The sequence below is a fragment of the Physcomitrium patens genome, chromosome 3 (genome assembly GCF_059467195.1).
Source record: "Physcomitrium patens ecotype Gransden chromosome 3, ASM5946719v1, whole genome shotgun sequence".
Classification (NCBI taxonomy): domain Eukaryota; kingdom Viridiplantae; phylum Streptophyta; class Bryopsida; order Funariales; family Funariaceae; genus Physcomitrium; species Physcomitrium patens.
In genome coordinates, this window is record NC_143412.1 from 24,141,379 (window position 1) to 24,213,467 (window position 72,089).

At 33.8% G+C, this 72,089-nt stretch overlaps 5 protein-coding genes across 6 annotated transcripts in view; 4 read left to right on the plus strand and 1 right to left on the minus strand.

Annotated features, from left to right (window-relative positions):
• The first annotated feature begins 3,711 nt into the window (after window positions 1-3,711).
• Window positions 3,712-5,942, plus strand: LOC112279671 (uncharacterized). The gene is made up of 4 exons (XM_024514317.3): window positions 3,712-4,065; window positions 4,362-4,566; window positions 4,927-5,074; window positions 5,324-5,942. The coding sequence occupies exons 1-4, from the start codon at window positions 4,053-4,055 to the stop codon at window positions 5,537-5,539; spliced, it is 582 nt and encodes a 193-aa protein (XP_024370085.1). The 5' UTR covers window positions 3,712-4,052; the 3' UTR covers window positions 5,540-5,942.
• Window positions 5,943-23,332: 17,390 nt separating this feature from the next.
• LOC112280103 (putative protein-S-isoprenylcysteine O-methyltransferase) lies at window positions 23,333-26,025 on the plus strand. The gene is made up of 5 exons (XM_024515160.3): window positions 23,333-23,664; window positions 24,277-24,520; window positions 24,740-24,868; window positions 25,164-25,272; window positions 25,684-26,025. The coding sequence occupies exons 1-4, from the start codon at window positions 23,397-23,399 to the stop codon at window positions 25,252-25,254; spliced, it is 732 nt and encodes a 243-aa protein (XP_024370928.1). The 5' UTR covers window positions 23,333-23,396; the 3' UTR covers window positions 25,255-25,272; window positions 25,684-26,025.
• Window positions 26,026-26,799: 774 nt separating this feature from the next.
• On the plus strand, window positions 26,800-29,939 carry LOC112280102 (uncharacterized). Its single transcript, XM_024515159.3, has 6 exons — window positions 26,800-27,778; window positions 27,904-28,105; window positions 28,247-28,440; window positions 28,560-28,713; window positions 28,839-29,006; window positions 29,133-29,939. The coding sequence occupies exons 1-6, from the start codon at window positions 27,357-27,359 to the stop codon at window positions 29,580-29,582; spliced, it is 1,590 nt and encodes a 529-aa protein (XP_024370927.1). The 5' UTR covers window positions 26,800-27,356; the 3' UTR covers window positions 29,583-29,939.
• A 39,285-nt stretch (window positions 29,940-69,224) lies between these two features.
• On the plus strand, window positions 69,225-71,232 carry LOC112279457 (uncharacterized). Of its 2 annotated transcripts, none has more exons than XM_024513914.3 (4): window positions 69,225-69,316; window positions 70,309-70,435; window positions 70,655-70,727; window positions 70,870-71,232. In XM_024513914.3, the coding sequence occupies exons 1-4, from the start codon at window positions 69,280-69,282 to the stop codon at window positions 71,134-71,136; spliced, it is 504 nt and encodes a 167-aa protein (XP_024369682.1). In that variant the 5' UTR covers window positions 69,225-69,279; the 3' UTR covers window positions 71,137-71,232. The 2 variants fall into 2 exon arrangements, with proteins under 2 accessions (XP_024369682.1, XP_024369683.1); XM_024513915.3 differs by lacking the exon at window positions 69,225-69,316 and adding an exon at window positions 69,332-69,503.
• An 809-nt stretch (window positions 71,233-72,041) lies between these two features.
• The window catches only part of LOC112279877 (calmodulin-binding transcription activator 3), a 5,769-nt gene continuing 5,721 nt past the window's right edge, over window positions 72,042-72,089 (minus strand). The window contains exon 2 of the mRNA XM_073533028.2: window positions 72,042-72,089. This exon is cut by the window's right edge and continues 348 nt beyond it. The gene's annotated coding sequence lies outside the window, so the exon portion shown is untranslated.

Below are 72,089 nucleotides of genomic sequence, written 5' to 3' on the forward strand. Positions count from 1 at the left end.
CTTGCATTTGTGCCATTGCACTCTTCATTTCAACAAGTTCTGCCATGATAACACTTAGAAGAGAGAAGATGTCTAATATTGCTCAAGACAAATAGAAGAGAGGACTTGAGAACAAAGAAAATACTAAGGACAATATTAGTTTAGAAGAGGGTAATCCGCAACTTCTAATATGCTTATATCTTATCAAGAAAAAGGGGTAATCTACTCTTAATCAAGATTAGACAATGCTCTGATATTGTAGGTGTACTCTTCTCAATCTGTCAAGGACAAGAACTCGATGAAAAAACAATTCAGACAAGTGAGCCTTCACTCAAAGAGAGGTAACAAAATATATATAAACAAATATATATATTGAAAGAAAAACTGGAACGGCTATTGCCAAAAGACAAGAAAACTAGAGACCCTTGAAACTAGACTAGAAGCAAGAAAGGAGTTGACGAGAGTGAAGAAGCCTTCACTCTTGTCTCTATATATACTATCTAACTAGGGGCTACGTGGCGATGTTCTATAGGACCTCCAATATGTGTTGACTTTATAGGACACATGCCTTGACTTACAAGGCAAGTTTTTCTACGTGTGGGCCACATAGTTAGCTTGATCTTCAAGCTAATAATATGTGTGGCACATGGCCAACTTGTTGACCATGTTTCTAATCCAAAAAGTCAATTAAAGATACCTATGAAGTCAAAGCAGCCTCTATAAAGCTTCTAGGAAGCTTCCATATTAAATACTATAGAATTAACTTACTTTTATCTACTTTTATTTTTTTCTACCTATTTGTATATGTAATTAATAGCTTACATGATTATGTCCGTGACAATCAAAAAGAACAACCACTATTCCATATGGGTGATAAGGTATGGTTACTTTATCGCAATATCAAGACCACTCGTCCTTGTGACAAGTTGGACTATCAAAGACTTGAACTATTTCCTATTTCTGCACAAATTAATTTAGTTGCATATCGTTTAGACTTATCGAAGTCAATAAAAATCCATCCAATATTCCATGTGTCTCTTCTTAAACCATAGAAGACAAAAGAAATACCAAGAAGAAGACAAGTTCCACCTCCTCCAATAGAAATGGACAATAATGAAGAGTTCAAAGTGGAAGAAGTCCTAGATTCAAGGTGACGCTGAAATAAATTAGAATATCTTATCCATTGGTGCGGATATGATATTAGTGAATGCACAAGGGAGTCAGTAAAGAATCTTGCAAATATAGAAAAGGCAATGGAGGCTTTTCATTAACAACATCCATCAAAATCTAGATAAAATCTTTATTATAAAAGAAACAAGATCTAAGCAAGATAACATTCTACTTTCAATCCTTGTTTCTAGCTTCTTTGTAGTTGTGACGCTGAGGAGATGGAGAACCAATAATCGATGGATTTGACTTAAGAATCTTTGTTTGTTGAACTATTGGACAAGACATTATGATTGTCACAACCTTCAAGACAATGCAATCGAGATAAAGATCTTCAAGAATGACATGTTTTTCCTCGAATAGATGGCGAGATACAACGCGTTTGGTATCACGACCTTGGAAGGAACTTCTGATGTTTGATGATTTTACTAGAAGTAGGAATAATTCTTAATAGTGTTTCAAATATTTTATTTGAAGGAAGTTATGAAGGCCTCAACAACGATCAAATAACTGGGTGGTCTTTCCGCCCTGATATGGGACAATATTGATGGTTAAAAGATCCTATCAATCATCTTCAAAGAGAACAAAGATTAGAGTATGTGACAAATACAATTCACTACATCTTAAACTTCTTCGACATGTGATCACCACTTCTCATGGAACTTATCTTTAGAAGGGGAGATAATGTCATGGACATATATTTATTGTAATTGTTATGTAGATGATATGAATAAATAGAAGTAGATAAAAGTAGATTAATTTTATAATATCTTCTAAAGAAGCTTCCTAAAAGCTTAATAGACACTACTTTGACTTTACATGTGTTTATACTTGATTAGTAGGTTAGAAACTTGGTCAACAAGTTAACCACATGCCACACATGTTGGTAGCTTGCACAACAAGCTAACTATGTGGTGTCCACATAGAAAACTTGCCTTGCAAGTTAAGATACGTGTTGTACAAAGTCAACACATTTTTGGAGGTCCTATAGAATGTTGCCATGTAGCTCCTAGGTAGATAGTATATGTAGAGGCAAGAGTGAAGTCTTTTTCACTCTTGTCAACTCCTTTCTTGCTTCTAGTCTAGATGCAAGGGTCTTTAATTTTCTTCTCTTTTGGCAATAGCCATTCCAGTTTCTTTCTTAATATACATATTTAGTTATTTCTATTTTGTCATCTTTCTTTGAGAAAAATCTCACTTGTTTATTTGTTTTAATCAAGTTCTTGACCTTGACACTATATTAGTTCTTAATATAAAAAATGAGATATATAAAAAGATCCAATTTGTAGTATATAATAATAATAATAATAAATCTTTAAATTTTATAATTTTATGTTGTTCATTTTTATTATAAATTTATTTTTGAATAGTTAAATGTACTTAATATTAATTGTAAGAATATGTGTATTATATTTTATTATTAATTTATTATTATTTTTATTTTTATTATTATATTTTTAAAGAATATGCATAATTATCATTGATTATAATATGAAGTTAAGTATATCTAGTTAAACAAAAACTTAAATAATATGAGTTTTTTATACTGATTTATGTATGAACTTATAATTTTATTGTTCACTAATCAATTTAATTCATTTTTTATTTAACATATTTTCAATTATACTATTATTAATTTTATTTACTTGATACCATCACTAACATTTTTTTAAAAAAGAAGAAAGTATAACAAAATAATTTGAAGTAATTTTTAATTAAAAAAAAAAAACAATCCATTTTTCTACTGCTCTATTATTTGAAAGAAGAATGGATTAATTTCTTTATATAATTAAAATTTTGATAGTATTCAAATCTATCAAATATTTCACTTTATAATTTACATCACCAGACCACCTCAGAAGTGCTAAACACATCTATCAGTTAATGTAACTACAACAAATTCAAAAAATATGTAAATTATAAAAAGTTTGAAACAATAATCTTTAGGTTATAACAATCCAGTTAAAATTTTCTTTTTATTGCATTTTATTTTATCACAGGGCTGATATAAATAATCTAATTTTCCCAAGCTGAATCCAAAAAATTTATTATACAAAAACTTTCAATAATAAACACGAACCAAGTGATTCATCAATCAAACATTGAATCCAATAGTTTTAAACACACTCCAATTTTAATTCACTTTTGAGCCAAATGGACTTCTTACAATTGTGCATAAGGGCATCTTTGAACCCTTCCACAAGAATTTTAAAATGGACCAAGAGGTGGAATTAATCTGACATCATCGTCGCTTCAAGTGATCAATTGCTTCAAACCTACATTGTTAGTGCAAATCCAGACCATTCTGTGTTGGGTTAAAGGGTGGTGGCCATCCTATTCTTCAGCTGACAGGCACACCCTTAGCAAGGCTCATGCAAAGCACTAAGTTTGTTAAAACCTTGAGCTGAAAACAATTTCTGTGTGCAATACAATATTCATTGGGTCAGTGGCAGCAGAAAAAGGTGAAGGGTTCACAAGTTGTGACAAGTTTGAGACATGGAAAGATTCAGAACCCAGAGCTATGAATCTTCCCTCCTGAATCACACTTCACCTTTCTGTGTGCACATTGCAGTTGGACTCCTTCGTAGGACTTAAAATGGGTTATACCTGAATATGGAATGGTTGATAGCTACAAAAGTTTCTAAACCCCCAGTTCAGATCTTGTCTAATCTAGTGGTTGAATGTTTCATGCGACTCATGTCGTAAAATCTTTTTGCAGAATGGCTGAAGTGATAGTGGAACGGAGACATGAGTTTACCCTCCATGCGATGGTTTAGGGTTTAAGTGGCTGCATTGAGGGGTTTTTCATGGCGATGACATCGTGTTCGAAGAGAGATAAGATTTTAGATTTGACGCAGGTTTAGGGAGCCGGAAAGTGCATTGATAACAGTTTTGTTTTGGGGTCCATGGCGGCATTAGGTATGTAATAGTTTTTCTCTTCCAACTGAGTTTGCTTGAAGTAAGCTACGCTTGAATTGAAATTTGGCGAAAGCTACGAAACTAAGCCACAGTACTTGAAAGACCGTGAGTCGCTTATTAAGTCCTGGAGGACTTGAGGTGCTTACATTGTCGGAAGCTTGTATATTTTTGTGGGTGAGCCATTCGGTGTCGGATGATAGGAATAATTGGAGAAAACGTGTTTAAACTATGAGTACGTGACATATTTGAAAAGATGTTTTCCTCATACCGAAGCATGAGTTTCGGAGCTTGTGCAGAATTTGAAGCGGAGAATGATGATGGGTTTGTATTCAAGGTCCGCAAGAGGCATTTAGAGTATACAAGTGTTTCCCCTCTGGATACAATGGAACCTTTGAAGGCACTGGTGAAGGAAAGACATTCTCATGAAGATCCGGAACCTGTTGCAGGACACCCATGTGATTTAGAGAAGAAAGCAAAGAGGTTGTTGACACTCAAAGAAATGTAAGATGACCTTCACTTCCTTCTTGGATCATATGTTGGATAGTCTCTCGTCTCCTCTATCGCATGTAAACTGGTGAATCAAAGGCCCTTGATTTCACAAGAATGTTTATGCTCGTTCATGAAGAGAACCTCGGCTGTATTGTGTCCCCTCTACATTGCACAGAAAATCAGTACAGGACTTTGCACATACTCTCCGATTATGAATTTTGCGTTTTGGTCTAGATAAGGTTTTGAATTTACAGAAAAGGAAATCTCCGAACGTATTCATGCAGCAGACGCTAGTTTCAAACTGCCCAAATAGTGAAGAAACCCTCATGTAAACGTGGAAGTTTTGATGGCAGTAGTTTATCCTGAGTGCAGGTATGAAGCCGAGTTAGAGGCGTGGAAGAAATTAGAAGCAGCTGCTGTACCGCTGGTTTTCGAAGAGCCACTCTCAAATTCTGATACACCACTTTCAAGTCCTGAGCAGGATCCACATGCGGAGTTTTTGAAGGAACTAAAAATTGAGGTATCATAATTTTATGAGCTTTCCTGCTTTTTCAACACTGTTTCTGTCACGTGGTCATGCCACAATTCTGTTGTAAATGGTGGCTGGATTGGAATGGCTTTTATTTAGGTTAGAGTCGAGGATGTATCTAAAATTGCGTCTTACAAACCCTTAGCCAACTCCTAATAGCTAAAGCGAGATTCAAGATTTTTGAAGGTGGCCAAACAGTCAATCCTAACTGAAAAACATGTATAATGTTTGCCAATGTAGGTCGAAAACATGGAGGAGTATATCAAGCGGCTGCAGGACCACATTGTGCTCGCAGAAAGCACGTATAAACTGCGTGTGAAGGAAATGCGAGAGGATGCCAACTTTCGGCCAGCAGATCAGATTGTTCTTGCTCTCACTGACCAAGCTACATCCGATGTTGATGTTCTAGCAACCCAAGGATCACTGAGTTCGTCCGCATCACTGAATGATCTGTAAACACCGACTGAGAGGCTGCAAAAGATATTCTGATTATGCACCACCCTGCATTTTGCCCCTGGTGGTCGTGACAAGTTTGTCCTCCTTGGTTTACGCAGAGCAATTAGACAAGGGTTTCACCTACTCCAGATAGAAAGGAATACTCTCTAGGCCATAATCCAGGGCTCGTACGAGGCTTTGATTTATTCCTGGGGCCTATCTTCAGGAGCTCTAGCATTAGTGTTCCAATAGAAACGAACTGTACAATATAGTCGTCCAAATTTTAAAATTTAGTGATACTTTTCTGGGGGCTACATTGTTAGGTTATTCATTTGTAGAACGACGTGGAGTCATTCTTTTCTCTTCACATGTGTCGGAGGGTGATATTTTGCAATACTACAACACATACCAGCTTCAAGCTGAATCTTGAGTTGTCAATGTTTAGACAATGGATCGAAGATAGTAAGCGACCTGAGGTTCGTTGCAAATAAATTGCACCTTGAACATTTTTGAACTATTTTCTATCCATGGAGATGTTCAACTTGCTCAACTTCCAAGTGCAAAAAAGCTATCATGGACTTGAGCTAAAGTACAATGAATCCGAAGACAACGGACTAGGGCGATGTGGAACTGCTCCACTGAAGATTTAACAGTGCCGTACGTTGAACTTCTTCAAGAATCTATACCGACCCAAGAAACTGAATTCACACCTCTCTAGGTTCTTGTCGGCAGTTACTAATTAGAGTCGACTAAGTATAGGAAGAGGTAGGGTTTAAAGAGATTGCATATTTGACAGGGCTATCGGCAGCCACTAGGAATTTGAGTAAGTTGGTTGCAACACTTTGCTCACACAATGTCCGGCATTTCGATTGCTCTTAGCATTTGTTGAGAGCATTAAATGGAGAGCCGGTGCTCTCCATTGTATTTACCTTAGTCTACAATAAATACTATAGCTACAGTATTTGGAATAAAGTAGAGAAGAATTATTTATCCTCTCTCCTTGTATACGAGACACATCTAAATCAATAGACTTTTGTATGAAGCTCTCTCTCTCCTTAGAAACTTTCTTGTATGTATGTGTATTACTTACTACTATTCTTGTGTCTTTCTAAACATTCTCAATGCGTTATTAGCACAATTCTCTTCTATATACTATCGTAATTTTTTTTTTGCTCTAGTCTTGATTCTTCAAACGTATTGCTACTCCTACTCCCTGTGTGATGCATGATCTTACTACACTTCTTATTGTTAAAATAAAAGTAGAATAAGTTACCTTATAGAGGATATTAACTTAGATAAATTACTAGTGGTCAAAGATTTGACTCTTGGTATATGGTAAGGGCATCCAATGGATATAGGATGAAGTCATGGACCAAGAGTCAAAGTCAAAAGGATAAAGTATTAACAAGGGAATATCCAAAGATTAAGTATGGGTCATTAGTATATGTCATAGGATACCTTCAAGGCTCGTAAGGTGCCAAAATGATCTTAGGGCTATGTGTGTAAAAGTCAAAGAGTGGAAGTTGTCTTTTAGGACATCAACCACTACCTATAAGTAATGGGTATTGGAAGTGCGAGACATCTTATTCCATACTCTCTTTGTGTGCAACCTTGTTGATACTAAGTGTTGTGTCTTCAAAGTGCTTGTTTTTCAATAGGTTATGGGCCCACTCACCTTTACTTGTGAATTTTGAAGTACTTTGAAGTCTTTCTTGTTGTGAAGAATAGATCTTATGGTTGTTGGTGAAGTTTGAGTTTACTCTCTTCTAACCCTTCTTATGCATCTAGTTGTTGATGTAGTTTTTGCTCTTACTTGTTGTTAAGTGCATTGATAGTCTTGATTGTTGTTAGACTCCATTTAATGATGTTTTAGAACTTGAGTATTATATTTCTTTGTTGAGTTTCATCATTGGTGCTCTAACTTTGTGCTTTCATATACTTAACTTCATAAGAGATTCTCCTATTATTATAAGAAGTATTTTGTGTAGTTAAAGGGGTAATTGAAGAGTGGCAAAGCTTATGCAAGAGGTTTAGATAGAGTATAAGACTTATGAGAAGTCTTATATATGAAGTTGAGAGTGATACAAGAATGAAATCACTTATATAATTACAAAAAAGGCATTCTGGGTTTCTAAGGCAGCAACACCTTTTTGTTGATTTTGAGAGTTCTATCTTCTCTTTTCTTGATTTTCTTTCACACATCCCTTCCCTAGACACGGCTTCAAGTGAAGGTGAGAGCTTGAGAGTAATTGAAAAGTTTAGAGGTGACAATTTTTACCATTGGAAGAAGAAAATGGAGCTTTTATTGGCTTCATTGGACCTTTGGGACATTGTTGATGAAAGTGAAGACCTTTCAAGTGACAATGTTGATACCAAGGTGAAGGAGTATAAATGTTGTGAAAAGAAGGCTTTTGGGATGATTGCAACAAACCTTGATGATTCGAACTTTTCACATGTTATAGCTTGCAATGGACCAGTGGAAGCATGGAAGATTCTTTGCAACATCTATGAGAGTAGAAACCTTGCAAACATCCTTTGGACAAGGAAGAAGTTCTTGACAGTAAAGATAGAAGAAAGAGATGACCTCATGGCTTATGTTAATAAGATAAAAGTACTTGCTAATCAAGTAGCAGTTATTGACAAACCAGTTGATGATAAGGACATTATGTTGACATTGCTCATGAGCCTTCCCAAATCCTACAACTATCTCATTGTAGCATTGGAGTCCATCAATATGAAGGAGCTTACCATGAACTATGTTACGTCAAGACTTGCCCATGAAGTGACCAAGAGGAAAAATAAGGAGCTTACAAGTGATGATTGAGCTCTATTTTCAGGATAAGGTAAAGGTAGCTATTCTCACCAACGTGATAATTCAAAAAGTAATATGAGAAATTACTATATTTGTTAAAAACTAGGTCATTTTGCTAAAAATTACTACAAGGCCATGAAAGGAGATAGAGAGAATGCAAACAATGCTAGTGATAGTTTTGGTGGAGATGAGTATGCTTTCATGGCAAGGAAAAGAGCCTCCATGGCTGCTATTTCGAAGTGGATTATAGATTCAGGTGCTACTAAGCACATGAAACCATACAAATATTCATTGAACACTTAAAAAGAAATTCCAGCAACAAAAGTGTGGTTGGGAGACAATGACATGGTGCAAGCCATTGGAATTGGCTCCATTGTGGTGGAGATTGTTGTGAAGGACCAAATCAAGAGGATCACATTGAAAGAAGTTTTATATGTTCCAAAAATGAAGAAGAACCTTCTTTCTGTGAGCAAATTTGTATCACATGGTTATAAGATTCAATTTGATATGAATGGATGTTTTGTCAAGACATTGGATGGCCAACATGTTATGGAAGAAGAGTACAAATCACTCATGGACAATGGAATATGGGAATTGACTCAACTTCCACCAAATCAATCTTCAATTGGTTGTAAGTGTGTGTTTAGAACCAAAAGGGATGCAATGGGTAATATTGTGAGATACAAGTCTAGATTGGTTGCTAAAGGCTACTCACAACTTACTGGTGTAGATTTCAATGAGGCATTTGCTCCCATGGTCAAATTCACTACCATTAGAACCATTGTGGCAATTGGGGCAGCATTGGACTTGGAGATGCATCAAATGGATGTGAAGACGGCTTTCTTCAATGGAAGTTTGGAAGAAGAAATCTACATAGAGCAACTTCAAGGATTTGTTGAAGAAGGCAAACAACACTTTGTTTATAAATTGAAGAAATCCTTTTATGGGCTAAAGCAATCATCAAAGATATGGTACCAACGCATTGATATATTCTTTGTGAGTGAAGGATTTGTAAAGAGTGAGGCTGATCATTCTTTATATGTGATACAATCAAATAGGTTCATATTGATTGTCATCCTCTATGTTGATGATTTGATCATCTTAAGCAATACATTGAAGATGATCGATTGGTTGAAGGCAAAGTTAGAAAAAGAATATGAAATAAGTGATTTGAGAGAGCTTCACTATTATTTAGGAGTGGATTTTGTAAGAGATCGTACTAAGAAGATCATTACAATGAGCCAAAGCAAGTACATTGAAGAAGTGTTAAAACGACTTAATATGGAGGAGTGTAAATCTATTGGAATACCATTGGAGGCAAACTTGAAGTTGATGAAGCTCATGGATGAAGAGTTTGCTAAAGTTGAAGGTCAAATGTAAGGTGTTCCATACAAGGCAACAGTGGGCTCACTTATGTATACAATGGTTGGCATAAAGGTGGATCTTGCATATGCGGTGAGTGTTATGAGCCAACACATGTCAAAGGCTCGACCAATCCATTGGACAACCATCAAAAGGATCATAAGGTACTTAAAAGGTAATTTGAACTTCAAATTATGCCTTGGAGGTGATAACATTAGTTTGCATGGTTATTGTGATGCAGATTAGGCTGGAGATGCAAATGATAGAAGGTCAACAATGGGCTATGTATTTTTTGTTGGAATAGGAGCAATTTCATGGAATTGCAAGAAACAACCAATAATTGCAAGGTCAATAATAGAGGCAGAGTACATGGCAGTAAGCCATAGTACAATGGAGGCAATATGATTGAGACAACTTTTGGAGGACATTGGAGATGTATAAATGGAAGCAACTCCAATGGAGTGTGACAATCAAGGATGTCTTGCATTTGCAAAGAATTCAAAGCAACATTCAAGGACCAAGCACATTGACATTCAACATCACTTTATAAGAGAAAAGATTGAAATGGGTGTGATTGATATGAAGTATTGTACAACGGAGGAAATGCTTGCTGATTTGTTGACGAAAGCATTAGTAAAAGATAGACACCACATGTTGACAAAGGTATTAGGATTAAAAGCCATTTGACTAATAACAAAGTGAGAGTGTTAAAATAAAAGTAGAATAAGTTACCTTATAGAGGATATTCACTTAGGTAAGTTGCTAGTGGTCAAAGATTTGACTCTTGGTATATGGTAAGGACATCCAATGGATGTACGACGAAGTCATGGACCAAGAGTCAAAGTCAAAAGAATAAAGTATTAACAAAGGAATATCCAAAGACTAAGTATGAGTCATTAGTATATGTTATAGAATACCCTCGAGGCTCGTGAGATTCCAAAAGGATCTTAGGACCACGTATATAAAAGTCAAAGAGTGGAAGTTATCTTTTAGGGCAGCAACCACTACTTATAAGTAATGGATATTGGAAGTGAGAGACATCTTATTCCATACTCTCTTTGTGTGCAACCTTGTTGATGCTAAGTGTTGTGTCTTCAAAGTGCTTTTTTTTCAATACTTATTAGCTCCTCACACATTAGTTGCTTGCTTAGAGTACTTCCTCTACTCTGTGCCTTGCTTGCCTAGAATATTTGCTCCAATCCAGCCTCCGTGCTACGCCCTGTGCCTACTGCCAAACAGCCACCAAACTATCGCCGCAGCATGCGACCGATCATATTGCTGATATTGCCTTGCCACCATCATTGACTGCCAACTATCACTGACGCCATTGCTGACTACCGCTGCCACCCTATTGCTGTTGCCGCCTTGTTGCTCTATTGCTACAATTCACAACCTTCTTCAAAAATTAATTAATTAATTAATTAATTTTTTTGATTTCAAGTTCAATTTTATCATTTTATTTGACATAATATTTTAAGATACATTTTACTCAACTTTTCTACTTGATCTTATATTTTTTTTACAAATTTATTTATAATGAGTGCTTCAACATCTTCAACTACTTTTACTATGGTTTCAACTATTACCAGTGCATCCCAACATTTTCAAGCTCTTTTATTTCTACCATTCACTATGGATGGAAATAATTATCTATTATAGACAAAAATGATAAAAGTAAATTTATTTGCAAAACAACTCTCAAATGCCATTATGTTTGAAGAATCTCCTACAATAAATATTTTTATTCTTCTTAATATGCATTGGAAAGCACTTCTTCTCCTTCATCATCATCTTGTACCTACATTACAACATAAATATTTGGAAATGGAAGATCCTACAGAACTTTGGAAGAATCTTAAATCTAGGTTTGATCATCAAAAGACCATTTTTCTTCTATATGTATGTTATAATTGGACACATTTAAGTGTCTTGGATTTTCCAAATTTAAAATGCTTTGAATAGTAAAATATATAGTACTGTCTCAAAATTACGATTATGTGGACAAAACATCTCTAAAGAAGAAATGATTGAGAAAACTCTCTCTACATTTTCTCATGTATTTATTGTGCTTGCACAACAATATAGGAACATGAAATTTTAGAATCATTCTGATTTCATGTCTTATCTACTTCTTGCATAGAAGCATAATGAGCTACTCTTACATAATGCGGAAGCTCATCCTATCGGAACCACAGTTCCAAAATCTCATGCATTTAATATTTCATAGTCTAAGAAAATATTATATAAATATGAAAAACATCCTCATAAGCATCAGGGTAGTTATAGCCATGACCATTTCTATCCATATAGAAAGAATAAACGTTCTACTATTAATTATAGAAGAAAATAAAAATCAGAGATGTATTCTTGCTATAAATGTAGAATGATTGGACATTTAGCACATGCATGCCGTACTTCAAAATATTTTATTAAAATATTCCAAAAAAATAAGAAACTACGAGCTGAGGCTCATAAAGTTCATAGCATGGATGCATCCATGGATTCAATTGGTGTTGGTGATTTAGAGGCTTATATGAATGACAAAACTTCTAATGATGAATCAAATAATGCGCTCATTGATTTTGCAATAATATATACTATCCTACAAGATAAAAGATTTTTTCTTGAAAAATCTTTAACTTGGAAAACTAAAAATATGATGACTATGGTTGGAGCAAATGCATTTTATTTTCAAGAAGGCACAGTGATGGTAAAATTACCTACAGATTCCATCATAAAATGTAAACATGCAATGTTTGCATCCTCAACACCTTGGAATCTGATCAACTACTAAGATGTGTGTATCAATGGTTATCACCTCTTGACTGCCATTTTAAATAAAAAAGAAGTTTTGGTTCTTGCGAAGAATCATAAAGTTGTTGAAAAAGCTTTTGCTTTAGAAAATGTTTTATACTGAATTATGATTCGGCCTCCCATTATATTTAATTTTGCATCATCTATCACAGAGAGTCGTGCTTCTCTCTGGCATGGACGATTGAGACATCGAAGATCTACATTATTTAGAAAGATCATTGTATGTATAACTGGGCACAATTTAAAGTCTATGGATGTAGACTCTATAGAATTATGTTGTGTATGTATGTAAGGCAAGATGATTACTCGGCCTTCAATTTGGAAATTTCCACAAGAATTACCACCAATGCTTGAAAGATTACATGGTGATATTTGTGGTCCTATTAATCCAATATCGGAACCATTTCGTTATTTTTTGGTCTTTATTGATGCATCAGGTAAAAAATCACATGTTTCATTGTTATCAATTCAAAACATGGTGTTTTTCAATCTTATATCTATGCTTATTTATTTTTGGGTACATTTTCTTGATTATCTTGTAAAAACATTACGTATAGATAATGCGAAAGAATTTACATCAAAGTCTTTTAAAGACTATTGAACTACAATAGGAATTGAGTTGACGTATTGTGTTTCGAAATGGACTTGTAGAGTCATTTATAAAGTGTATATAATTCATTATCTGACCATTCTTCCTTCACGCAAATTTATCTGCATGTATGTGGAGTCATGTAGTTTTACATGCTGCAGCATTAATACGCCTCCACCCTTCTTCTCTTGAAATTGTTTCACGACTTGAATTCATTTTGGAGCATGTTCCAAATGTATCTCATTTACCAGTATTTGGTTGTTGTGCTTGGATTCTAGTACCAGAACCTCAATGGTGTACCATTGGAAATAATCAACAAGAAGGCATATATGTTGGTTTTTATTCACCAAGCATTATTTGTATTGTTGATGCATAAACTGGCACATTATTACATGTACATTTGTAAAATTGTTGTTCTGAAGATAATGTATTCCCATCTCTTTAAGGATAAATATCCAATCAATAAAAAAATAAAGTACTTATATTTGAAGCACCAAAAATGTTTACAATGAATCCCAATCCTTGGACATCTTTGACTGAAATTGAAGTTGCTAAGATTTTGCATCTAAAACAGATCACATATGAAGCACCTGATGGCTTCAATGATGCACCTAAAATTATAAGAATTCTTATTAATGAGGCTCAAAATGCACCTACTCAGATTGTAATGCCATTGACTACAATACCTCAAGTTATAACAACAACAACTAAAAAAAATTTATGGACCAGATAAGCAACCATGTAAGAAGAAAGCTATAATATTAATTAATCCTGGTATTATTTTTCAAGAAATTCCCACTCATCCTATAAGACCACCAATTCATGATGATATATCTATGCATAATGTACCTTCAATTCCTGTGAAAAACAATCTTAAAATTGGAAAGAATAAGAACAAGTTGATTAAAAAATTATCTATTTTGCATTGCGCTATAAATGATATTTGGGACAAACCATCTACTACGATAAATAAATTATTTGCATGTATGATTATAGAAGTCCCTTCTTATGAGGAAGACAATCCTGAACCTCAAACCATTGAAGAAGCGGTGCATCGCTCTGATTGGTCAAAATAGAAAACTACTATTGAACTAGAGTATGCTTCTTTGTATAAAAAGAAAGTATACACTCTTATTGTCAAATTTTATACACTCTTATATCTCATCCTATGGAATATAAGATTGTATTAATACACAAGCAAATGCTCAGGGTCAAATAACTTACTATAAAGCTTGATTTGTTGCTCAAGGATTTATTCAACAATTTGGCATTGATTATGAATCTACATATTCTCCAATCATGGATTCAATTATATTTTGATATATTATTGGAATGACACTTTATGCCACCCTTGAGATGCATGTGATGGATGTAGTAACTGCATATCTATATGGTTCTCTTAATGCAAATATTTATATGAAAGTTCTACTTGGCTTAGAAATAGGAACTCTAAATGGACCTGCTCTAAGACAATATCGTAGTATTAGATTATATAAGGCCTTGTATGGTTTAAAACAATCTAGTCACATGTAGTATCAATGTCTTCAATATTATTTAATTATACATAAGTTTGTAAGTAATCCACTAATCCCTTGTTTGTTTATCAAATAAAATAAAATTGGTTTTGTCATCATTGCTATATATGTTGATGATCTTAACTTAGTGGGCACTAAATTTACATGTGTTGCAGCTACTAACCTATTTAAATGTAAATTTGAAATGAAAATGCTAAAAAAAACAACATTCTATACTAGTCTTCAGATTATGTATCTTATAGATGGTAGAATTTTTTTCTACCAATTAACATATATTAGATGAATCTTATGGAGATTCAATATGATTGATGCTTATCCATTGTCTACACCAATGGTTGGATGTGGTCATGATGGTCATGATCCATACCATCTATGTGAGGAGGAGGAGGAGGAAATATTGGAAGATTAATATCCATACCTCACAGCAGTTGGAACACTTTTATATTTGGATACATCTACAAGACCAAAAATTGCATTTGCAGTTAGTGTTCTTGTAAGACATAGTGTACATCCAACACTATGACATTGGAATGGCATCAAATATTTATTACGTTACTTAAAAGGTACTGAAGACTTGGAATTATACTACACACAATCTATAGATCCAAAATTAATTAGATATTGTGATGCGGGATATAAATTTGATATTACAACAACTAAATCTCAAACGGGATATGTATTTTTAAGACATGGAGTTGCAATATTATGGAAATCAATAAAACAAACAATAACTATAATTTCATTCAACTATGTAGAAATTATTGCCTTACATGAAGCATCTCGAGAATATATTTGGTTGCAATCAATTGATTAATTCATTCAAACAACCTGTGGATTTTCATATGATGATTCTCCAACTATCTTGCATGAAGACAATAGTGCTTATATTACACAGATGCAAGTTGGTTTCATTAGAGGCGACAAGACAAAGCATATTGATCAAAAGTATTTTAATTATATCCATGACTTAATTACTGATCAAGCACTTATAATTAAGAAAATTGAATCTTCAAATAACCTTACTAATCTCTTCACCAAAGCTCTCCCATGGTACAACCATCGTCGACTTATTTATGGCATTGTGTTAGGGACATAGTGTTAGAGACATAGTCCTTAGAACCTTTTAGAGACAAGTTTCTAGAACCTTCTAGAAACAAGTCTCTGGAACCTTCTAGAAGCTTCTTAGTTGGTAGAAGATGTTAAGGACATAGTCCTTAGAACCTTTCTAGAGACAAGTTTCTAGAACCTTCTAGAAGCAAGTCTCTAGAACCTTCTAGAAGCTTCTTAGTTGGTAGAAGTTCCTTGAGAAGCTTCCTAAATATAAGTATATATTAGAATCGAGGCTGAAGAGTTCTTCAGTCTCGACAACACATCTCTTGGAGCTCTAACTCACCTCTCTGGTGTTGTTCTTGTATTCATCTGATTAATCTAGTTCTTGCTAGTTCTTCTTGAACTTCTTGTTAGATCTCGAGTCTATATTTCTTTGTCTGTGACAATTTGTCAAGACTTCACTCACCTCAGATATTAGAGCTAGTTTCTTCCTCGTTAGAGTGTGGATTATCTCTCTGCTTAGAAGTGTACTAGCATTTTAGAGGTTGCGGATTACCCTCCTCTAAACTGATACTTCTTTTGTTATAATATTGGAGTCATATTCTTCTTGGAGAGAGTGAATTACCTCTTTTTTTGAAGCTCTTAAGGAATTTTAGAGGTTGCGGAGTACCCTCCTCTATACCAATATTATCTTCTTATAGAGTCATTTTTGTCCTTCTCTTAGAATGGCTGGGGGCCAAGACATTAGTATGACGGAAAGTTTGGAGTCCAAGTTGGATGCTATCATGAATGCCCTTGCTACGTTATCGCAAAGAACTATAGAGATTGAAGGAGTTGTGGCAAGGCTTCATAATGATGGAGCATCTAGGATGGCACAATCTAGGTTGCACCAGCCTCAAACTTCTGTACTTGGAGAAGCAACTCTTCTTGATCCACAAACGCTCAACAAAGCTATTAGCCAAGCTATGAAGTGCGATAACCGCCTATTTCAACGTCGCCAAGACCAATGTTCAAGACAACATACGATTTGCTACACCCCAATTATGTCGGCAAGCAACGTGAATTCACATTCACAGATAGAAGACATGCAAATTGATGCGATACGTGTCAAATCCCTTACTCTAGAAGAAAAAAAGCGTCGTATGGAGGAAGGTCTATGCTTGTATTGCGGTGAAGAAGGCCACAAAGTTGAAAACTGCCCCAAGAAGAAAAATCGACGTATTGTTAGGACTAGGGGCGCATTTGTTCAGGAAAATGAGGATGCCCAGCCACAATAGGAACCGTGCGGCTAGACAGTGAAATATCGCAACAACAACCAGATTCCTTTTTTTCCGCTCAACCTGCCGTTTGTTTTACAATCCCTTTGCTTATTGGCCCTCAAAAACTGAGAACCTTAGCATTATTAGATTCAAGAGTATTTGCTTGTTTCTTAGACGAAGAATTTGCGAAGCATCATAAGATCCTTTTAGTACAAAAATCCAAACCTGTTCACGTTGAGGTTATAGATGGGTGACCTTTATTGTCCGGTAGTGTCACCCATGAATCAGAACCTATAGAAGTGACGTTTAAGGGCCATAGTAGTCATATTATTTTCAATATTATGAGAACACCATCATCTTCTATTATTCTTGGTCTTTCTTGGTTGGAAAAGCATAATCCATCCATAGATTGGAAGTTGCGGAAGATGACCTTTCCTACAAAACCACCCAAGAGCAAGCCTAGTAAAAAACCCCGAATAGAGAAATCCTTATTTATTGGAGCAAGAGCATTTATAAGATCGTCCAAGGAAGGCACACCGTTTGTCATTTATGCGCCTCTAACTACCGGGGAGAAGATCTCGACAGCAAGTATACCGGAGCAATATAAGGATTTTAAAGACGTGTTTCAAAAGAAGAATGCCGACATGCAACCGGAACATAGACCATATGATTGCGCCATAGACTTATCGGAAGGAGCACAACCATCTTTTGGCCCAATCTACAATCTATCGCAGATGGAGTTGGCAGAGTTACGGAAGTACATCGACGAGAATCTAGCCAAGAACTTCATCCGTCATTCAAAATCGTCAGCTGGAGCACCCATCTTATTTGTGAAGAAGAAAGATGGCTCATTGCGGATGAGCGTGGACTATCGAGGCCTCAAGAAGGTAACAAAGAAGAATCGTTATCCGTTACCCTTAATTTCTGGTCTCTTAGAATAACTTGGACGTGCAAAGATTTTTACAAAAATTGATCTATGAAGAGCTTACAACCTCGTACAAATCAAAGAAGGAGATGAGTAGAAGACAGCATTCCATACAAGGTATGGCCATTTTGAATATAATATCATGCCCTTTGGTCTTACCAATGCTCCAGCGGTCTTTCAATATATGATGAATGATATTTTCTGAGAGTACCTTGACAATTTTGTTGTCATCTATTTGGATGATATTCTGATATTCTCCAAAAATGAGGAAGAGCATGAAAAGCACGTTCGTTTGGTCTTGGAAAAACTACGCAAGCGAGGATTATATGCCAAGTTGGAAAAGTGTTTATTTCACCAAATAGAGATGGAGTTTTTGGGGTTCGTTGCGACTACGAAAGGCTTGAAGATGGACCCCAAGAAGGTGGAAGCAATCGTATCCTAAGAAGTTCCAAAGACGGTTAGAAATGTACAATGCTTTCATGACTTTGCCAACTTCTATCGGATCTTCATTAAGAATTACTCTCAAGTTGGTGCTCCTCTCACTCGGTTGACATGCAAGAATAAGCTCGAATGGGGACCTCTAGCGGAGAAGGTGTTTCAAGACCTGAAGACCGTATTTATTACGGCTCCAATCTTCGTACATCTTGACTTTACAAAGGCCTTCTATTTAGAAACTGATGCTTCGGATTTTACTTTGGAAGTTGTACTTTCACAAATGGGAGAAGACAAGAAGTTCCATCCGATTGCATTCTATTCTCGAAAGTTCTCTGCTATTGAAATCAATTATGAGATCCACGATAAGGAACTTCTTGCTATAGTGGATTCTTTCTAAGAATGGCGTCATTTTCTTGAAGGAGCTGTACACCCAATGACTGTTTACATAGATCACAAGAATTTGGAGTATTTCATGTCGGCTCGAGTTCTAAATCGACGTCAAGCTCGGTAGAGTATGTCGCTATCTAGGTTCGATTTTGTTATCACTCATTGACCTGGAAAGCAGCAAGGACTATCTGATGCCTTATTGAGGAGATCGTATCTTGTACCAAAAGTTAGAGAAGCAGCGTTTGATCAACAATGTACGACGTTATTGAAGCCAGAGCAATTTCGGCTTTGCGCTACTATTGTGCCAATTGATGTTGACTTCCTGAATCAGGTATGTGTCATAACCATTCAAGATTCAGTAGCCATTGATATCAAGTAGCGTTGTCGTGTTGTAACACGAGTATACTATGAAAATATAAAGAAAGGGGACTTTTATTAATGTTCAGTTACCTCGAATATTGGGAGCAACGACCAACTCCAGTGCAAATACTGAGTGGCCAGGTTCAATCACCCCGTTACAGTCAGCCGGGGCATACTGAAATGCTCCGTTCGATTCCAATAACGAGAGTCAGCAGAAAGGGAAAGGACCAATTCATATGACAGGTGAGCCTGGTTCGAAGAGCCAATTGAATCCAATTTCAAGAATTCAATCCGGGTCCTCTTACCCAATATGAGACCTGAATTGGTCGGGCAACCCAATGCAGTCTAATTATGGGAAAATCTAGGTCTTACTACGGGCCTCAGCCAATCTAATACGAAAGACCAATTTGATCCAATTTCGAGAACATCCGGATCTTATTATTGAACTCTTAGCCAATATGAGACCTGAATTGGTCGGGCGACTCAATGTGGTCCCGATTACGGGGTTTCGATTATGTTTCAGGTTGTCCTGTTCTCTGTGTTGTTTCAGGGAACGTTGTTTTCGGTAAAAGGATCTCTTAAAGGTAAAAATGGAGGAGAAAGCTCTGACGACGAGAGTCAATTTCGGATCAAGCTCTGACGGTGGGAGCCAATTCCGGGTCCAAGATGGAAGATTGAGGAAATTCAGAATTAAGGTTAAGAAATGAGAGGGGGGGGGAGAATAAGTTTTTTGGGGAGTTTTTGAAGAATTAGAGAGCTAGCTTCATGCTTCGGGCGGGGAAAAAAGACAGAGAATTGGATTTTTTTTCTTCATAGGATTTTGGGAAGACTGAGGCAATCGTTACTGAAGTCAGTGTTGTAATGGTGAATCGGGATTTTTAATGAAGTGGGTTTGATTACTCTTGACTGTTTTGTGAAATCGAGTTACGTTTGTGATGAAGAGTTAAAAGGGTGTCTATAGGATTGTGTATGCGGAGTGAATGAAATTTATTGGGTTAATCTAACAAGACAGTCAGTGGATACAAGATCGTGAGTATAAAGCGGTATCGAAGATTAGTAGTTTGGGTTGTTCGGGGTTCTCTGTAACGTCTAGAGACCTACCGGCTGGGGCAAAAAGGACTTCGACAAGCAGTCGAAGGGCATCCATATAGATTTACGGTGTATTCTTGCAGTTGTTTGTATTTCAATAGTCAAAAATTGATAAACTGCTTGAATATTGGCGAATCTCCATACTACCTTCTACAGCCAGACACCCAGCACGTTCTCGAGCAAGAAAGCACGTAATACGATAACGTGCCAATGATGACAAGTTCAAGGTGGAGGGAGATCTTTTATACTTTTAGGAGTGGTTGTATATCCCAAAAGAACTAGTACGACTCCAAGTTCTTCAATCTCGCCACGATTTTCCAGCTGCGGGACATTTTTCGATTCAACAAGACCTTGGAGCTTATTTCTCGAGATTTTTGGTGGCCCCAAATGTGGAAGGATGTGAAAGATTTTTTTCTCTCCTACGACATCTGTTCAAGATCCAAGAATCTTCGACATCGCCCTTATAGACTCCTACAGCCATTGCCGATTCCACGTCGACCATGGTCTTCAGTTTCCATGGACTTCATCACGGACCTGCCATAATCGAACTCATTTGATAGCATCTTTGTCGTGGTAGATCGGCTTACAAAGATGGCACACTTTGTTCCTTGCAAGAAGACATCGTCCAGTGAAGTCATAGCAAGGTTCTTTCTCGATAATGTATATCGATATCATGGACTACCAGATGATATCGTATGAGATCGAGGAACCCAATTCGTATCAAAGTTTTGGAGATCTCTCTTTGAGATACTGAAGGTGGATATCAAGCTTTCTTTGACTTTTCATCCTCAAACTGATGGCCAAACGGAACGGGTGAACCAAGTCTTGGAACAATACTTATGATACAGTATCAACTATCAGCAGGACAATTGGACCACATATCTGTCGCTAGCCGAGTTTGCATATAACAACATCCTCCATGCGTCGACTCAATACACACCATTCTTTTCCAACTATGGGTATCATTCGAAGCTTGATTTATTAAGTCCATCAACAAATAACAATCCAGCAGCTGAAGGATTTACGAAACAACTATTAGAGCTTCAAAATATGTTGAAGCTTCAATTACAATCCGCTCAAGAATCCTACAAGGCGTCTGTAGATAGATTTTGAAATCAAGCACCTACTTTCAAAATTGGAGATAAAGCATGGCTTCTTTGACGGAATATCAAGACCAAGCGACCATGTGATAAGTTGGACTATCGAAGATTGGGACTATTTATCATTCAGAAGCAAATCAATCTAGTGGCATATCGTCTGGAATTACCGGCTTCTATGAAGGTACATCTTGTCTTTCATGTTTCTCTGCCTTATCAAGAATCGTCTTTTCCTGGAAGAGTGCAATGTCCACCACCTAGTATTGAAATTGAGAACCACGAGGAATACGAGGTTGAAAAGGTACTGGATTCACGGCAAAGGTGGGGCAAGTTAGAGTATCTTGTTCATTAAAGCGGCTACGATATTAATGAGCAAACGTGGGAGCCAACTAAAAATCTTGCCAATGCGCCGCAAAAGATATAGGAGTTTCATCAACAACATCCTCATAAACTTAAGCCGGTTCGATGATAGCTTCCTTCTGAAGCTTGCTCATCCAAGAATATAAGAAAGGGGGAGAACACCACTAAAATTCGTAGTTGATGTAGTTATTTTCTCCAAGATAAAGTAGAATTTTTTCAGTAGCCATAGTTTGGTCTTCTGATATGGATAGCCAAGAGATAGATACTATGCCAGTCAGATTATCTCAACCAACTAATTCACGAAGGCAACCCCAAGATGAAGAACTGCTTACACCTCGATGACGACGGAGGATTCCGAGTAACCGATCATTGGTGATTGTATTTAAGATCGAGCTTGCTTATGATGGTCAGCCAAAAGGCGTGTTTGCATGATAATTTTACAATGAGGACATAGAAGTTTATGCTTGGTCAGAAGTTGAAGGAGTAGGCCACTACCATTGGCCTCAAGGGCCGATGAACCACTTGCTTCGTGAACAACAGTTGGAGTTCATAGCAGACATTATGTGACAGATCTTCATTTTCTTGCATTGGTATTGATTAACAATAACATTGCTTCTCAGAGACCTCAAAGCTAAAGGAAGGGGTGATGTTAGGAACATAGTGTTAGGGACATAGTCCTTAGAACCTTCTAGAGACAAGTTTCTTGAACCTTCTAGAGACAAGTTTCTAGAACCTTCTAGAAGCAAGTCTCTGGAACCTTCTAGAAGCTTCTTAGTTGGTAGAAGATGTTAGGGAAATAGTCCTTAGAACCTTATACAAACAAGTTTCTAGAACCTTCTAGAAGCAAGTCTTTGGAACCTTCTAGAAGCTTCTTAGTTGGTAGAAGTTGCTTGAGAAGCTTCCTAAATAGGAGTATATATTGGAATCGAGGTTGAAGAGTTCTTCAGTTTCAACAACACATCTCTTGGAGCTATAGCCCACCTCTCTGGTGTTGTTCTTGTATTCATCTGATTAATCTAGTTCTTGCCAGTTCTTCTTGAACTTCTTGTTAGATCTCGAGTCTATATTTCTGTGTTTGTGACACATTGGTATGCGGCGACTTGCTTTTCTTGAATAAAGAAGTTAATGAATTTTTTAAATAATTAAGAAAAATGATGTTGTACTCTTTTTCCTTCATCTATGGTTTTGTCCTTAAATACAATAAGTTTTTCTAAATAAGGTTTTAATGAGGCAACAATTGTTGATCTTGCAAGCTTACAAAAAAGTAATGATCATAATTCTATATAAATTTTATATTATGTAAATATTATGATGAGCGAAGAGGAGTGTTGAAAGCATTAAATGTAGCCGGTGCTCTCCATAATATTTACTATAGTCTACAATAAATACTATAGCTACAGTATTTGGAATGTAGTGGAGAAGAATTGTTTATCCTCTCCCCTTGTATACAAGACACAACTAGATCAATAGACTTTTGTGTGAAGCTCTCTCTCTCTCCCCTTAGAAACTCTCTTGTGTGTGTGTATTACTTACTACTACTCTTGTGTCTTTCTAAACATTCTCAATGTGTGTGTGTGTATTACTTACTACTACTCTTGTGTCTTTCTAAACATTCTCAACAGCATTCAAGCCATTCTGAAATCTGAAATGAAGCTTTCATCCCTTGTGCTTGCGCTAGACGTTTTTCATCCTCGAGTTTCGTTGGTTGTGTCCTCGTTACGCTGTGTCAGAGCGGATTATTTGGCGCTGCGATGCTGCTGTGCCGAAGACGTGTGTGCTTTTGAAGCTTCATGTTTGCCGTGTTATGAGCGAAGAGCTTTTAGAAGTTACCCACAATTTGAAGGCGCAATTTTTTTGGGTGTGGATTGATCATGTTAAGAGTTATGGGGAGAAGTTGGGGGATCTGAGGAATGTGAAATTGTTAGAGACGATTTGTGTTGCTTTGGAAGCCAGGATGGGGTTTACGCCTTGGGAGCAGCTCCAGTGGATGTTTGGAGCGGTGGTGTTTTTCCACACTTCGGAGTTTCTGCTGGCGCTCGCGTACCATGGTCGCCGGCGTGTCAATGCCGCCTGTAAGTTCAAATTCCATGCTAAGCTTCTGCCTGTCGTCTTCAAGAACTGCCGAGAATTTTGGAGTTCCTCGTGTTTATAGTTAATCGTCAGATTGATCTTGTTAATATTTTTTTTGCCTACTCGAGGGCAGTGGATTCAGCTATCCGCAAATACCAATGTAACCAAATTTCTCAACTTTATTAGTCTCTCCTCCGCTTAAAATGCTAGTGGATGCAATTAATTTCATTCACACGATCGTATGAGAGCAGTCGTATAAAATTACTGCAGTCGCGCTGGACTATGCAAAACTTCTCTACTTCTCTGTCTGGATTAGTTTTTAATTGCTGCTAGTTGTGGATGATCATGCTCAACCTCTTACTGAAAATCTGAGCGCGAGACTGATTCAAAAGCACTGTAAAAGATAATTTGCAGATATGGTTTCATTTCGTGCCGATATTCTGACAATGTCTGTCGTTTCAAGATTCTGTATATTATCATCGAAGATATTGATGGTAAGGATGAGCTCAGTAGTTAGAGATTGACATTCAAGGTATACAGAATGTTTAGGGTTGAGAGTGTGAACTTGTCAGGTAGCGATTTGTTGTACTGAACCGACTACTGAAACAATGCAGCTACTCTCATAAGTGTCCCCTACTTAATAGCCCTGGGTGTTTCACTGGTGGAGCATGCACTTGAGAGCTGGTTTGCACCGTGGCTGAAGCAGCAAGCTTACTTGAGCTACACAGGATTAGCCATGGTAGTGGTTGGTGATAGTCTTCGCAAATTGGCGGTAATTACTGCGAACAAAAGCTTTACACACGATATCAAAGTAGAAAGACGACAAGAGCACAAGCTTGTCACTCATGGTATTTACAGGTAGCCTTTAATTGCCATCCAACTCTTGGTTGTAGGGGCTGATCCTGTTTTTTCAACTTTTAGATTTAAATTCTAAGAAATACTTTTGAAAAACGAAAGCTTTGAACTTTCTATTAACTTGTTAGCTTATTTTATTTTATTTTATTTATCTATGACGCATTCTTTGTTCTTTGTGAGTAGATTTCTATTGTTAAACATATTCAATTGGTTCTTTTGCAGGTTTTTTCGTCACCCAAGTTATCTGGGATTTTTTGTCTGGTCGATTGGCACACAAGTATTACTCGTCAATCCAATTTGTATAGTCGGCTACACTCTCGTCACCTGGCGCTTTTTTAACGATCGGATACCGTATCCTTACACTTGATTCTTGCGTTGGCAAAAATGTTTTATGGTTATTTTCAGTTAAGAGTTTGTTGTATGTTAAACCCTATCAGGAGCTCAAATTCTCTGGTTAAAGTGCAGGATTTGTTTAAGCTTGTTTATGGAGCGATTGCTTTCTGACATGCTATTTTATCAAGTACATTATGAGTGTCAACAGCAAAGCTTCAGAAATAAGAGTTAGAAAGAGATCCTTGGGTGCTACCTAAGTATTCGCTTCAGAGTGCTTTACAATCCGATGTGGTTTCTTAACTTTGTTTCAAAGATACGAGGAGTATCATCTGCGCCGCTTTTTTGGACAAGACTATGTGGACTATGCCAGCAGAGTCCCATCAGGGATGCCCTTCGTCAAATAATTCAGATAGTACTGTCAGGTTCTCTCGCGGTTTATACCCTGTTTTGTTAGCTTGTGTAATTTGGTTTCAACTGTCCGCATTGATGCAAGTGTGAAATAGCGTCATTGTCTAATGCGGATTTAATTTGTTTATTTTTTTATATTGAAGTCCTGAGAAACGACTGGGTAGTTGGGTTATTCTATATCTTTCATAGAAGTTTCATTTTATTGCCTGAAATTCCAGTGTCGGCACCTTTGGAAAGTAATATCTCTTCGTCCTTATTTGTTGAATCTTAATCCTAATCCAAGTGACATAGATTGACCAACAATGTGAAATGTAATGTAGTACGAAACATCATTTCTGCAAGTCTAAACAACCTCAATTGGTTCATTAGAGATCAGCATATTCAATATTTAAGGGCTGATAGTGTCTACCCTCTTGGTTTGGCAGAGGCTAACCTTGACCCGTGATGAGAAGGGTATGTTCCACTTCTGCGCTCAAGCAGGGTAACTCGGGTAAACTGCAGAAGGGAACAATGGCGGTAAATCATGAAGTAGGGATGTATTCATCTGAAGTAGAGAGTGGTTAGGTCCATCTAAAATGACGTACGTTCTCATTCTGTTCCTCCATCTTATCACAGCTAGTATCTACCACTGGAAACTTAAGCAAGTTCCAAAGTAAATGCCTGCAACATTTTAGAAAATTTGGGCAGTTGATTCTCTGTTGTTTACTTGGGTCGTTGCGAAAAGCTGTGATACGATACCAATTTTGAATTTAAATTTTGTTGTGCAAGTTGCGCTTTGAGTTGCTTACTAACTATGACAATCTTAAGCAAGACATGATGTGCTCCTCAAATTACGATTTCTTAGTTAACAGTAGTTGAATTTAGATGTCTGTAGTATTTGAACCCCCTCATTACTCTTACACTCAAAGCCCCATCTTAGGTAATGAATGGGTTAGTTACCGAGGTCAATTTCCAAATTTAGAATTTAGAGCCATGTCAAAGCAATTCTGAGCTACTTAGGGTTTGACTGATTTTAGGGTTTAGGCAGGGCAATGTTGCACGAGACCGACATTTGTTGATGGAGCACTACGCATTGCTGCCGAAGCAACACACCAACTCCATCTCCACCACAATTCTCTTCCCATTAAATTCCCCTAGTTTATTCCGAGGATTGCAGACCTGCTCAATGATGATGAATCCTTCAACTCGTTTCTGAAACTCAATGATTCGGAACTCATAAACAACACCGCACATGTTAATTGACGGTGGGAGACTCAATGATCTTCACCGCATTTCATCCTCCCTCTCATATACTCACATGGACACGCCACTTTCTTTCAGAAAATCGGAGATACAGGGATTTTCCGTGGATGCTGATGTGCGCACTCTCTGCGACAGGTGCTTAGCATGCCATGATGAAGACCAACGGCCCTCTCTTCCATCTTAAAACAATTCCACAACTCCACGGCGACAAACAATTAAGCTGGAAAAACTTACAGTCCAAACTATGAATCTTATCCTTAAGAGAATTGAGACAGTAACACACAAAACTATCATGTTTCTTGAGTCCTCCCCCTTCCAAATTCTATGTTTTGTCGTTTTAATCAGTTACTCTTTCACATAAATGTTGAGATTTCGAAGAAGAACGCCGAAATGTTGTCTCATTATGAGAAGCGTGGGGTCACACTCAAACACTACAATACGGAAATTTCGTTTGAGATGCATGAGCATCTAAGATGAGCACAAAGCAATCTTCTCCCGCGAGCTGTAATTTTAGAGGGCCAGATGCAGAGTTTCGGTGTAGGAATTCTGGCAGAATGTTGCCGACTGGTGGCCCTCGAAAGCTGCTGACACTAATAAATATACCCAACATGCTGTGTAGATATTCTCTCTCGACTTTGTTCAATTCACGCTTTCCTCAGTTCGACCACACGGTTAAGCTTACTGGCTTGATACTATGGGTATCCAGTGTTATTTACGTTCAATAGTCTTCGTATGACCGTGGTGATGCATATGTGCTAATGACAAGCTCTACTTGTGACGAGATTTCAGTCAGACATTACGTAAGTGCGAATTTGAACTTGTGGACCGTGTTTTAGTTGCACAATTGAGTTTGGGGATGATGAATTGTAAGAAAACAGAGAAGAAACAGATGCAAGCGATGGGAGCAATCATGGCAGCAACGACGCTTCTACTAGTGCTGCTCTTGTCAATAGGACGCGGAACCCAAAGACAAATTTCGCTTGAGAAGGAGGATTGCAAAGTGTGGTTGGTGCAGTCCATTCCAACAGACATGCCGGAGCTTCCGCTGGTGCCTGGAGTGTTGAATACTGGCGATGTGCTTCAATGGTTGGCTGGAAATGCCACAGAGAAGGGATTGGATGTCTCGGCGCAGTACTGGGAGCTTCAGGCGGAACCGATCAACCCAATTTCGGGTGACTATGGATTCTCGGAGCAGGAGATGGCGCACTTCGGCGCGCCTGTTGGTAAGGCTGTGTACGATTCGTTGCTGGCAGCTGCGGACAGAGGTGTACCCATCCGGTGATTGCCATGCTCGAGTTCAGAATTATGTTAATGTTTATCGTAAATTATGATTTCCCCCTCTCTTGATGGTTTGAATGACGGCCAATTCGATTATACTGAGAATTTGAATCTCCCCACTGTAGAATTTTGCAGCACACGGGATTTTCTCCAAGTTTTGATGCCGAATCGGCGGCCATGGCCGCGGGGAGGCCGAACGTTCAAAACCGAACTCTCGTATTGACCAAATGGTGGGGTTCGGGAATCATCCACAGCAAGCTTTGGATAGCCAACAAGGAGGATGCCTACCTTGGATCCGCAAACAATGACTGGAAATCTTTCACACAGGTATACTGAGCTTAACCAGTGGAATCAATTTCATAGTGTGTCTTTTGCACCGAAGGATACCCTACATTGTTGGCAATCTGTACGTAACTTGTCAGCAATGTGGTTAACTGGAGAATTCAAGTCGTAAGTCTTTCAATGCAGGTGAAGGAAGTTGGAGTTTATTTCAGAAATTGCCCTAAGGTTGTGAAGCTACTCGATGGATACTTCAACAATTTCTGGACCCTCACTTCATTGAATGCCTCAGAGCATACCTCGGTGGTCTGGGATCAACAATGGCAACTGAACCGCACTGTGCCATGTTGGTCTCAATTTGTGGAACCCCACAAACGTTGCCAGTGAGTATTTATTCCTCTCAATGGATTCAACTGCAAGTCTGTAACTATGTTATCATACATCAATATTGTTAATTTGCTGAGGTGAACTGCTCAGATTTTTATGGTCCATGTCTGTGCAGATCGCCGTTCTCAAAATATACCACAACATCACATGTACAAGGCTATCCATTATTATCTGATCCTCCCTTCTTCCCGTTGAAATTGGACACACCAGGCCGGAGAAATGCGAGCGAAGGAAACTCACTTGCCTATGTTTCTGTGTCACCCCCAGAGGTGAGTGTTCATAGCTAAAACCTCAGCTACGCCCTTGAGTAGATCGATTAACTATGATTGATAATGTCAAGGCTAATCACATACTTCCGTTCTGAAGTGGAACATGATCTGTTTAACTCTTTCAGATTGCCTCCGGCCACTCCCACCAGACTGACGAGCAGGGATGGCTGGACACAATATTTTCGGTGCCTGTGAATGGGACAGTTCGGATCAACACCATGGATTGGCTAGGGCAATCACAATTCTTGGATATGGATGTCTTTTGGCCTGCTTTCTCAAACGCTATCTCAAAGGTATATTCTAATCCTAATCTTTTCAGGATATAAGCTTGACATTTTCACCTCGTTTTTGAAGTAATTTACCATTCCGGAAGCATGCTCTATGGTCTTGCATTGAATCGGACTCGGATGTCGATACAGGTGGTCTTTACAAAGCATGCTACGGTGAAAGTGTTGGTCGCTCGCTGGAAAACAACACTCGAAGGAACCGATAAGTACCTACTTTACCTTAACTACACCAATTTCTTGTGCAAGTCGTCTACGTACAACAGTTGCAACGGCAGAGTTGAGATCAAGCATTACGAGGTTCCAGGTTGGGATTCCACAGGGCCTGCATCAGATGCAACCACAGGAGCATCAACAGGAAACGAGTATCCAGGTTTCGCACGAGTGAACCATGCGAAATTTGCAGTGAGCGATGTAAGAGCTAACATCGGAACAAGTAATCTTGTGTGGGATTACTTTTATGCCACAGCGGGTGTGAGCTTCGGCACTTACGACCCTAGAATCGTTTCCCAGCTCCAAGAAATATTCGATGCAGACTGGACGTCTCCCTATGCAGTTCCCTTATTACAGACTTCCTCTCTGTAGACTGTTGTAAACAATAATTTATGGTTATTTCTACGAGAGCTTTTAAGTTATGTCCCCTATTTACAGCAAATGCAATAATGGAAATGATCCACGTCTTAGAAATATATATGGCATGTGTATTTCAAGTTACCCACCTACCAAGTGGATCCAGATGCTCGAGTTTAAAACACGCCACGATGCCTTCCAAGACACGAGCTACCAGATGGAAGCAAGGTGTGGAGTACAACATGCGTTTGCTTCTTAAATAATACATAGAGTGCCAAAAGAACTTTGAGTAGTGTATAACCCTCACTGTGGATACCAACTGTTCGGGTGATTTCCGTGCAGCTATTGCAATAAGAGCATCAATGATCTAAAGTCAGTGTTGTACGATTTGATGGGTCGCTTTGACGTCTTCGTAACCAGAAAAGGTCAAGGATTCGGAAACAGCCTCCGTCATATCAGGTCAATGTGATGCACGGTATTTTACTGTCGGAAATGGCGAATTGAAAAAGTACACGTATATGTAGTAAAATAATGTGACAATCTTCGCATGAAACTCATGACGCCGTCAGGGCTTGACTTGCCATCATGTAAGGAAATACAAATAGTGAAATATTCTTTCTTCCACTAGACCCCTTTACCAAGCCTTCATTGTATGTTATCTAACAGGGTTCTTACTTCAATCCACAACGGCAGTGGGATTCAAAGTCTCTAACGTCCCACGAATTGCGTCAAGGATTAAGGATGGCGCAACAGCAAAATACTCGAGAGGTTCTAGAGATTTGTTGGTGTCGACCTCTATCGATTTGCAGCGGAAGGAAAATTAAACTCATCATAGAATGCCCTCGAAATTCTTTGAGCTATTCCCTAAACATGGTAATTCAACACGATTGATGTTCTGAATCTCCAGATTTGAAATAACCAATATGTCAGAACCTCTGTTAGAATGCAGAAACAAATTCCATAACAAGAAACAGCTGCTATTCTAGATAAGAGAATAAAATGTATATTCGCAACAGCTCCGATCTATCCAGGCAGAAGCACTTGATTGCTGGGATAGAACCACTGCCAAGTGGCCGTGTTAGTCTTTTGACTTGAGAATGCGTACCTGACGTGATCTTTGCATTCCGTAACTCTCCGCACGTGGCTAAAACTCGTCGTCCCAGGTACATGTTTGTAAGGCAAAGACAGGAATAGAGAGAGGGTTTACTGTGACACAGACCGGCGTTGGTAACAGTGATCCTACTTGAACCGAGTGTCCGCAGCAACGTCATCAGAAGGTGTGCATTGCTGCAGAACACCGTCAGGTTGAAGAACACAGCATGCAACCAATGCTTTCAGATGTCGAGTTAAGCCCTCCCTTCTACTCCTCCCTTTGCCTCCAAAATTGGAATCCATGTCGCTTGCAAAGAAGCAAACGCTCATTCCTCTTGAACAAGAATGTCTTAACTAGACCAAAATCGGAATCAGAGCAAGTAATCCGCGGCGAATTGTAGTGGAGGACAGGCGACTAAACACACGGACCTTCTACCAACTATATTTTTCTCCAGCATCGTCATTTCTCTACATCCCACTGGACACGCAACGATCCTCTCAGAGCCTTCCAATCATCACTCTGAAGTGTCAAGAAAATCACCGCTACTGAAGTACACCGCAAGCTCCGAATCGCCGGAATCGGAGAAGTAACAAACGGATGCAAAGTAACAAGCTCCTCAAAAGCATCACAAGCATGCAGACCTAAGAAGAAGACAAGGTAAGAGGAGTAGGAAAAAGGCACACTGGAATCATGATTGTCGACTGAACACATTTGCCCCCCTCCCCCCCCCCCTTGTCTGAAATATCATCGACGTCTACTGGAAAACGACTGGTAGAGGATACGCAATGAAAAGAGGATTGCGAAAAATAGCGAAAAGAACGTTTCAGACGTGACCTTCGACCTTGCGTAACATATTGAGTACAAACGCATCTGGAAGGGGCCGCGCACCGACACACGACGCGACACGAAACGCAATACCGGGGGGCCTCGTAAGAGAGAGTTGGATCTTGTGGATGATATCGCTTAGTGGCCACTGGTTGTCACGGGTGCTTCAGGGTTCAAGGTGACGAACAAAAGTGACGACGACAACGACGACGAGATGAGATGGGAGATGAGTATGGGAAGGAATTTGCAGGGCCTCAAGTATTTACTCTCTCAGGAGCAACCCCCAAAATTAGGTCGTTCTTCGTCGGAGTCAATGGAGTTACTCTCCCCGACGACCTTTCGCTATCTCAGCCCTTCAACTTTGACTTTAGTGGAGCGGAATCTAACGGTACCCGTCGAATCACGGGTACCGGTCGATCCGGTTGGAAACTGATATGAGCGGGTTGAGATATTGCAATGAAGTGCAGTTGTCAATCTAATATTTTAAGATAAGTTCAACCAGAACCGAAGAAGGGAGTGGATTTGACCCTGGAAAATAACAGCACATTAAGCATGTTCACATTTCAGAGTTGAACAGAAAATGAAAGTGAAAAAAAAAACATAGAATTATCAGAGTCATAAATCAAGACATCATTTTGAGAACAAACTTTGAGAATGAAGTGGACAAAGATTTTTGAGAAGAATACTGAACTCAACCGTCTCTGTTAATTGGTGCAAGAGCTGCAGTTCAAGACCTTCACGTACATATGATATGAAATCTGTGTTCAAACCAAGGAGAGCTACAATGTAGACTTGAAAACGTAACATGCATGTAAGCAGAAAAAAGGGAATGAAAAGGAAGAGCTGGATTGTGGGTTCGGGGAGGCACTGGAGGTGATCGAGCTTTCCTTGAGGCGTCGAATGGAGGGTGGAGATGGTGGTGGTGAGAGCCCATGGACTCACCCTGACCGAAGTGACGCGCAAGTCGAGATCACTAGGACAGGAACCGCCACGCCGAATGAATGACAGGAGCGTCGAAACCCACATCCAACGAGAATCTTCACCATAGTGTTGGTTTCCTAGATGAGAGGCAAGCTGATTGCGTCAATGAAGGGGCTTTGTCTTTGAACCGACACGAACTCCATCATACAAACATCATCATTTTCCTGGAGAGGGCCAACCGCGGCAATAATTTGCTGAGGAGCTTCCTACCGATTGCTTTACAGCATGATGATTTTAAGGGAGGATGAGGAGAAAGATAGAGAGAGTAGGAGCAAGAGAAGGCACCTGTACTCGACTTCACGATCTAGGTGTGCGCCTTTGATCTCATAACCAGGAAGGCTGGAAAGCACCTTATAAGGCTTATAAAAATGGCGAGGCAGCAACGTCCACGTGCACGGCGAGCAAGAAATCAAGGCACGTTGCCGCATTATTGTGCAGGGCACTGGAATTTCCTGACAGAGAGCCCCAAAGCTCCAGGGAGGCTAACGCGGGTTTGAAGCATTCACCGACGGCCATCAGTCCTTTCCCTCCCACTCACCCTCTTAAATAGTAAGCGATCTAATCGGGGAGCTCCGCAGGTGGCGTTGTCCAAGGGTTTGACTCCCAAGTGCGTCTATGTCGGATCGACCTGGTCCAGGTGCACCTCCCAAACCAGAGCTTCTAGATCGTAGCTCCGATTCTTTCGGGGCGCTCCAGGCGCACACTCAGCACTGCACCGCAAGGCTTCGATCAGGTTCCAGCCCAGTCCAGCTCCGGGTCTAGTGGTCAGCTTCTGCGGGAGCAATCCACTTGCTGCCAGCCACTCAACACCATCTCAGCAACAGTGACGCCAGTCGTTAAGGGCACTTTGGACACATCCGGTGCTCAGAAACCAGTGTCGGTACTCTGCAAAAGCTAGCACTGATAGTGCAGCCACAGAAAACGGAGGCGGAGTTCGAGAATGGGCCAGGAAGGTAGAATATTTAAGGATTGGAGAAATATCACAATAGGCATTCGAGAATAGGGGAATGAGTAAAGTGGTACCAGATAGTAGAACCTTGGAGTAAAGTAGTATTGTGCCAGATGCCATATGATTCCTATTTTTTATTTTTTGATAATAAACAATCTCATTTACTGGATAAGTGCATTTTATTGGTTGCGGTTTTCACAGAGTTTTGTCTCGTGATTGCTCGTAGTCCGTGAAGCTTGACTAACACTGTATACAAGCTACTAGTTTGTTTAACTAATTGTTACATTGCCCATTTTCATGTACAAACTCTCTGTACACACACAACATATTGTAGAATTTTTCGAAAAATGGTTTTTGTTGTTTTTATTTTTATTTTTTAATTTATTTATATATTTACATGTTGATTCTTAATATATATATATATATATATATATTGAGGGCATGTGGAAATATATAAAATTATACTCTGCCTTATTCTATCCAAAACATAAAGTATTTTTAGAAAAAATGTTTTTCTTTGACATAAAATAATCTTGTATTTTAATTTTTAATTTTTTTACTGGTATAACAATTCTTCAAATCTTATACAAAACTCCCAAAACAACAAAATAAGTTTTTTCTACTTTGTTGTTGTTTAATCCTCAACATGTCTCTAGTTCTAATATTATATAAGTTCAATTTAAATTTGAGAACTATAAATGTTACAAATAATAAATGCTAATACTATATAAAAAATAATCATCAATATAAAAAAACTAAAACTAAAATTTGATAAATATATAGATCAAACTTATAATATAGTATAAAAATATTATATCAATTTTTTTGAACATTTTATTCTATTTATGAATCTAAAATGTGAAACCAAAATAGCAAAAATTTACATTATAAATTTAAGAAGTTAATATTAAACATAGATTCTCTCTAACTTATGTGTTTTTATTTGATTTATTTTTAAAAATTAAATAATCAAAATTTATTAAATTTTTATTTTATACATCTAATATTTAGAACCAAAATTCTAATGAACATATAAATATACTCTTATTTTAAATTTATTAGTAATAATTAAATAATTTATGATACTTTAAATATTAAATAATTAAGTTTAATCATATTATTATTTGGATATAAAAAATTATATATATATATATATATATATATATATATATATATATATAATTTTATAATTTTTATAAATATATAATCAAATATAATTTGAAGCACTTCTTTGAAATTTATATAACATTCTAAATAATCTTATTATTTTTTGTAGACTTTAAAGTAATTAATAATACTTTACATCATTTCAAGAATTTTTTATAATATTTTAAAAAAAAAATTTAGTCATTTATTATCTTTTATATTTTTTAATATTCTTTCTAAAGTTTTCATTATAGATTAATATATATATATATATATATATATATATATATATATATATAAATACTAGCATTAAAACTATAACCAAATATGTTTTGTTTTAATGTCTATAGAGGTTTTTGAAACTAGATTGACTACAAAAAAGGCAATGAGAAGAGTGAGAAAGGCCTCACACTTATCTCTATATATATTATCTAATTAAGTAGCTACATAGCAATGTTTTATAGGTAATCCAATATTTGTCCAACTTATAAGATACATGTCTAAGTTGCAAGAGAAGTTTTCAATATGTACACCACATGATCAACATGTACCTCAAGTTTCCAATACGTACAATATGTGGTCACCTTATAAAATAAGTAATTAATATATGTAATACGCTATTGTATTTCATGTCATCTTATTTGGAAATGCATTAGGCATTTGGCATTGGAAAGTGGAATTGTATTTTATAAGTATCCAAGAATCAGATCATGAAAAAATGCCTAAAAATCACATTGATGTTACTTGGCTGCCAACTAGAAAGTTGATGCAAATGTTCTAGCAATAATTTCTCCTTCTTTAACCATTAACTTCAACTCAAAATTTTAGTGTAGCTTGATCTTCAAGTCTTCTAATACTATGCCAAATTTCACTTTGATCCAAATGGTAGATCTTTAGATATCATAGAAATCCTACCCAACTCCAAATTGCCAACTTTTGATACCTTCTTGCACCAAAATCCACATATCTCTTAAATACACTATTAAATTGTTACAAAATTTCACATATACTTAGCACACTCAATTAACTAAGAATTGCCAAATTTTGAATTGTAGATGTGATATCAATTTCACAAACTAAGTGAGAGTGCTGGCCTTAATTGTATTACATAACTTACAAGTTACCAATATAAACCTTAAATTTAAATAAAAATTATAAAATTAAACCAAATTCTACAAAAACAAGTCTTACGTCTTTGGAATAAGTTCTAAGCTAGCTCTTCAATTCCAATTGTTGATCTTCAAATCCCTGTATATTTTGTCCTAGGCAATTAATTTAGTGGCTAGATATTTGATTTCGACTCTATCTCACAAACAATCAACCATGAGGTATCAATCTAATCTATCCTAAAGATTTTTTAGTCCAATCCTATCTTTAATTGAATCTTAATATCAACCATGCTAATTATTTATCTCTTTTAATCTAATTATACTAATTTATGATCCTTTTAAGATAATAAAAGCATCTCTACAAGTTAAAAGGTAAAATTATTAACCAACCTTTAACCTATTAATTATCAAGACAAGAAAATAAACTAAGAGACTTTTATAAAAGCCATATTTAAATATCTTTAATTATTATTGAACTTAGATAATTATATATTAATTAAAATTTTATTTTTTATTATATTTTTATCATATAGTCATGTTAGAACATGACATCTATCTCCTTTGAACTTTTATATTCTCTAAATGAAGCATGTCATAAATGGTATCATACCATCTCTTCATTTTTTGCATCAAATCCTTCATTACTATTTTCACCATACATTTCAAAACAATTATCTTCTTCAAAAATATTGATAGTTTCAATATGATCTTCTATATTGATTTCTCTATTTTGTCTTTTAAAAATCTTTATTCGCTTTTCTGCAACAGATATCTTCAACCTCGTACCATCCAACTTCTTAATGAATATGTAGCATTATTATGAATCATTACTACCACATATGGTCCAAACCAACATTTTAAAAACCTCCGCAAAATATTATGTTGGTTATCCAGACTGCTATCATAAAGAAGTACCTAATCACCTTCTTCAATTCCTTTAGGCTTTAATTGGTGTTGCTTATGAAATCGAGTCTTATTCCCTAATCTCATGTTTTATAGCCTTTCTAATGCTAGTTCCACAACTTTCAATCACAGTTTAAGTTATCAAATTCTAATAGCCAATAATTTTTTCTTTGTCAATCCATCTTCCCATGGTAGTATATTCTAAGTTGGAAAATTTTCTTCAATTGGTATAATTAATTTTTAACTTGTCATAAGTTCTACCAACATATATCATGTCAGTAAACTATGTATTATTTGATCAATCCATAATTCATAAAGCAGAAGTGGAGGCCATTCTCTCACTCTTCTATTGCAAGCTTTGACTAACGCTTTTAGAATTGGAAGATGTCTATATTCATTCTTTGCATTCCCCTTTGAATTATAAGCACTAGTCAACAATAATTTAATTCTATATCTCTTAAAGAATTCACAAGCTTGATGTGCATTCAATTTTGCATAATTTGTAGTGATCTTTCTAATACATTCATATCAATAAATAATATCTTCAAGTAAAAACCTACAAATTTCTTCTATGGATTTTGTTTTTAGTACCTTGCCTTCTACATAGATTGATAAATCTTCACAAAATAAAATTAAATATTTTATTTTCCATAGTTCCATTGACATAATAATCAAATTCACAAGCCATTTAAAATAAACAGCCAAAGGATATGTTAGATGTAAACCATCTTGATGTCATATATTTATATACATTTAACAAGTTATTCAAGATTCTACAAATGAAGCTATATCTTGATACATATTCTTCTACCAATATTGTTCCTTCAATTTAGCAAAAGTAGCCAAAATTCTCCTATGCCTCGCCTATGGATTACTATGAAATTCTTTGAATAGTCTTTGTTGATCTTCTTTAGTACTTACTACTCGTCATAGCATTCTAATATTTGATTTTGGCCTCTTCTATAAAAATCTCCTTTGTAATATAAATCTATATGTTTTTTTTTTTATTATTTGTTTAAATTTTTCAACCGAATAATTAATATGCTTGGTTAATGTATTCAAATAATGTTCAATATCCAATAATTCTCTTTCATAATTTTTTTTATGAAATGACTTATCTTCCTTGTTCAATTATACAATTAAATTAAAATTTATCCACATCATTAATATCTTCAATCATTTCATCTTTTCTATTATATATTGCTTAAAATAATATATTTGCTACTAGATTGTCTTTCCCTACAACATGCATAAATTTCAGATTTAATGACTTGATATAAGCAATCCATCTCAACATTGTAATATTTGGTGTTATATAATTAATAATCATTCTAAATAAAGATAAACAATTCATTTCAATTACTACCATTACCTCAATCAAATAATCTATTTTAGCTTTTATAACTAAAACAATTCACTATAATTTCCTTTTCACCTGGGAATATGCATGTTGGCAAGTACATAAAACCTTAGCTCCAAATCGCTTTGCAAATCTATGTCCATTCAAATCATCTTGACCTACAGTCTATCCAATGGCAATTGAACTAGTATCCACTATAAGAATCACTGGTCTATTGTACTTATAATTAATTTTTCTCAACACTAAAGGTGATGTCAATAATTTCCTTAATATTTGTATTGCTTTAATATGCTTTTTTTTATTTAAACCATTATCCTTTGTGTAACAATTTATACAATGGATCCTCTATGTGAGCATAGTGAGGAATCCAAATATAATAAAATATACATGGACCTAAAAACCTACAAATCTCTATTAAAGAACTGCATTCTTCTTTCATTCTTTTAATTGTATAAACCTTTATTGGATCTAGTTTTCTTCCATAAAATCCACATAAATTTCCAACAACTATAACCTCTTGTATTCCAAATGAAGATTTTGTACCCAATAATGTAAGATGAACTTCTTCAAGCTGAGTCAAACTTTTTTTATAACCTTGTATATGATCAATAACATATTTATAACATCCCTTCTTATCTAAAGTTTCATCTTTGTCTTCTTCTTTATACCCCTTAATAGGAACATCATCTAGAAAAAGCATAGTCTTTTGAAGAATAAAATCCCTCAACGCCTTATTTATCCCGTTTATCATATGTACAACTAAATTAGTTGCATCTTGAAGAAGAGTATAAATTCTAACTAGCTGAAGTGGTATTTTCATCATTGATATATCTCTACTTCCTTCTAGAAGTTGAAATAGATTGCCCTTTCTTCAAATGCTTCAGCAAATTAATCTACTATTAGTCCAATTCTTGCATTCCTAATAGTCACCGCGTTCACTGGTTGCATATCTTGAATAAATTATAATGATCTATTTTTCTTAGACACTATAAACCATTGACTAGAATATGGTCCAAAAGAGGGCTCCAAAATCTTCATCTTCATCTTCTCTTTTAATAATTCTACCAAGCTTGGTAAATAAGCCCTTAGTACAAGAATTAACCTTAAATTCTAAGGTACATGTGGTATAGTGAAAATAACCATAAGCATTATAACATTCGGATCCAGACACCCAATTTTATGAGATTCAAAGGCAAATGATCTATATTTTTTTGCCAACATCTCTTTGAAGCAAATAATTTCCTGTGGCAACAAAGAACCATCAAAATAAATCTTCAATTCTTCAAAAGTCTCTTTAGTAAATTTGTGCTGAATATTTCTTGGATTTCTTAAGTTCTTTTTCCTTAACGCTTTTTCCATATGTTCTTTAGAATCTTCTAACAAAGGTTTAGCAACGAATTTCATCTTTTTATATACTATCTTATATTTTGTCTCAATTATAACATTTGATATTTGAAAAGATTCAATCATATCATAAACTTCTATTTAATGAATTTGTATAATTTTATCATTGTTACTTAATCCAATAGATGCAATCAATTCCAAAAGAACTTCCAATCCATTTTTTTCATAACATCAGTTATTTTTTCATTACCTTTTAATATTACTAATCCACACAATTTTTTTTTAATAGTACATAATTTTTTTTTCTTTTTTTTTTAAATCCTTAATCCTCATATATACAATACTTTCATTCAATACCAATAAATCTTGCATCAAAGGCACCTACATCTTACAAGAGTACTTCTCTTTTTGTACTTCTATAATCTTGCTTTATAGCAACATTTCTAAAAAAATCCTTGAATTCTTCAATAACCCTTGGCAATAGATTTTCTCTCAATTTGTCTTGATTTTGCTCATAATTTGGAGTCATAGTCAAAAAATTTACTATCCTCTTTTCATTCTCACTATAAATTTATGCAGTATCTTTATTTCCATCTGAGTTACAATAATATATGGTTGTCTTAAAATAAAATGATAAGACGTTGCATCTTAAATAAATAAATTTTATTCTATTGTAATGTCATCAATTCGAATTTCACATTTTAACAAGTGTTAAGGACATGAATTTGAAAGAAAGAAAATCCTCAATACCAAAAAGAACTAAAAAGTCACTCAAAGATGATATAATATTGAACTAGAATGGCTATTACAAAAAACACGAAAACTAGAAAGTCTTGAAACAAGACTAAGGATTAGAAAGGCATTGACAAGAGTAAAGAAGGCTTCACTCTTGCTTCCATATATATTCTCTAATTAGGAGTTATATGGTGATATTCTATAAGACCTCCAACATATGTTGACTTTGTTAGCCACATGTCTTAACTTGCAAGACAAGTTATTTATGTATGTGCCACATAGTTAGCTTGTTCTATAAGCTATTATAAGGAGTTAATTTTTTCCACAAGCTACCAACATGTGATTAACTTATTGGCCAAGTTTTTAATCTACAAACACATTTAAAGTCAAAACCATGTCTAAGAAGCTTCTAAAAAGCTTTTCTAGAAGACTTTATGGAATTAGTCTATATTTACCTACTTCTACCTAATTATATAAGTAACTATTGGAATAAATGTATATATTTGTGATATTATCTCTCTCCCTCCCTCTTCCTTTTAGAAATGAATTCCTTAAGGAGCGGTCATCATCTTTCATAAATCTTGTAATTCTTCATCTTGGTTTTGATGGATGTCATTGATGAAAAGCCTCAACTTTCTTTATTGAATTTGTAAGATTTTTTTCTAGCTCTCATGTGCATTCACTAATATCATATTTGTTGCAATAAAAAAGATATTCTAATCTATTTTGGCAATGCCTTGAATCTAAGATTTCTTCCATCTTAAACTCTTGATGATTATCTAAAATTATAAGAAGAGGTGGTATTTCTCTTCTTCCCAAAATATTCATTGTCTTATAAGTTTCAATAAGGGATACATGAAATATAGGACGGATCTTCATAAACTTTGATAGATGTAATTGATAAGCAATAGGATTGATTTACTTACAAATAAGAAAAAGTCCTAGCCTACAATAGTCCAACTTATCACAAAGACAAGTAGTCTTCATATTGCAATGAAGTAACTATATCTTATCACTCACATTGAATTATGGTTGCTATTTGCAATAGACATCCACATTGATCTTTTGTCGTTCATAAGCTTCCTTTATTTGTCTCTTCATTGTTGCATGTAGCTTTGACAAACAATTTGTTAAATCTTCCATTGTAAGATTATCAACTTTTGAAAAGTTAAAAGTATCAAGTTGTAGATGATAACCATAATTGGCAAAGAAAGATGTTTATTAAATAGAAAAATATATCAAATTATTATATACAAAATTTACCAATGGTAAAAGAGTTGTCGAATTATCTTGATGATAGTTGATGTTAGACCTCAAATACTGCTCTAGAATTTAATTCACTTATTTTATTTGCTATCATTTTGAGGATAAAAAGTCAAAAAGAGTTTTATATCGATATTTAAAATCTTGAATAAGGTGCTTCAAAATCTTTATACAAATTGAGTCCTCCTATCTAATATATTATCTTTTGGCAATCCATAATAACAATAGATATTATCAATGAAAAGCTTAGCTATTTTTTCACTTGAAATAAGTTTTATACATGGTACAAAATATTCGATTTTAATGAAGCAATCTACGATTGTAAATATAGAATCATATGAACTTGAACTTAAAAAATCTGTAATAAAATCCATAGAAATAGAAGACCATGGTTGTTCTAAAATAGGTAATGCTTGAAGCAGTCTATAAGATTGATGGCAAGGAGTTTTGGATCTTAAACAAGTATCACATGATTGTACAAAGTCTTTGACTGCCTTCCACGTATGCAGCCACCAAAAATCTCTCTATATAACCTCTAAAGTCTTGTTGTCTCCAAAATGCTATGCTACTGAAAAATTGTGACATGCTTGAAGAACTTGTAAAAGTGCTTCTCTTTTTGGAACATATAGGCATCTTTTGAAATAAAGTAGGTTATTCTTGAACTTGAACTTTGAAATATCATGAGACTTTGAAGAAAGATTCTTGATATCATAAATAAGAGGATCAGAGGACATACTTAATTGAATTTGTTTGACAAAGGTTAAATCAATAATCAATGTTGATTTCATTGCTCAAAGATGAAAATGTCCTAGCTTCAAGAAGATTATTTTTTATTGATCAAAAGATATGTCTCTTTCTTTTGGTATAAGATAAGAGTGTCTAGAAAGACCATCTGATAAACCTTATTATTTTTCAGGTCAATATGTGATCTTGAAATCAAATCTTGATAATGACACGCTTCAACGAGCTTGGCGAAGATTCAAAACACATGCCAATATGAAATACTTGAGGTTCTTGTGATCTGTACATATTGTGACTGGACTTAAAAATCCTTCTAGATAATGACGCCATTCTTGAAATGAATCCACAATTACAAGTTCTTTGTTAAGGATCTCATAATTAAACTTGGCTACTAAAAATTTCTTGGAATAGAAAGCTACTAAATGGAATTTATTATTTGTTTGTATTTGTGACAATATTGAAATTCCTTCTTCAAAGCAACAAAAAATACTTCAATTTCTTTATTCCATTGAAGTTTGTCTTTATAGGTCAAATGTATAAGTAGAGCTCCAACTTGAAAAAAGTTCTTGATGAAGATTATATAATAATTGACAAAGCCCAAAAAACATTACAAATCTCTTATTGTTCTTGAAATCTTTCAATCTATGATAATTTGGACCTTCTTTGGATCTATCATAAGGCCTTCATTAGAAATAAAGTACTCCAAAAAATCAACTTGAGTAGTATGGAATATACACTTTTTCATCTTCACATATAATCTTGTATTTTTTAAGTTTTTATATCACATAACGAATATGAACTTCATGCTCTTTTGTATTCTTATATCACATAACAAATATGAACTTCATATTGAGAATAAGATTTTACACATGATTTCAGCCATATAATTCTTATTATAGATGAAGCAACTCGAATTTTGATAAATTGTCTTCTTTGGCAATTGAACTTGTCATTTTGTAATTATGTTGTTTCTTAAGACAATGTTGAGTAGTGTGTGTAGCGTTTCCATAATATAAGCAAAGACCCTCTTGACAACGTCTAAATTTTTTTTACTTTGTGAGAAATTTAAAATATATTGTATGAATTTTTATTGATTTTGGCCTTGATGAATAAATTTCTAAAAATTAGGAGTTGCCATCATTATTTGATTTGTTCCTCTCCAGCCATATCTTTATTCTTGATGTCTTTCAAATAATTAATTATCACATGTAATGGCTTATGCAATAAATTATTCTAAAGATTCTGTCTTTAATATTGTCAATAATAAGTCTTTGACATTATCCTTCAACCCATATCAAAATTGATTGATAAGAGCTTTGTTGTTTCAATCCTCATTGCAAACGAGGTTTTGGAATTCACTAGTATATATGGTGGCTGACCATGATCCTTGTCATAAAGATAAGAATTTGGTCTCAACTACTCTTTTTTGATCAATTTTTCCAAATGTGGCTATAAATACTTCTAGGAATGAATTCAAATCATAAAGGAGTCATAAATCTTTATCTATTAAAGGTACAAATCAAGAAAGAGGACTTCCTGATAGAAGTGTGCTTATGAATCCGACTTGAGTAAATCCATCGAGATATGCAACCTTAGATAGAGCTTGACTTGTTACAAAAATCCTCAAAATTTTGATCTTATTCCATCAAACTTCTTAGGCATAATAACCCTTGTCTCTATTATATTTGTAGAAGCAAAATTTCCTAGATTTGGTTGTGAAATCAATCTACTTGTTTCTTTCAACTGCACAACTTCTTGTTGCAAACTCTAAACTTTTTCATAGACCTAGGTATAGTACCTCCATGATTCATATTGGAGATATGTGAGATTTCTACTCTTAGAGTATTAACAAGCTTATGAAGATCTGTAATAATTAAAAATTTATTCTGACTTTCATTGAAAGTAGCATCCAAATCTTTTCTTTTATAGATAATTCAAATGAATTTAAAAAATTAAATTATAGGAAGGTAATTTGTAACTTCTAATAAAAATTTCTACAAAGAGAAGTAATCTATTTTCTTTAAGAAAAAGAACACTATTAAAAAATAATATTTTTTATTTAAATATGGATAGTTTATAACTTTCAAAATATAAGAATAGAAGTAGAGTAATCTACTCACTTCTAAAACAAGAAAAAAATAATATATTAGCACTCTTCTCAAATTTTCAAGAACATGAATCCCAAAGAAAGAAAATCCTCAATACACTCTTGTAATACCAAAAATAACTAAAAAAATCACTCAAAGATGATATAATATGGAATTAGAATGGCTATTGCCAAAAACAAGAAGACTAGAAAGTCTTGAAACAAGACTAAGGACTAGAAAGGCATTCATAAGAGCGAAGAAGGCTTCACTCTTGCCTCCATATATATTCTCTAACTACGAGTTATATGGCGATATTATATAGGACCTCCAACATGTATTGACTTTGTTAGCCACATGTCTTAACTTACAAGGTAAGTTATTTATACATGTGCTATATAATTAACTTATTCTACAAGCTACTATATGAAGTTAATTTGTTTGACAAGCTACCAATACGTGGTTAACTTGTTGGTCAAGTTTCTAATCTATAAATACATCTAAAGTCAAAATCGCATCTAAGAAGCTTCTGAAAAGCTCCTCTAGAAGACATAATAAAATTAGTCTATATTTACTTAGTTTTACTTAATTATATAAGTAATTATTGGAATAAATATATATGTTCATTATAACAAGCATCATATAAGTCACTTTGTGTGTTATTAATTGCCTTTATTGCCTATCTATACAACATATCAATTTTCCACCTTTGTTTCATGTAAAGATTCTTAGACATAAGATTTATCTTTGAACTATGGTCAATCAAAGCAACAACTCACTCACCCATATCTCCAACCTTTACTAATACCTTTGTAGTTGCTTTAGTCCAATGCTTCCAAGTATAATAACTTGAAACTTCTTTATCTTTATTACTTTCATCATCAAAATATACTCTTTGATTATGACTCCTCCCCTCACTTGTTGATTGTTTGTGACAATTATCAAATACATCTTCTTCACCTTCATATATGCATGTATCAATAATATGATTCAATCCATCTTCTCCCATTAATTGCTTCTTTTGTTTAATATTGTTAATAATGGCATTATAGAGTTCTTTCTTAGCAATTCCTAAAAACTCTTTCAATGTAAATCCAACCTTAGCATTGATCATATATTCCTCAAGTACTCCCTTTAAATCTGTTGTTGCTTTGATATCAGAGAGTAATTTGTAAGTTATCAATTTATCTTCATCTTTTATTTTTTTTACTTTTTTTTTCTAATATTATTGAAGTATCTTTTGTAGATAATTCTTGTGAAGCTACTTTACGAGCCTTATCTCTTCAAATTTGCATCTTAGAAGAATTTCATTGTCTTGTATCATCAAAAGTTCTTCTCATCTTTTCTTCCATTAAAGCTTCATATTGGCTTTTAGCAATATATGCATGTATCGATAAAGCTTCTACACGATCCTTCCAATATGTAACATTATAAATTGTTGCAATAATTTTCAATAAAGCTTCCTATGGTATTTTCTTTTTTTGCATGATAGACATGACAAAAGACCAAAGTCGACTTAGTTGAATATTTCCAACAAAATTTTATTTGCCATCATTATCCATCTTAGTTCCATAATTTGTAACTTCTATTGTTGCAACTCCATGTGTTACTTAATTGATACTTTCATACCTCTTTTATCATAGTTAGTTTGAAAAAGATCACAAATATCCTTCAATACAACTTTTCCATCTTTTCAATAAACAATACCTTATTGTACCATCTCATTGAATTTACCACAATTTTTTTAAAAATAAGAATCATCATTATACCAAATACATCTTTGTATTTACTATTATTTAAAAATAGCCTTTAATCTTATTGTAGAAGTCTTCTCCTCAAGCCTTGCAAGTTTGATTTCAAGATTTCTCATCCCACATACAATCTCCTTGAGTTCCATACCTTCTTTTTTTAGTGTAGCAAGCAGAGATTAGACAATAGGCACAGTGAATCATATAGTAGGTATTGAAGTCTTCATTATTTGTACTATTCTTCAAGTACTAATTCTATCCTATCTCTTTTTTCTTTTAGCAAGCAATCCAATAGCATCTTCAATAGCCCTCTATTTTATTGTCAATCCTTTATCATCTTCCTTATCTTCAAGAAGAATTTTTAACTTTTCTTATAATTTTCCATCAACAATTCAAAGAAATAATTCAACCTTATTTAGTCACAATGTTAACTTTTTTATTTTTGATAATCAAAAAAATTACCTTTTAAATATTTTTAATAATTTTGTAGATTACAAATTCTTGTTAGGTCATTTAATCCATTCTAAGAATGATTTCTTAGTAATTTGATCAATATCCTCCAAAAAATATTCACCTTTCAATGTATGTAAAAATACCTTCCATAAACTTCCAAATTGCTCCATAATAGACCTTATATGCTTTTTTATCTCTAGTACCATGGCAAATTTAAATAATTGAATCATCTCCTTCTCAGAAATGTGGTTCAATTTCATTTTCTATACATAATATCTTAAATATTTGAAAATATCTCTCCCATCAAATTGGTCAACTTTGTTAACCACCCCTTGCATTTCTTTGGTTACTGAAGCCTATTTGTGATTATTACCCTATTGCTATTGCATAAATAATATAAATGCTTGAAACACTTTTGCACTATTTGAATCAAAGTACATACCTTGTTCACTAGTAGAAAATCCACTTGAAGATCCACTTGAAGCTCTACTCAAAGCTCCATCAAAAACTCCAAATTCAACTTTCTTGCCTTCTTGTGCCATCAATTCCAAATAACCACAAATAAAATCCAATACCTTCTACTTAAAACTTTTACATTAGATTCACCACTTATATTGTATTACATGTTGTCATATTTAGAAATGCACCATATATCTAGTTGTGGAAGGTGGGGTTGGGTTTTACAAGTATCCAAGAATCAGATTGTGAAAAAATGCTCAAAAACCACACAGATGTTACTTGGCCGCCAAATTAAAAGTTGATGCAAATGTTCTAGTAGTGATTTTTCTTATTTCAATTGTTAACTTTAATTCAAAATTGCTACTTAGCTTGATCTTTAAGTCTTCTAATATCATACCAAATTTCTCTTTGATCCAAATGGTAGATCTTTAGATATCATAGAAGCCCTATTCAACTCCAAACTACCAACTTCCAATACCTTCTTGCACCAAAATTTAAATATCTTTCAATTGCACTATTAGATTATCACAAAATTTTATATATACTTATCACACCCAATTAACTAAGTACTATCAAATTTTGAAATATAGATGTGATACTAATTTCAAGAACTAGCCAAGAGTGCTAGTTCTAATTATATTGCATAAACTCCAAGACACTAATATAAATTTTGACTTTGAATAATAATTGCAAAGTCAAACTAGACCTTTGAAAATAAACCTTATGTCTTTAGAAGAAGCTCCAAGCTAACTCTCCAATTCTAATTTTTGAACTCCAAATCCCTCTCTATTTTGTCCTAAGTGATTGTTTTAGTGGCTAGAGGTCTGATTTCAACCTAGTTTCATAAACAGTCGATCCAAAGGTATCAATCTAACTTATTTTAGGAATTTTTTAGTCCAATCCTATTCTCAACATAATCCTAGTATCAACCATGCTAATTATTTATTCTTTTAATCTATTTTTACTAATTTATAGTCTTTCTAAAGTAATAAAAAAATCTCTATAACCTAAAAGATAAAATTACTAACCAACCTTTAATCTACTGACTATAAAGACAAGAAAATAAACTAAGAGGCTTTTATAAAAGCTGTGTTTAAGTATCTTGAATTATTATTAAATCAAGATAATTATATGTTAATTAAAATTTTACTTTTGATTATATTTTTACTATGTAATTGTATTACAACATGACAATGCATCCAACTTATTGGCCTAATTTTTAACCTATCAATTACTTACAAATACTTATTAAATAAAATCTCCATTTATAAAGCTTCTAAAAAGTACTTCATTAACATATTATAAAGTCAATCTAATTTTTATGTACTTATATTTAACTCGTGTTATCCTTATAATTACTAATATTAATATTGATGTTTGTGACATTATCTCTTTTTTTAGGAATAAATTCTTTGAAAAGAAATAATTATATTTTGATGAAGTTCAAGATGTTGCTAATCATATTTATCTCATACTTTAATCTTTATTCTCTTTGAAGGTAGTTGAAAAGTTCTCTCAACAAATAATAATGTTCCACTCTAAGATCAAAAGGCCACCTTGTTATTTGATTATTGTTAAGGCTTTCATAATTTTTTCAAATCAAATAGAAAGAATGCCTTTATTAGTGGTTTATACTTCCAATAATATGACCAAAAATTGAAAGTCTCATTGAAGGTTGTGATACTAAATATGATGTATCTTATCATATATATGAAAAAGAATCTGTCATTCTTGAAGGTCTTTATCTATATTACTTTATTTTGAAGGTTATGAAAATTTCAATGGCTTATGTAACAAAATGATTATAATTGCAAAAACCCTTATTGATATTCAAAGTCCATTATTTAATATTTGCTAAACTAAAGGTTATTAAAATAATTTAAGATTCAAATTATTTTAATAATCTTTAGTTTAGCCATAAGATTAAGCTCAATCATATATCACATATTAAAAAAATTTATAATCACAAGTATAGATATTTTTGATCATATATTTATTATAAATTTCATATAATTCACTAAAATATAATTATTTTTTAATTCTATAAAAAATAAAATTATCCATAAAAATTTTGGCTTTAAAAATATTTTATAAAATTATTATCTATTTAAATTTCTAAAAATAAATATTCAAATAAATCTTATTAAAGTTTCTCTTTAATTTCTCTAATTAATTAATAAATAGATTCTAATTTTAATAAAGGTATGGAATTTTATACTTAAGAGTGTAGTTTCAATCCTTAGTTCAAAATTAGTTCTCTCCAAGTAGTAGTCTAAGATTTTTTCAGATAATTTTTGCTGAAAACTATTCTTTATTTTTATTTTAAAAACTTTTAATATTATTTTTCTAATTTACTTTATTTTTCTTGTTTAAAACCTCACAATATAAATAAATTATTTTTATATAAAAACATCATTAATACTAAATGTAACAAAAATATATATATTTTTTTAGATTCAAGTAGTTAAACAAAAATAAATAGAAGTAAATAAATCAAATAATATCTTATAAAAAAGCTTCTTAAAAGCTTCATAGATGCAGATTTTATTTTTTATATATTTATAAGTGATTGATAGCTTGAAAACTTAACCAAGAAATTGGCTATGTATCGCACAAATTGGTGACTTGTGATACAAGTTGGCCATGTGGCGTACATATACAAAACTTATCTTGCAAGTTAGAGATGTACTGTAGCAAATTAATAATATTGACTGGAAATCTAAACAAGAAGCTCAAGAAGAATCGGCAAGAACTAAATTAATCATATGAGTACAAGAACAACACTAGAGAGATGACCTAGAGCTCCAAGAGATGTGTTGCCAAGACTGAAGATCTCCTCAGTCTCGGCTCCTATATATATTACAAACTAGGAAGCTTCTCAAGTAGTTTCCACAAATTAGGAAGCTTCTCAAGTAGCTTTCACGAGCTTGAAAACTTCTCAAGTAACTTCTATAAACTATAAAGCTTCTCTAGAACCTTCTAGAATCTTCTATAACTTCTTAGTGTATGTCCTTGACATCACCCCCCCTCTTTTAGCTTCAAAGTCTCCAAGAAGCACTGCTATTGCGAGTCAGTACCAACGTATGAAGTTGAAAATTTGTCACATAGTGTCAATAATATACTCCAATTTTTGTTCGCATGGCAAATAGTTCATTGGTCCTTGTAATCAACGATAGTGTCCTATGCCTTTGATTTCCGATCAAGTATGAACTTTCGTATCTTTATAGTGAAAATACCCTGCAAACACTCCTTTGGGAAGATCATCATAGGCAAGTTCTACCTCAAATACAATCACTAGCGACCTGCTAATAGGTATCCTCTGTCGTCTTTGTGATACATGCGGTTCTTTATCTCGGAGACATCTTTATGAGATATTCAATTGAGAAGACATGACTGATATTGTATCTATCTCTTGGCTATCTATATCAGACCAAAAAATACAAGCACTAAACATAGAAGAATAGACTCAGGTTACAGATTTATAGTCTCTAACTATGTCTTTTAGAGGTTCCTTCTCCCCCTTCTTTGTAAGGCCAAGGATTAAGAGACTTCAAGGATAAAGAACTTCACTGAAAAACTTTCATCAAAAGGGCTTAGGTTTTTGAGGATAGCGTCGATGAAACTCTTGTACCTTTTGCGACGCATTGATAAGATTTTTCGCTGGTTCCCATGTGCACTCATTGATATCATAGCCACTCCAATGCACTAGGTACTCCAATTTCTCCCATTTACGTAGCAAATCTAGTACCTTTTTCACCTCGTATTCCTCGTGGTTCTCAATTTCAATACTAGGTGGAGAACATTGTATTCTTCCAAGAAAAGATGATTCTCGATAAGGTACCAACAAAGAAACATGAAAGACTGGGTGTACCTTCATAGCAGCCTTAGACGATACACCACTAGATTGATTTGCTTTTGGATGACAAATGGTCCCAATCTCCAGTAGTCCAACTTATCACATGGCCACTTGGTTTTGATATTCTGTCAAAACAGCCATACTTTATCTCCAATTTTGAAAGAAGGTGCCTGATTCCAAAATTTATCTACAAACACCTTGTAAGCTTCTTGAAGTACCTAGTGCATTGGAGCAGTTTGCAATTGAAGCTTCAACATAGTTTGAAGCTCCAATAGTTATTTCAAAAATCATTTAGCTGCAGGGTTGTTATTAGTTGACGGACTCAACAAATCAAGCTTCGGATGATACCCATAGTTAGAAAAGAATGGTGTTTGTTGAGTCGACGCATGAAGGGTGTTGTTATATGCAAACTTGACTAACAATAGATATGCAGTCCAATTATCTTATTGATAATTGATGCTGCATCGTAAATACTGTTCCAAAGTTTGATTCACACATTCCGTTTGGCCGTCAATTTGAAGATGAAAAGCCAAAGAAAGCTTGATATCCACCTTTAATATCTCAAAGAGAGATCTTCAGAACTTTGATACGAATTGGATTCCTCGATCTGACATGATATCATCTAGTAAACCATGATATCGATAGACACTATTAAAGAAGAGCCTTGCTGTGTCTTTGATTGACGATGTTTTCTTGCAAGGGACAAAGTCTGCCATCTTTGTAAGCCGATCTACCACAACAAAGATGTTGTCAAATGAATTTGATGGCAGCAGGTCTGTAATAAAGTCCATAGAAAGTGAAGACCATAGTCGACGTGGAATAGATAATGGCTGAAAATGACCATAAGGACAATGCCCAGGATTCTTGGATCTTGAAAAAATGTCACAGGAGTAGACAAAATCGTTGACATCCTTCCATATTTAGGGCCACCAAAAATCTCGAGAAATAAGTTTCAACGTCTTATTGAATCCAAAATGTCCCACAATTGGAAAGTCATGTCGAGATTAGAGAACTCGGAGTCATGCTGGTCCCTTAGGAATATACAACCGCTCCTCAAAGTATAAAAGATCTCCTTCCACCTTGAACTTATCATTATTGATACATTGCATGATATCAAGGGCTATAGAATCTCCAATAGTCACAATACATACCTAGTTGAGGAAGTCAGCATCAATTGGCACTATAGCAGAGCAAAGCTTGAATTATTCTGACTTCAACAATATTGTACACTGTTGATCAAACGCTGCTTCTACAGCCTTTGGCGCTAGATACGATCTCCTTGATAATTCATTGGATAGTCCTTGTTGCTTTCCAAGTTGATAAGTAATAACAAAGTTAAACCTAGATAGCAACATATTTCATCGAACTTGACGACGATTCAGAACCCGAGCCGACATGAAGTACTCCAAATTCTTGTGATCCGTGTATACGGTCACCGGATGCACAGCTCCTTCAAGACAGTGACGCCACTTTTGAAAAGAATCTACTATCGTAAGAAGTTCTTTATAACGTGTGGATCTCATAATTGATCTCAGTAGTAGAAAACTTTCGAGAGTAGAACGCAACCAGATGAAGCTTCTCGTCTACACCTATTTGCAAAAGTACAGCTCCCATAGCAAAATCTGAAGCATCAGTCTCCAAATAGAAGGCCTTTGTAAAGTCCAAATGTACCAAGATTGGAGCCATAGTAAATGTCGTCTTAAGAACTTGAAATGCTTTTTCTGCTAGAGGTCCTCATTCAAGCTTGTCTTTATATGTCAACCAAGTGAGCGGAGCAACAACTTGAGAATAATTCTTGATGAAGATTCGATAGAAGTTAGCAAAACCAAGAAAGCATTGTACATTTCTAATCGTCTTTGGAACTTCCCATGATACAATTGCTTCCACCTTCTTAGGATCCATGTTCAAACCTTCCGTAGTTGCAATGAATTCCAAAAATTCCATTTCAATTTGGTTAAACAAGCTTTTTTTTAATTTGGCATAAAGTCCTTGCTTGCGGAGTTTTTCAAGGACCAGACGAACGTGTTTCTCATACTCTTCTATGTTTTTGAAAAATACCATAATATCATCTAGATAGATGACAACAAAATTGTCAAGGTGCTCCTGAAAGATGTCATTCATCATGTATTGAAAGATCGCTGGAGCATTAGTAAGACCGAAAGGCATGACATTATATTCAAAATGGCCATACCTTGTACGAAAAGTTATCTTCCATTCGTCTCCTTCCTTGACTTACACGAGGTTGTAAGCTCCCCTTAGATTAATTTTTGTAAAGATCCTTGTATGTCCAAGTTGCTCTAGAAGACCTGATATCAAGGATAATGGATAATGATTCTTCTTTGTCACCTTGTTGAGACCTCGATAATCCACACACATCCGCAGCGAACCATCTTTCTTCTTCACAAATAAGATTGGTGCCCTAACTGACAACTTTGAATGACAAATGAAGTTCTTGGCTAGATTCTCGTTAATATACTTTCGCAACTCTACTAACTCTCTCTACGACAAATTGTAGATTAGGCCAAAAGGTGGTTGTGTTCCTTCTTGCAAGTCTATGGCACAATCATATGGTTGATGCTCTGGTAGCATGTCGACATTCTTCTTTTGAAACACATCTTCAAAATCCTTATATTGCTCCGGTATACTTACTATTGAAATCTTCTCTTTGCTAGTTGGAGTCGCATAAATAACAAATGGTGTACCTTCTTTGGACGATGTTACAAATGCTCTTGCTCCAATTAATAAGGTTTTTTTTATTCGAGATCTTCTAATAGGCTTAGTCTCAGAATGTTCTATAGGAAATGTCATCTTTTGTAACCTCCAATCTATGGATGGATTATGCATTTCTAACCAAGAAAGATCAAGAATAACAGGGTTTGACAAGGTTTTAATAATATTGAAAATAATATAACTACTATGGTCTTTAAACATCACCTCTATAGATTTTGATTCATGGGTGACACTACCAGACAATAAAGATCGTCCATCTATTACTTCTACGTTGTCGTAATACGTGAAGTCTGGCTTGAGAATGCTCCGGGCACCTGGCTGTGGAAGGAATAATGGAAATTGTAATAACAAAATCCTAATTCTAATAGAATACTAACAATGCTATAATTAGACTATAATAATGCTAAACAAGCTTAATCAAATTCAAAAAAAACTCAAAGAAATTTCAAACAAACAATAGGAATTTTTAAAGAAACATTAGAAAGAACACAAATGTCATTCAAATACATCTCAATTCAATCTTAATTTAATTCTAGTTAAAATCCTATTAAACTTCATTCAAACTTTAAGCCAAACTAATTGAATCTTAAATCCTAATAAAATCCTAAATCCTAAATCAAACTCTAACCAAATCCTAAATCCTAAATCAAACCCTAATCAAATCCTAAATCAAATCCTAATCCAAATCCTAAACCCTAAACCAAACCCTAATCCAAACCCTAAATCCTAAACCAAATCCTAAACCAAATCCTAAACCAAACCCTAATCTAAACCCTAAACCCTAAACCAAACCCTAAACAAACCCTAAAGCCTAAATCAAACCCTAATCCAAATCCTAAACCCCAAATCAAATCCTAACCAAACACTAAACCAAATCTTAATAATTCCTACAACAGATTTAAACCTCAACAACTAATGAATAAACCGTTGATCTTAACTCAAATTTTTCACACTTCTAAAAAAATAAGTTAAAAACAAGTAAAAAAAAAGTTGATAAGGATCGGAGTTACCAAATTGACGATATCTTCAAAATTGTACTAGAGTATTGGCCGGCCTCCTTCTCCAAACTTGATGCCAATCTTCCAGAGCCAATATCTCTCCTTTGCACCGTTCGATTGATTTGAATATTCTTATACACATAGAAAAACAAGTCTAATATCCTCTCACATAAGTTTCACTCCAATCCAACTAGTAGATTGCAAGAAATCTTTAAAATCCTCACTAGACCTAAAATTCTACTTTCTGAGACCTTGACCCACTTAAACCTCAATATCCTTAAATTCAACCGTTAGATCGAGCTCAAATTCACAAAACGTATTAAACACAACTATAAACATAATTCCACAAAATTTCACCCGTAGATCTCTTACAAAACTCTTGAAATCATCCAAAATGTATAACCTATTTTATTTCATAAAACCCAAGTCATCTGAAACAAACCTTGACTTTGCAAAGCTATTACAAAGTCAATACAGATCCAAATCACCCAAAACCAACACCCATAGAAACCCTATTCAATCTTATATCAATCCTCACTCTTCGATTCGCCAAAGAGTCCCGGAGTCGTCGTTTAGACTTGGTTTTGTGCCTCAGGGTCTGATTTCAACCCTGGTTCATAACCGGCCCTCTCCGGGTATCAATATTCATCTTCTTGAGATAATTTTTACTAATTTGCACTCCTAACTCCTCCCTACATATGCCTATATCCTTTATTTTTCTAATCTACCTTGTTTGCCTTATTTATGGCCTTACAAAGTAAATAGAAGCATAATTTGCAAATTGGCAGCATTAGCACCTTTAATTTTTCTATCCTTTGACTAATATCTATTTTTCCAAGATAATTTGCTACAATATTTTTGAAGTGAGATCCTCAAAACATGATATTTTCTTCACCCTTTCACTTATTATCTATGTTACATCACGACAACGTGAACGGATTTAGGTTTTTGTATTAGAAGAATCTCATGACGCTTAACAAATTCTTCGTCTAAAAAACAAGCAGATGCTCCTGAATCTAAGAACGCTAAGGTTTTTAATTTTTGAGGGCCAAAAGATAGAGGAATGGTAAAGCAATGGACAGCCTGAGCAAAAAGAGAGGAACCTGATTGTTGTTGTGGCATTGAATTGTTCAGCTGCACGGTCCCTATTGTAGCTAGGCATCCTTGTTTTCTTGAACAAATGCACCTCTGGTCCTAACAATGCGTTGATTTTGCTTCTTTGGGCAGTTTCTAGCTCTGTGGCCTTCTTCACCATAATACAAGCATAGTCCTTCTTCTATATGCCGCTTCTTTTCATCTAGGATTAGGAATTTGAGATGTACCACATCAATTTACATATCTTCCACCTCTGAATGTGAATTCAGGCTGCTTGCTGACATAGTTGGAACGTGATGAGCCGTATGTTGTTTTGAGCGTTAGTCTTGGCGACGTTGGAACACGCGGTTATCGTACTTCACAGCTTGGCTAATGGCTTTGTTGAGCATTTGTGAATTAGGAAGAGATAATAACAAATCCTTCTTGTTATTCCTCAAGCCCCAATAAAATTGACTCATCAATGCTTCCTTGTTCTAGTTGATGTCGCACACTGTCGGGGTAGAGAGAGTTTGCCTCAAGAAAATGTTGGGCTTTTCGCTGTCACTAATTATTCAATCAAGCTTGAAAATAAGGGAAGCCCTAAGTTTATATATAATTTTTCCTTTTTTGAGTAATTACACCAAATACACAACCCTCAAGTAACCTACAACTTCCAAAATATGATAAAATCTTCTAAAACCTTGTTTATTCTTATATGGAGATTTTTTTGAACTTCAACACCTCATATCTCCTAATCCGACCGTCCAAAAAAAACTCAAATTTTACATGAGTTACTGATATATTCTTATTAACTTCTACATCAATTTTCAATTGCAAATTCGTTGCAGATCTTGAGATATCTTGAAAACCCTAACAGCCACTTCAAACCCTTGTCTTTATATACCCGCATGCAATTTTCTTCATATCTCACAAAATATAAGCTAATATTCTACGAAATTTATATGTATAGCTTCTTAACACAGAAATTTACATTCTCCAAAAAGTTTGAGCCAAAAATTCATCCGAACACTCAAGTTATGGCTCCAACCATTACTACAAAAAAAACCGCTTACTTATTGCCTTTGATTTGGAAGCACCGCCTTCAATTCCTTATAACTCCTTCATATAAACTCCAAAAACAATAATTCTTTCATGAAAGTTGTAGGCCTTAATATCACTGTTCTAGTCGCACCTTCCGATTTTCAAAATCTATTGTAACACTCCTTATATCTTCAAAAGAGTAACAGTATGTCTTAAATTAACTTCTTAACTTCAAATGGCTATAACTTCTTCACTCTAACTCCAAATCCTCTAATTTTTGTACAAAAATTGTACCCCAAATCCTAAACTTTACAACCTTAGCTTGTAATCTCCAAATCCTCTCTTTGAAGTCGCCGAAACCCTTCTTAAGGTCGCGGGCAGCCTCCTCAAAGCCCATTGGGCATGGTATTCGACCAATAGGGATGAAGTTCTCGATTCCTTGCCTTCATCCGACCATGCCTTGCTTTCATCCCTCTCAATTAGCCTTCTATTAGTTTAGATTTTCATCCCTAGGTTTCCACCTTCTCCCAAGGCTTCATACTAAACATTTAGGTCCTATATATATATATATATATATATATATATGTATTAATGTCAAAATCAAAAGATGTAAAGAAACAAAGTAAAGTTTTTTATACCAACTCCTTTTAATTTAATCTACTAACCACTCTAACATACATCTAGATTTATCAACATATAATATTTTTTAACTAATTTTTACATATTGTAAGCATTTATAGTACGACAACGCTAATTATCTAAAATCTGATGCGTAGACTGACGTGGAGCGTACTCCTTGTCGTAATGACTGAAGCTTTGTTGTAGCCCATCGTGCCTTGTTATATTTGCTAAATGCTTCCGCAAATGCCTCCAAAAAAGTTTTGAAGTTATTCAAAATTCACGATCTTTTCTCAAATAAAGGAGCAAACCATGATAGAGCTTGTCCCATGAGTAAAGTTCCAACCAGTCTAACACATGACTCCTCCAGATAGCGTTCGGGCTGTAAAGTTGTTATCAATCTGATTTGATTGACAAAACCTCAAAACTTGGAACGCATACCATTGAACTTGTTTGGAAGGCAAATTGGGGACTCTTTTTGTTATAAGACCATGGTCCTTGTTGAACTAGAGGCAAAGCTGCTTCTCTTGGTACTGAAGATTGAGGCTGGTGAAACTTCGATTGTGTCATCCCGGATGCTCCATCATTATGAAGTCTTGCAATGATTCCTTCAATCTCTGCAGTTTTCTATGATAACATAGCAAGAGCATTCATAATGGCATCCAACTTAGACTCCAAACTTTCAATCATATTAATATCTTCACCTCCAGCCATTCTAAGAGAAGGAAAGAAATGACTCTACAAGAAGGCAGTATTGGTTTAGAGGAGGGTACTCTGCAACCTCTAAAATGCCTTAAAACCTTCAAAAAGAGGGATAATCCACTCTCTCCAAGAAAGATAAGACTTCAATATTATAATAGAAGAAATATCAGTTTAGAGGAGGGTAATCTGCAACCTCTAAAATGCCAACACCTTCAAGCAGAGGGATAATCCACACTCTAATAAGAAAGAACTAGCTCTGATATGAAAGATGAGTGTAGTCTCGACAAATTGTCACAAATTTAGAATACTGACTCAAAATCTAAACAAGAAGCTGAAGAAGAATCGGTAAGAACTACATTAATCAGATGAATACAAAAACAACACTAGAGAGGTAAAATAGAGCTCTAAGAGATATTTTGTCGAGTCTGAAGATCCCCTCAGTCTTGGCTCTTATATATACTACAAGCTAGGAAGCTTCTTAAGCAGCTTCTACGAGTTAGGAAGCTTCTCAAGCAGCTTCCATAAGCTACGAAGCTTCTCAAGTAGCTTCCACGAGCTTGAAAACTTTTTAAGTAGCTTCTATAAACTACAAAGCTTCTCTAGAACCTTCTAGAATCTTCTACAACTTCCTAGTGTATGTCCTTGACATGTATCTTGTAAGTTGGACACATATCAAAGATTATATAAAATATCATCATATAACTTCTAGTTAGATAGTATCTAAGAAGAAATAGTAAGGCCTTACTTTCTTTAATTTTCAACACCTATTTTGTTCTTAGTCTTGTTTCAAGAGTCTCCATTTTTCTTGTCTATAGCAATAGCCATTTTAATTCTAATGATATACTATCTTTGAGTATATATTTACTCTTTTTTAATAACACAAGAGTGTAATGAGGTTTTAATTTTTTGTGATTCATGTCTTTGACGCTTTGACAAAAATACTAATTTATAATTTTTTTTTGTTTTAGGATTGAATAGATTATATTACTTCTTTTATTGTATTTTAAAGCTTGTGAATTATCTACTTTTAGTCTATCACTTTTTTTCTTTTTTAACATTGATTCTTTCTTAAAAAAAAATAAGTTATTCTTTTTTGTGGAAATTTTCATTTGATATTAGAAGGTACAAATTTCTTTCTTTTAATTTGACTTGTGGATTTATTGAAGTTGTTTATTATAGAAATAATAGAAAAATTTATTGATGCTACACTTGTTGAAAATAAGAATAGATTTCTAACTATTATACATCTTCATAAGTTTATCAATACTCATATGGTAGAAATATCATATACTACTAATCTCAACTATAGAAGTACTATTTCTAAGCATGTGAAAAAAATCAATAATAAAGTTCAATATCTATACTAAAAAATTATGTAGTTGAAAAGAATAAGTAGATCAAACTTGTTAATTAAATCCAAGAAGTGTTATTACTAAAAATATGAAAGAAACAAAGATTACTATACCATGAAAGATTGATAGAATAAAATAAAAAATTTGAAAATTTTTACAACAAATTAAGTTTTATCTAAGATTACATTCTTTTTAATATTCTAATAGATTTACTCAAGTTGGATTTATAAGTACACTCCTACTTAGAATTATTTTCTCTTTGTTTGTACTTTTTGATTAAAAAATATTCATAATTCTTTTATGATTTAAAATCATTTTTAGAAGTGATTACAATCATAATTAAAAAAAAGTGATTAAGAAGGAGTAGTAGAAATAGAACTCCAATCTTTAGAATAAGGATCATAATTAGTTACTATATATATTACTAAATTTTAAAACCTTACTTATGACATAGATTAGAATGATTCAATTCCTATTAATAAATTTTAATATAAATTAAAATAGAATATTAAAGATTTATTATTAGTAATTTTAGAAGAAACTTTATTTAAATAATTTATTATTTAAGCCATTGCATACAACAATTAATTTTTTGAAAGATGCCAAGAACAAAGATTTGGTTGAAAAAGAATTAATCAAGTTATGACAATAATTATTAAAATTTTAAAATTTTATTCATTTAGGCTTGAACATATGCAAATTGATATAATATATTTTAAATCTCTCATTGAGTAAGAAAAGACTCAATATTATTAAAAAAAAATTATAATTATATAATAGTGAACCTAAGCATATTGCTCAATATTATTCAAAAAAATAATGTAATCACAAAATAAGGAGCATGGTTGCCAAAGAGGACAATGTATTGAAAAACAAGTTTGTCTAATTATAATAGAGACAATGCGGCTACAAACTTATAAAATACCTAGTAAAGTCATATTCTCTTTTTAAATCTTCCACTTTATTTTATAAAAGATGTTTGTTTAGAATCAAAAAATTATTAAGGCTTTGCCTCATTAGATTCAAAAGCTTCAACTTTTTTTATAAATAAAGACTTCATTAAAAAATAAAAAACAACATAAGTCAAGAAAATAAAATTTGAACATATAAAAGTCATAGATGGTCATCTAGTATCTTTTAAAGATGTTGTCTAAAAAAATATTTTTAAAACATAGCAATTAATGGCTATAATAGCTGAATAATATTTTATGTTATTAGATATTTCTTTAATCCAATTATTTTAGGTATAGATTTCTTATAATCTTAATTTTTTCTATAATAAAATCTAGACTTCTATTATCAAAGTAGAAAGTCATAAGTTTGATACAACCAAACCTTTATTGGTAGGTACAAGAAATTTCATGCATTTTGCAAATCAAAGGTTGTTTTTTGTAATTTATATTATACCTATTTTTGATGGTGGAAAGATTTCAAGAAACTTTTTGTGTCAATATAAGGATTATCAAGAAATTTTATAGAAGAAAAATGTAATATTCTTTTAAGACATTGTCTTTATAATTGCTCAATTAATCTCAAGAAAGAATTCAACTATCATACAAATTAATCTATAACTTGTTACAAAATGAATTGAATATATTTAAGGAGTATATTCATAAAAACTTGGCCAAGAACTTTATAGGCCATTCAAATTTTTTAGTAAGAGCCCTTATTTAATTTTTAAAAAAAATACACCAATCAATATTGTATTGTAACATAACCATTAAATAAAAGAAGAAAAAAAGATTATATTTTAGAGGAATTTGAATGAAAATATTTTAATAAATTATCTTAGATATATACATAAAAGTCAAAGAGGTAATAAAAATTAATAAGTATTATTATTTCTTTCTTATAAAGATGCTTCTATTTATTTTTTAAGACCATAAATAAGATAAAATAAAATAGATTAAAAAAATCATATATGAATCTTTAAAAAGGAGTTAAGAATAGATTTTAGCATAAATTACTCTAAAATATCAAGAATTGATGCCTAGAAAAGATTGATTGTGAATCAGAGCTCAAATCAGATCTTGAGGCACAAAATAGCACACCTAAAAAAATATGTGGATTCTTTGATTGATAAAAGAGATGGATTTGAGAGAAAACTAGTGAAAGATTTTTTGAGAGTTGATTTTATGTAATTTGGAGATATATTGAATTCTTGAAGGCTTTTCAAAGTAAAAGATATACTTAGTTATTTCGGATTTTGAGAAATAAAAAGAGATATAATTTTGAGTATTGTGTAAGATTTGTAGTATATCTATAGATGAAATTTTTTAAATCTTTCAATTTTTTATTTTCAATGGATTTAAGAAATTTAATATCAATAAAATAATTAGCTTAATGGATATAAGAATTTTATTGAGGTAGGGTTTCAAATTTTTAAAATTTAGAATCAATGAGGATTTTTATGATCTTAAAAAATCAGCTAATTTGATTGAAAAAAAAATAGTAAAAGAAATTTAGACATAGAAATCTATACATCAATCAATTTTTGAAGCAATTGAATTATTAAGCAAGGAAAAATTTCTACTAAAAGATCAACATCTAGCTTAGAAAAAGATGGCAATTATTATTTGAAAGGTTTAGAAGCCCATTTTTTTTATTGGTGATTTTTATTTCTTAAAATTTTATATACTTATTAATTCCTTGTAGATTGAAATGTAGATGAAATTTTAATTCAGATCAATAATTTAAATAGTATGTATTGAAATTTTAAAATTACTATAAGAATTTATTAAGATTTATTTTGAATTTATTTTGAATTTGTTGAAGGATTGTTTAAGGTCTTTCTAAGATTTAATTAGAATTTGGTTAAGCTTTGTTTAGAATTTTATTAAATTTTTGCTAGGTTGAATTAGGATTTCATTAGGATTTTTTTAGAATTGATTTAGGATTATATTAATATTTGGCTGAAATTAATTTAGGTTTTTTCAAAATTTGGTTAGAATTTTATCAAGTTTGGTTTAGGATTTGATTAAGATTTAATTAAAATTTAATTAAAACTTTATAAGGATTTAAAATTTTATTATGATTTAATACGATTTTATTTAGGATTTTATTAAGATTTTTTTAGAATTATATTATAATTAAGTTCGGATATATTTAAGATTTTGATTTTTAATAACTTTTAAAGATTTATTTGATATTTTCTTGAGAATTTTTTTATTATGTATATTTTTTAAGATTAATTTAAAATTTCTTTATGTTCTTTTTATAATTTCTTTAAGATTACTTTTGGATTTGATCAAAAATTGATTAACATTATTAAAATTTATATTAAATTTGTTTAAGATTCTATTAAAGTTAGGACTTTCTTGTTACAAGTCATATTTTATCTTCTACACCTAAGTGCCTAATACATTCTCAAGCATACTTTATAATATACATCACTTTCAATATCTAATAAATAATGGTTTTTAGATTTTTTTAGATAATTTGGTGGTCTATTATATAAATAATATTTTAATATATGCTAAAAACTTTTAAAAGTATAAATTTTATATTTTTTTTATATTACAAAAACTTAAAGATACATGATTATATATTAAGATAGAAATGTATATATATTACACAAGTCAAGTTGATTTCTTATGATACATCTTTTCAAATGATGGTCTTATGATAGATCCTAAAAAAGTGTCAAGGACATGAATTTATTTTAGACATATATATAGTTATTTTAATAATTTTTTAGATAATATGAGTAAATAAAAATAAATTCAAGTAGATAAATTTGATAATATCTTGTAAAAAAGCTTTTTACAAGCTTCATATACATAGCTTTGACTTTACACATCTTTGTAGTTGATTGATAGATTGATAATTTGGCCAATAAGTTAGCCACATGTTGCATGTTATCATGATATAATATGATTATATAGTGAAACTATAATCAAAATTGAATTTTTAATTAATATCTAATTATCTTGATTCAATAATAATTCAAGGTATTTAAACATGGATTTTATAAAAGTCTCTTAGGTTATTTTTTTATCTTAATAATTAGTAGGTTGAAGATTGGTTAATACTTTTACCTTCTAGGCTGTAGAGACTCTTTTACTACCTTAGAAAGACCATAAATTGATAAAATCATGTTAAAAGAGACAAGTAATTAATATGGTTGATACTAAGATTAAGTTGAGGATAAAGTTAGACTAAAAAATCCTTAGGATAAGTTAGATTGATACCTAGGGGTCAACCGTTTGTGAAATAGGGTCAAAATGAGACCTCTAGCCACTAAAACGACGGCCTAGGAAAAAATACGTTTTCATTTGAAGATTGGAGATTAGAATTTGAGAGCTAACTTTAAGCTCTTTCTAAAGGTATAAGGCTTGTTTTTGTAGGATTTGTGAGGACTTAGAAATTGTTATTGGAAGTTAGGGTTTGTATTCGAAACTTGGGAGTTATGCAATAAAATTAGGGCTAGCACTCTTAGCTAGTTCGTAAATTGGTATCACATCTATAGTTTAAATTTTGAAAGTACTTGAATAATTATATCAATAAGTACTTGAATAATTATATCAATAAGTACTTAAATAATTATAATTTTACATCAATTAAATAGTCAAATTAGAAGTTACAGCTTATTAAAGCTCATTGATTAAAGTTAGCAGTTATAAGAAAAATCTAAATTGCTTAAAAATGAAAGTAACAAGACAATTGGAATTTATGTATGATTGAAGCTACTAAGAAGAGTATTTTTTAGCAATTTTGAATTGAGATTTGGATTATATTCTTCTTATATGGATGAAATCTATTAGGATTTCTTTGATACTTTTGAAACACAACCTCATCTTCCACAGCTAGGTATCCAGTGCATTTCCAAACAAAACAACATATAATACAACAATATGTTGATAGCTTATGGTACAAACTAACTACGTGATGCATATTTAAAAAACTTATTTTGCAAGTTAAGACATATGTCTTGCAAGTTGGATACATATTAAAGATCCTATAGAATGTTGTGTTATAGTTTTTAATTAGATAGTATATATGGAGACAAAAGTAAAGCCTTCTTCATTCTTATCAATTCCATTTTTACTTTTAGTCTTGTTTCAAGAGTCTCTAGATTTCTAATCTTTGGCAATAGCCATTCCAATTTCTTCTTGAATATATACTCTTCCTTATTTTTATTTTTTCATCTTTTTTTTATACATATCTCACTTATTTATATATCTTTTTAGATTCTTATCTTTAACAAATACTCTTACAATATCAGAGTTTTTTTTCTTTTTTGAATTAAGAATAGATTTTTTTTTTATAAGACTCAAACATATTAGAAGTTTTACGTATTTGATTTTAAATTGATTCTTTTTTTAAATTGATTTTATTTTTAGTATTTTTTTTTATTATCAAGTCCTCTCTTCTACTTATCTTGAGTAATATTAGATACCTTTTTTCTAGTATTATTATAGTAGAGCTTATTGAAATGAAGAATGCAATGTTACAAATGCTTGTAATGCATCAGCTTAATTTACCACCACAATGAATAATAAGATTGGTAAGAAATAAAGGTATAGATTTTATTAAAGATACTTCAATATCCATACAAAATCATATTACTTCTCATATGGTGGAACATCTTTTAAGTATTAGAAGACCAAAAGTTGCAATACTTTAGAAGTTTAATGGTACAATATCAAAATTTTGAAAATTCATCAATCAAATATAATTGGTGATTGAACTTCAACTCAAAAGCTATTCAATTTTAGAATCAAAAGTTGGGTTTATTGCTATATTTCTTTTAAATTCTATATTATCATAATTTTTATATTTTCTTGAACAACATGATCTAATATTGAAAAATTTGTAGACTTTTTTAGCAAAGTTTTGATTCTTGTATATAAAAAGTGAAATAATTCTACATTTATTATCTTATTTTTTTATAAATTATAATATGAAATAAAAAAATTGATGCTCAACTTATTTGATCTTCAAACATTGAGTCAAGCAATTAACTTTGTTGTCAAGTATGACAATCTATTTTTTGAATTTCAAATTATAAATTAAACAAATGAATCTCAATATTTTTATAATTCAATGGCAATACTGATATCTTTTCAATACATACAATTAAAAGTAAAATATATGAAAATTGAAAAAGAATTTATATAGCTATAATAGGGACTATATAATTAAAATCTTATACAATACCTAACAAAGACCTTATTCTCTCTTCAAAACCTTGTCTTTATTTTACAATAGATGTTAGTTTAGGACCTAAATATTACAAAGTCTCTATCTTGCTAGATTCAAAAACCTCAACTTCTTTCTTAGATAAAGGATTTATTAAAAAATATAGCATATCTTTAGTATAAAAAAACTAAACTTATTCATGTAGAAGTCATAGATGGTCATCTATTATTTATTGGAGATATTATTTATAAAATATTTCTAATAGAAGAAGCAACTAATAATCATCATAGCTTTGTGATATTTAATATTATTAGTTCTTCATCTAATTTAATCATTTTAGCTTTATTGTGGCTAAAAAATACAATCCTTAAACAAATTGAATTTTTTGTAGTCTTGATTTTTTCCAAAATGTAATTAAGAGTGTTCTTAACTTAATAGAAAGTCAAAATTCAAGTATAATTAAATCCATATTTGTAGGTGCAAGATCTTTTTTGTATTCTATTAAAAAAAAAAAAAAAAATTGCTATATATGCAACATCTATTTTTTATTACAAAAAGACTTCGAGTGGTTTTCTAAGCTAATATTAAGATTATCAAGATGTTTTTGAGAAGAAAAATGTGGATGCTCTTTTAAAATATTATCCTTATGATTGTTCAATTGATTTTCAAGAAGGAGTTCAATTGCCATTTGGACCAATTTATTGTTTATTACAAAATGAATTAGCTAAATTCAAAGAATGCATTGATGATAATTTGGCTAAAAATTTCATACATCATTCAAAATCTCTAGCAAGAGCTCTTATCTTATTTGTGAAGAAAAAAGATGGATTATTTTGGATGTATGTGTATTATCAAAGACTCAAAAAGATTATCATAAAAAATAAGTACCTTCTACATTTGATATCAAGACTTTTTGATCAATTGAATAAAGATAAGATCTATATTAAAATAGATCTATGAGGAGCAAATAATTTGATATACATTAAAGAAGGAGATGAATAGAAGAAATTATTTTAAACTAGATATGGATATTTTGAATATAATGTGTCAAAAATATATACATTTATTTCAATACTTACTTATATGATTAGATAGAAGTAAGTAAATATAGACTAATTTCATAAAGTCTTCTAAAAAAACTTCATAGACGTGATTTTGACTTTAGATATGTTTATAGATTAGAAACTTGGCTAACAAGTTAAGCACATGTTGTTAGCTTATGGAACAAGTTAACTCCATGTAGTAGCTTGAAGAACAAGCTAACTGTGTGGAGGATATATAGATAACTTGTCTTATAAGTTAAGACATGTAACTAGCAAAGTCAACACATGTTGGAAGTCTTATAGAATATCGCCATATAACTTGTAATTAGTGAGTATATATGGAGGCAAGAGTGAAGCCTTCTTCACTCTTGTCAATGCCTTCGTAGTATTTAGTCTTGTTTCAAGACTTTCTAGTCCTCTTGTTTTTGACAATAGCCATTTTATTTCAATACTATATCATCTTTGAGTGACATAAGAGTATATTGGAGATTTTCTTTCTTCGAGATTCATATCCTTGACATAATATCATGTCTTTTGAATTCACAAATGTATCAACTATTTTTTAAGATCTTGTGAACAATGTTTTTTGAAAAAAAAAAATAATCATTTTATTGTTTGTTATTTAAATAATATCTTAATCTATTCTAAGAACAAATAAAAACATGAACTTCATATTTTTTGTACGTTACAAAAATCTTAGAAATGTAAGATTATACACCAAGTTCAAAAAAACCTATATTTCATACTATTCAAGTTGACCTCTTAGGATACATCATTTTAAATGATAGTCTTATAATAGATCTTAAGATAATTCAAACTATCATAGATTTGAAGGTTCCAAAAATAATAAAAGATGTGCAATATTTTTTAAAATTTGCTAATTACTATCGAATCTTCATTAAGAATTTTTCTGAAGTTCCAACTCCACTTACATGTTTAACTTATAAAAACAAACTTAAATAGAATAAAGAAGTCAAAACATCTTTTAAAGCCTCAAAATTAATATTTATTTTTGTACCAATTTTATATTGTGTTGGCTTTTTTTAACTATTTTTATAAAAATTGATGCATCAAATTTTGCCTTAGATCTAGTATTGTCAAAAATAAGAGCAAATAATAAATTTTATCCAATAGCTTTTTATTCTAAGAAACTTTTAGCACCAAAGATCAATTATAAGATAGATAATAAAGAGTTTCTTGTAATGTCAAAAGATAACAATGTCTAAATTAAACTTTTGTATTAACATATGGCTTTATGTATTTTTTAGAATTTATAAAACAAAGATCTCTTAAGTCCAAATCATCATCTAGGACACAATGCTTAATATATTGTTTTTTATCAATAAAAAAATCTATATCTGGAAGCATTAAAATTTGTAAAAGAAACTTATATCTAAATGGAATTTGATTGATCTACTATTGTATGTGTTATTCTGGATTTTAATTATCAATCTCAGTGGATAAGAGAAACAGTAAAATCACATATATATATATATATATATATATTCCAATTTTTTTATCAAATGAAGAAAATCCCACAAACCATGCTTTGTTTGTCACAAGCCAAGATGTTTGACATTGGTAAGTTGATCTTCAAGGATGATTTTTTTTTTGTCCATCAATCTTTCTAAAATGCTTTTCAATGAATCTGTTGTCCATCAGTCTTCTAGAATGATCTTTTGAAAACAAACATTCTTCAATCATTACTTTAAATTCCAAAGGACAACTTAAGTTCTGTAATCTTTGTATTTTATATTGTATTCTCTTGGCAATGTCAAATTCCATAGAATCATCTATTTCTTGTACCAAAATATTATAACAAAGCATTCCAAAACTAAAGACATCTGCTTTAAATGCATCAAACTTTTGAAATGATGTGCACGTAGGTTTTTCTTGCCTCAGGAGCTATATAACCAAGAGTTCCATATGTTCTCTCCCCAGTCTAAACCCTGAACGATAGAATCATTCACAAGTTGACTACATAAAGAATCAGTACGTAGAACAACGATAGCGTAATGCAATAAACAAGCATGAAGAGCTGTACCTTCATAGGAAACAATCAGGCTCTGCACCAAAACAAACGTGATTACATCAGTGATGAAAGGGTAAGGTAGGATTGAAATTCAATAGCTACCTTACTACACGATGATAACGTGCTTAACCAACATTCTAAGCGGAATAATAACAGCAGCATCAATAAAAACAGGTACCCAAAGGTTCATCTCACATTAATCCGCCGCTTCTTCGAACAAAACAAACTAATTCCATGGTCAGCCTCATACTGTAAAAGTACAGGGATATAATCTTGGATTCCAGAATGATCTTGTCTAAAATACTCTACACAAGGTCAATCAACCTTTGTTGTTCATTCACAATCGTAAAGTATACTACCTAGCTAAGAGTTGCACCAAAGCTAATGCACATGAACAAAATTGAAGGTAGTGCTTGTGGATCCCGTGGTGACCACCAGTCAAAGTTGAAAAAAACATTCCGTGGACAACAACTCAACAGCTTGAAGAGACAATAACTCTAAAAGTTGCATCATGTTACTGATTCTTGTTGGTGAAATAATCACTAGACCCGCACGCTTCATCAATGGACATCCGCATATATTCCGTGATCGGCAATGCTCAAGATGCCCCATAATACAGATGCATCGAGGGTGATCAGCGACTTCCGGGATGAGCTCTTTCACACAATAATTGGAACGAAACAAACAACGAGAGTTCTCGATTTTTCTAGGTCAGGAAGAAGCCAGGGCTCAAGCCTCCAGGATTTTGAAAAACTGGCGCGTGCATCGGTTGGGGCGGGCGGAGTTCATCCTTCAATGACGGATGGATGAATTTTCGCCACTAGCAACAGAAAAATGGCCAAGGGCGGACGCGGTCATATATCCAACCTCGTCAGCTATGTATGTGAGTACCCCTTCACCACGGATCTACCGACAACCTTCGGCGTTGAGCCATGCGGTCTCGAATCCAGCCCCGGTCATGGCTTCAGGGTATCCCCCCAAACCCCCCTTTGGAATTGTGCTGCTGTCAATCGCCAGGCTCATCGGAGTTCATCGTGATTCGCAAGCTCTGGATGGGGTGGTCGTGGGATCGCAGTAGGGAGGGGTGTCGTCGTTTGAACCACTAGCAGTTGAGTTTGGAGCACGATTTGGACCTGTATGATGGGTAATCTCAAGTGTAAGTAGTTGCGTCGATCCTTGATTGAATTCGTGAATTTCGAAGCGTTTATTTTCTTGGAACTGGGTTGTTAATATATTTTTGTATTTTCTTTTGTGTTTCTGGCTTTTGGTTTGTGTAGGAGTCGAAACGGATGATGTGCATGTGTGTGTGTGTGTGTGTGTGTCTGTCTGTCTATCTGTCTACGTGTGTGTTTTTTTGGGTAAAAGTAAGGCTTTTTTAGATTATGAGGTTTGTAAGTTTTTTCGGCTTCGCAAGCTGTGTGGATTGAGAAATTAGTTTGTTTGGTTTATTTTGGTTTCATGAGATTTGTCCAAGTTTGTTGATAGAAGTTTGGGGCCTCAGCATCTGTGTTCGTGGAGGTGATTTCTCGGAATTGGGGTTTTTTTTTGTCTATGTGGCGAATTTGGAGTGATCGAGGGTTTCACTTTTCGAATAAAATTGACTGCGAAAAGACAGGGAAGTGTGTATGATTTGGGGCTCTACGTTCGCATGTATTAATTTTATTGAAAGTGAACAAAGAGGGTCATGGCATACGTTTCTTTCAACTCCATACGATTTTTAAGTTTTGGCGGTATCTGGTGGACAGAAAATGTGAGGGGTTTGTAATTTAATTCACCGGCGAGCAATTCAAAGAATAGGAGAATTGTTGGTAATACCCTTAAATTTTGGACAACGGATATGCTACTATGATATCACATTGCCACGACTAGATTTGACAATTTGATGCATCTGTTATGTAGCTGGAGTCATGTAAGGGCTGAATTTCACGCACTACTGATACGCTCGATGAATGAATGTGCAGCCAAGGAAAAAGGCAACCCTCAGGTGAAGAAGATAGTGGATCGGGTATGGGAACGTTTTGCAAGCACGAGTGAGCACCGAGCGCTTGGAGTCCAAGACTTGTACTGTGCCATCCTGCTTGTCTACAAGTAAAGAGTTCAATCACCTTTCTAAGCTCCACCTTAAGAAAATACCGCTAGCTCATCGAGTTTCCATTCTCACTTCTAACTTCCACGCTTTTGAAGCCGATTTCTTCCAGTCGTCCATGCAGTTGTTTCCGTCATCGTCTTGTGTGGAATGTATTTGATTACCCTCTTGGAGGCGCTCTTGCAGTTGGCTTACTAATCGTTGTTTGGTGTCTGTAACAGCGATATCAACAAGACTCTTCCAGGTCCTTTCAATGATCCCCCCACGAAGGAAGAGGTTCAGGAGCTTCTGAAGGTTTGTGTCCCTCCTACGTTCCTCCCTGCTCTCTCTGAGACTGAGGAATCCACCATGTGACCTTAGTGTTTAAATGCTTTTATATTTCTCAGATGTTCACACGTTAGTGGCTCCTTAACCAAATCTGACTTGGATGCAACAGACCTATGATAAGAATAACGATGGAATGCTGGACCGAAACGAGTTCAATGCCTTCATTGAGACATTTACAAAGAATGTGTCGGCTCGGGTCAGCACCAACATCTTGCTCTTCTCATTCGTCATTCCTACCATAGTTACATTAGCCAGGCCCGGAGCGGAGCAGCTCCCCCTCCTAGGTCCTGCTGTGAAGCGAGCCCCCACGCCTGTCTATTCCGCCATCATGACCATGTTGATCGTCTTCGCAGGCAGTCAGTTCAGGAAAATGTGATTACCGTTTGTGTGTTCATTGTGAACTCGAACTCTTATACTGCTTTACATATAACAGAATTAATATAAATTGGTACGGACCAGCTCCTTTGATTTTCTTGGGTTTTGGTTGCACTTATGAAAGTGGAACTTCGATTAAATACAAGGTGCAACCTTCATTGCAGATTTAGGATAGAGAAAAAAGGGTGGACGAGTCCTTCCTTACGCTCATTCCTGATTGCTAGCAGCTTGGGGACATCATCACGTCTATGAGTTGCCAATTCTGCCACAATGTCTCAAGATAATTCGAAACTGACTTCATGAACCTTAAATTCTTCACAGAACTCAATCGCTCCCACTCAAAAGACAGCACAAGGGCGTCCTCCTAAGTCACACTTTCAACACCTTCAATGTGCCCTAGACAATTCCAAATCTGCACCAGATAATTTGAACCATCAATATGCTTCTTGTTCACTACCCTACGCACAAACAATCACTATTTGTTTCTAGGCGATATCAGCAGAAGCGAGCAACTCAAAGCAATTGCTGCCCCATAAACTAACAACTACTAAGGGCCGCTACATACGACGCTAAGCCAATTGGGTTTGATGAAATGCAAATTCCATGGCTTTCATTGATTGATGAATTCGAACTCTTGATAAATAAATAAGGTTTAATACCGCAAAGTCAAACTTTAATATTATATTTTGATACTTATTATGCACATTTTACGATTTTTTTCTGAACCACTATATACCACCAATATTCGTGGGAGCCTTATGGTAAAAAGTGCCACTTCCACAACATCTCAACTAGTGAATTGAAGTAATTCAGAAGCGTAAGCTTACTCCTATAAGCTATATGCTGTTAGCATTCCAAAAACTATTGGAACAATAGTATTTCAGTCGAGATCCGAGGGTCGGTATCTGTTTCATAAATAGTCCTGTTATCAATTGCACAATCAAGCAAGATGCA

What these genes read in the sequence shown, in the direction of transcription:
- LOC112280103 (XM_024515160.3), top strand. Translation starts at nt 23,397, where the DNA reads ATGAGCGAAGAGCTTTTAGAAGTTACCCACAATTTGAAGGCGCAATTT. An exon ending in CCGGCGTGTCAATGCCGCCT is followed by an intron (nt 23,665 to 24,276) that starts GTAAGTTCAAAT and finishes GAAACAATGCAG; the next exon opens with CTACTCTCATAAGTGTCCCC. An exon ending in TTTTTTAACGATCGGATACC is followed by an intron (nt 24,869 to 25,163) that starts GTATCCTTACAC and finishes TTTGTTTCAAAG; the next exon opens with ATACGAGGAGTATCATCTGC.
- LOC112280102 (XM_024515159.3), top strand. Translation starts at nt 27,357, where the DNA reads ATGATGAATTGTAAGAAAACAGAGAAGAAACAGATGCAAGCGATGGGA. An exon ending in ACTGGAAATCTTTCACACAG is followed by an intron (nt 28,106 to 28,246) that starts GTATACTGAGCT and finishes CTTTCAATGCAG; the next exon opens with GTGAAGGAAGTTGGAGTTTA. An exon ending in TCTCAAACGCTATCTCAAAG is followed by an intron (nt 29,007 to 29,132) that starts GTATATTCTAAT and finishes ATGTCGATACAG; the next exon opens with GTGGTCTTTACAAAGCATGC.
- LOC112279671 (XM_024514317.3), top strand. An exon ending in TTGTTGACACTCAAAGAAAT is followed by an intron (nt 4,567 to 4,926) that starts GTAAGATGACCT and finishes TCCTGAGTGCAG; the next exon opens with GTATGAAGCCGAGTTAGAGG. An exon ending in TGAAGGAACTAAAAATTGAG is followed by an intron (nt 5,075 to 5,323) that starts GTATCATAATTT and finishes TTGCCAATGTAG; the next exon opens with GTCGAAAACATGGAGGAGTA.
- LOC112279457 (XM_024513914.3), top strand. Translation starts at nt 69,280, where the DNA reads ATGCGGTCTCGAATCCAGCCCCGGTCATGGCTTCAGG. An exon ending in GCCCCGGTCATGGCTTCAGG is followed by an intron (nt 69,317 to 70,308) that starts GTATCCCCCCAA and finishes ATGAATGTGCAG; the next exon opens with CCAAGGAAAAAGGCAACCCT. An exon ending in AGGTTCAGGAGCTTCTGAAG is followed by an intron (nt 70,728 to 70,869) that starts GTTTGTGTCCCT and finishes TGGATGCAACAG; the next exon opens with ACCTATGATAAGAATAACGA.